Below are 55,053 nucleotides of genomic sequence, written 5' to 3'. Positions count from 1 at the left end.
TGATGGCAAGATCTGGTTTTTCTGCTTACACTTGGCCCCAGCTATGTCACTTACCGGCCTCTGTGAACATCAAACTGAGGAACATACCACTTGCCATAAGGACCTGGAATGTGGCAAATCAAATCTACATGTGAACAGATGCAAAGAATGGATTCCAAAAGAACCCTAAACTGTAGTGAGCACAAACTACAAACAAGGAAGGTGGAAGAAAAAAGTTAAGGATGCAACAAAATATTATGTATGTAGAACAGCTGTGGGAAAAGGAGAATCAACTGCAATAGGCAAAAATCCTGAACAAAATAGGAGTGATTCATTTTCAGCAAAGGTTTCAGGCCAATTTCATACATAACTGGAAGAACATTTAAAATTTCAGTTCTGTTAATAATGCCTGAACTGCAGAAGGTACAAGAAGTCAGAGACTGTCTTTTTAACTCAGAAGTGTCATGAACGAATATAAAGGGAGATGATATATAGAAAAAATTGGTATCGAATACTAATTTACATTTTACTATCACTACTATTTGCTCTGGTAGAGATAATTTTCATTCATCACTTCTGTGGTTTGTTGTGAAACTAGTTATGAAGAAAGACTAGAAGAGGTTCCTATTCAAACAGGTAGGAAGTGGTCTATGAGGCACAGGATATTCTCCCACTCTCCATGTATACCATTTTTCTGTGTTCTGTTCCTTTCCCTTACTTTCTCCTTTTTAATTTTTATCATGAATATGTAATTCTTCTTAGTTTGCTAATTATGTTTTATATTTTATTTACCCATTATTCCCACAAACACTATATATAACCCTAGTGATAGACCTAAGCTCCTAATTTAGAGATGCATAGTTCTCATAAAACAGTAATATTAAGAAAAATCTTAAGTATGCAGTGTGAATAACTTTAGAGATTTTATTTATTTATTTTTAGACAGAGGGGAAGGGAAGGAGAAAGAGAGGGAGGGAAACATCAACGTTGGAGAGAAACATAAATCAGTTGCCACTTGCACATGCCCAACTGGCCTGCAACCCAGGCATTTGTGACCTTTCAGTTTGCGGGACAACACTCAACTCACTGAGCCACGCTAGTCAGGGCAGTGTGAATAACTTTAAAGGCAGCTCATGGACTGGTATGCAAGTTAATATCACAGCACGTAGAAGTTGTAGTAGTCAACAATTTGAGTTCTGTTTGCTACCTGGAATTAGGCGGGCATATACATTTTGATTTAAATGAATGCTTTATAAAATGTATCATTATAATTATTGTTGAAACTGTGATTAAAGCTGTTATATTATACTATTATAAAATGTTGAGCAATATCCTAATTTCCCTCCATTTTCAAAATTCTATACTAACTTTGATTATGGCAAAGAAGGAATATGATGGCAGGAAAATGCAGTATCACTAATATCTTTTTTCTTACTGTTAAAACACCCAATAAATTTCCAACATTACTATAACAAAATTCTAGGCAATAAGATTTTCTTTCAATTAAAAGTGAAATAGTGATTTTAAATATTAGGTTTAGAAGGCCTATCTATTAATAGGCACCCAGTCCTCTAGTGCTCAGTTACTATTGCTCATGTAAAACAAGTGTAACTAAAGTTTTTTTAAAAAGCAAAATTTATCAAGATAAGAATTCAATTCATCAAATTACCGTGAACTATGCATGAGAAGGTCAAATAAGACTACATCCAAATAAAACCCAACACAGAGATAGGAGCAGCGGCCCATGCATGGAATTTATTGTGTGCTACTGTTTATAAAATACTCAAATAGTCCTGCACATGCATAATATTTCCAACTTAGACAGGAGACCATACAGGGTGCACTTTCTGGCAAACAAAACAATAGATGGTTCCGCTGCCTGGAGCTCTGAGTTGTATTCCAGGGCATGAGGGAAGCAGGCCACCAAAGTAAAGGGAAATACCAAACTACAGTGGCAATCAATACAGGTCAATAATTGTGAAATATTATCACATGGTTCCATTTAATTTAACCAAGCAGTTCGGTGACTATCAAAAGAAAATGTTCAACATGCAGACTTGACTTTTATGCCTCCACTAACAACTGAATGATTGAATAGAACCATTGTTGCTTCTATGCTGCATTGCCTAATCAAAAACACTTCCAGAACATTTTAAAATTTCCTTTGCATCAAAACATAAAAATAATAGAAAGCCAGCAGCAAATCACCCTGGTGGCTATTTAAGCAACTTGAGTACTCACAATAAACTAAAATTTCTTGTAACATCTAGGTAACCTATACATGTTGTACCTGTACATCATAGGTCTATATATTAAATATTTGCAAAATGAAAACATGCATACACAAAATACGTCAAGTTTTACAGACATGATTTGAATTAAAATTTACTTTGACAATGTACAAACTTCTTTTAAAGTATCTTAAATGAGTAATTCTGTAATTCTTCATAAATTTTAAAGTTAGAGGTTTTCTTCTTAAATCTCTGATGTGTAAATCTCAAAACATCTGGGCAAAAAGGTTCTAAATTAGTTTTTGAATTTGTGTTCAAGTAAGAGAGTCTGCCTAGAAATAGGTTATGCATTCATAATTAAAAAATATCAAGACTATATTACAGAATTAGCCACATTTAAGAACTATAGACCTGAGGTCAGCATTATGTATAAACGCCAACTGGGTTTCTCAGCATTTTGTCCATAATTCAAAATACAGTTTAGTAACCTCAGAAATGTATTTTAAGACCATGCTAACTCACGCTTTAAAGACATTTCATGGGGAATAAAAAGTCCACGTTAGCTCTTAGGATTGCATTTGAAGTCATGGTTGAAAACGAAAATCTAATTCTACTGAAGGAAAAAGAAATCTCAATTGTAAACTTAAATGTGTGAACCACAAGCATATATGGAGGTGCAGTGGCCCTCCACTGGAAATTGCCCCAGGCCCCTTGCTTACTGCTCTCCACCTTGGCAGCGATGACCCAGTCTTATCATATAGCACAACATATCCCAAGGCCCACAAGCCTCCATCCAGGAAGGGGGCTGGTGTCTCAAAAGCACAATGGTTTCTCCAGAGGGACTGTGACATTTATAGTCAGCTTGGCTGACCCCTCCAGTTCCTCGGGTAATCTGTCCATTTGGGGCCCGAGATGTGAGAGTCCCTGGGAAGCCGTGGGTCACTGGGCACTATGGTTGCCAGTCCCGTGGTTCTCAGTGGCATGTGCGGTGTTCAGAGAATTGAAACCATCTGGCTGTACAGCATCTTTCCGGGGTGGCATTCTCTCATTGATTCTATCCAAACCCTTTGCCTCTTCAAAACTGCAGATTCTATGTGGTGGAGAGAATCCTCGTATTGCTTAACAAAATGCAAATTTGATAAGTCAGTAATTGAAAAACATTTCTGAGATTTCAAAAACACAATTAATGATTTTTAAGAAGACATTACTTGTATGTAGCAACATTTAAATTTTACTTTACTGAATTCTATCCCCATGCCAGACTTTCCCTTAAAATGTGAAATGTTTAAATCTAAATATAAACATGACAGCATCACAGATGACAATGTTAGTGTGTAGCCTTTTAAAAACACACAAAAGTAACTCTCCCTTATCCCCAAAATCAACCTCCAAGCAATGGTCTCAGGGTTTCAATCTGACTTCTAATGCACCAACTCTCTCCTACCTCAGACCCCAAAATCACCAGTGACTACTGCAGTTAAGGCAGCATCAGGAAAAGGGGCAAGTGAAGAGGCTAAACAAGGTTAATCCTTGACATACAAATCTGTACCAAGAGCTTGGGAGGAGAAAGAGGTAAAGTTAAAATTGAGCAGATCAGAACTACCTTGGAGGTCAAGGTAACATCACTCCATCACCACCACTATGAAAAGAAAAAGGTGGGAAGTGCCTCCAGGAGTTAGATCTGTGTTTGGCTGATAGCAAAAAAGTACTTATAGTTTCTTTCATATTTTAGGTGGTATCATATTTAATTCACTGGCCAGTCACTGAATATTCTTGGGAATTCCAAATCAAAATAAAAAGCAATTTCCAGTCGTTACGGTTTTTCATTTACTTCATCTGGAATGACGTATTGTACCTTATTAAAATGTGCATGGAAAAGAATTCCATACTACTGGTTATAATTTGGTTGCTTTAATATGTGCAATCCCTGGGACTCAAGAGTCTGTGCATTTGAACCAAATAAACTGTTGGGCAGCAAAGCATTTAGCAATGTGTAATACTAAGCCAATACATAATATACATGAATATAATATCATCAACAAATACTAGCCCAAACTGGAGCAAAAAAAAAACCCCAAAAAACCAAATCCAAAAAACAACAACAAAAAAACAAACTCATGGTTACAGCTTCTGTACCCAGGTGAATTACTGAAAATGAGTAAAAACAGACTCAAACCTATGTTTAGAGTGGGTTTAACTTAGGAAAAAATAATCTGAGTAGCACAGAATCATGCAAAATATGGGAGAGATCTTTATATGCAACTTTATATGCTATGATATTATAGCATAACATAATGTATTCTAAAGAATTCAGGAAAATTAAATGCTAGTTTCATACTATACTAAAAAAGGGGAAAAAGCAGACTGTCACTCTGGACATCAGTACTTGTGATTAAAAGAGAGAAACAGAGAAAGGGAGAGAGACAGAAAGAGAGAGAGAAGGAGAGAGAGATGTAAAAAATTTGATGAGCCAGTGAGTCTGATTCATCTTGGGCTGTGAAAGCTAAGAGTAAGACACACCCACAAGACATTCTCTGATGCCCACCCACACACCACAGATGTCTGCCCAGCGCAAGGACTCTGATCGTACCTTTTTCAGCCTCAATAGCCTCAACTGTGGCTGTACAGAAGTGAGCAGAGGCATGCAAAATGAATGAGAGAGATGAGAAGGGTCATATTGTACAGCAGAAAAGGCAATGATCACTTAAAATATCACAGTATCCCCTACTACATCATCATTTACAATTTACCGTAATAGTACCCATATTAAAGTGCCCCATCCAATCCCCAATTTCTGACACAGCACAGTTTAGACACAGCACTATGACAACATCGCTCAGAGCACAGAACACACAGACCTACTATAAACAGACACCCCAGCACCCATGCAAATGCACTCCAATATTAATTACCCATCTTGAATTCAGCATTCTCATGGCCTCAGAATTTCCCAACATGTTTATCATACCATATCCATCATAATTACAAGGAAATTTTCTACAGTGAAATTATGATGGTAGAGTAGTAGCTAACAGATAAGCAAACAGGAGATTCTATACTTTCATGTCTAACTAAAATAGTACTCATCACCAGTTGGTTCCCCAAGATATAAATTAGAAGTCAGCAATATTTTTCTTATTGCTTCTGATTCACAGGGCAAAGCATAAGCTGTAAAAGTTGGTATGCTACAATGAAATTTAAGGGTAATAACTTAGTGAGTTACTTTAAGTAGAACAGTTCTGTTCTTTGTGGGTAACCTAAAAGGACCCCTAGGACCCTCCTGTCTATTAGGAACTTCCTTTCCATTCTAACACTGATGTCCCAAATATCTAAAGATATTAACATCTACAGTCTTAAAAAATCCATTTATGTCCATTCATGAGTTTATCATGAACTCAAATCTGCCTAGGTACTAACAACCTGCATTATCAAGTAAAGACAGAAAAGAGGCTTCTGAGCATCTTTTCAAACCAATCTATCAACTAGAGAGGAGTCAAGAGACAGAACTGAGGTCTTACAGGCAATAAGTCCTACTTATTTCATGATATGGGCATATACATAGGTCATATAAATAAAAAATGCATCCTTGGTAAAGCTTGTCTCTGCCCATTTAGAGAATTTCAAAATATTTACTCATATATTTTACAGTCAACGATTTCTTTGGCCCATTTCTGGGTTCAAATTGTATAAAGCACTCACATCAAAAACCAGGACCAAAGACTGCAGAGAACAATAATACTGCCTACCAATTCTATCAATTCTCCACTTTACATAAGGTGAACACACTTAGCATATTTAGAACAGTAAGTCCCCATTCCTTCTATTTTGCTTCTTCCACAAGAAGGCCAATTTAGAATTATTATTCCTGAAACAACCTTGTAGATACACATGATTTAGAAATAAATCTTATCTAAAACAGTTATTAATGTGAAAGGACACTGATAAATCTAAGGAATGAAAGTAGACTAAATTAGAAAACCTTGTTATCTCAACCAGAGAGTAAAATGAATTGGGGACCCAAAAGAAGTAGGATGAACACTGAATAGGCAAAAAATTAATTCTCCTTAACTGTTAAATATTATAAATAAAAGCAGACATACTCATTGTATACCACTGTACAAATCTCACCACTTATAAAACCCAGTCCCGCATATTTGGAAACTACTCTTGGAATTTGCCCAGACACAAAACCAGGATAAAATACCCATCTCTACTTGACTAGACCTGTTCTTCAAAATGTGGCTATTTTCTTTATAATTTAGAAATTGAATGTGGAAAAAAGATAAAATGCCAATCAGAATATTTCTAGAGTCTGTGGTAACAGGAATGATTTTATATGAAAAATTTTAAAACTTATATATGGAAACTAATTAAAGATAAAAGCTTATCACTATAAGTAGTGTCTATTTGATTGTATTAATAGTTTAAGTCTTTTAATACATTTTTAAAATTATGAAATGTAACAATATGCTTTTGAAATCATTCTGTGGGCTTTTAATTTGATATGTAAAAGCATTTTCTAGGTCAAATGATATTCTCTGTCCTTTCTTGAGGCCTCTAAATCCTTTGCAGAATACAAAACAGCTATCGTACTCAAAACTGCATTCCATGTCAAACTTGCCTGCTTAGAATTAAAAGGTCATTTGAAACTTAAACAATAAGGTGGAAAGAAAAAGATCTGATAATTGCAAAATTCTATCTAAAAGGCACTATTTTTCCTCTATTTGTTTTCAGTTTTACAGGACATCTTGACATGGCCTTAATAAGCTTGAGTATAGTGCTGTCTCAAATTGTGTTTCACAAAATTACGCAAGATAAATGATCAAGAGGTATTTGACATCACTAAATACTAGATGGCCATATATTTTCCGATATATGTCTTGGTGAACGTAGCAATATAGGGCTAGCTCCCAATTACATTTCCATGAAGAAAATGCACGTTAAATATGAGTATCAAATCCTACTCCAACAGAATTGTGCAGCTTGTAAAAAAACACTTGAGAAATATCATAATTGAAAGTTATTGCAAAGACAATTTTTATTTTCTGACAATAGAACTGGTGTCTTAGAATTTAAAAATGTTTTTTGCAATACTTAATTCTCAGTTAGTCACATCAGGAAATATATCTACTGAAATTTAAAACACTAGGTAAACTTTTACAAAACACAAAATTGCAGCTTTTGTATGAGTTTATTTGTTCCAAAATAAGTTTATCTTATGCTAGGGAAATCATTTCAAGCACATGGTCAAATCACACTATCAAGAGCCATCAACTGGCAGAAGTAGGGAGCTAACTAGTTTCCCAAATTGAACCCCTTAAGCTTACACCATCCGGTAACTCACTCTATGCTGGTAATAAACAGTCCCTTCAGTACAATTTTCTTTCAAACCTTCCCTGCAGTTGGGGTGATTTCAAAGTTGAAGACTGAGCTTCAGACTGAGCTGCATGCAAATTAAAAATAAATAGAAGTGCTGAGCTGCCAAAAAAGTATGTAATTAGGAGGTGCTAACTGTGAAATCAAAAGAAAGGTTTATTGTGGAAACAACGTAAAAGTAATAATATATACAAGGATAATTGAGACCACAGTAGATTTTATTTAAGTATGAGACCCTTTCAGTTTCTTTTTTCTTTTCTGACAAAGAGGAGGAAGGGTATAACATTTTTCCAGCTATTAAAACTCATCCTTTTTCTATTAACATTGTTGGAAGTTTTAGTGATTTTGAAGATCTTAATCTGTTTTAATCAAATTCTTTTTAGATCACTTTTTAAATGTTTACACTATAATAATAAAAATGGAGGGTAAGAAATGTAAATAACATAAAAGCAGATTTTTTAAAAAATAAAAAAAGAAAACCTTATTCAGAATAAAAATTCAAAACATAGTTGTATTTCTCACGTATACCAGTGGTGGTATCAGACAATACAGTAACATATAAAATAGAACATGAATAGGCTACAAGTTGAAATTACTTGTCTACAGGAAAAATTCTTTTTATTTATTTAGCATTTACTATGAGGCTGAGTGAAACGTAATTGTGAAAAGCCAATCTAATTTAAATTTATTCAAAAGTTTTAATTTTTTTATATATATATATTTTTGCTATAAACATTTACTAGTTACAACACCAAAAAGAAACTGTTAATCATGACTAAGGAAAATAACATCTCTGTTGATGCCTGTTTTAATAGAGCAATGACCTTTGCAGGGCTGTCAAAAGTAGCTACGATAAAATAAATTAAACTTTCCATATCACATTTTTTGCTTTCTAACCACAAGGGAAAGAAATCTGGGCTTTGAATTACTGTGCATAGTCTGTAACATTCACAACACTTTCTTCTATTTAATTTGTAATGGGCTTCCAAAAAGTTAACACAGTATTTACACATATATTTACGCCAAAAAAGTTAGTTTTTTTAAATATAAAATATTCAATGAGCCAGATTACAGGAATGCTTTATGTATAATTCTTTTTATTTTCATGCAAAATAACGGCACACTTAATAACACCCTTTCCACTTTGACTTACAGGATTTAAATTCAACCCCTTTTAACAATGACTTAATAACTAATGTTACATTCATGTTTGGAATGCACAAAATGCAGCAACAAATGCAGCAAACCTCAAAACAAGGTGCTACAAAGTTGCTTCTACATCAAAAGACAGACAAATGTCTGATAGAGTAAATTAATTTAACATACTTTTACAGACATACAGCTAGCCTAAAGAAAGACAGACAGATTTAGGAAAGCAGCTACATCTGCAGAGGAAGGAAACAGCATGTTACAGACAGTCAATTATACATACAACATTTGACAAACACCACAAAAAACAAACTTCAGCATTATTTACCAGGGTACAAAACCTTGCACAAATCTTTTGGCAAGTAAGTGCATAAGTAATGTTCTGGGGCCCAAGCAGACTGTTAATTCTAAAATTAAGTATCTGATAATAAAAGCATAGTCTAATACAATTACATAAACTTAAAAAATAAAAAAAGAAACTTGAAAATACATTTCCATTTTAGTAATACGATATAGTATATCCTGGATTCACATTCTGAAACTGGGGCTTTTAAAAGGAAAGGGTGCATTAGACAAATGAGTAAATAAATATTTCAGACGTTATGATATGAGCTGCTCTCATATCATTTCATAAAAAGCTGAGACTGACCATTATTTTCAATGGAAACAAATACCCATTCTATCAATTTTCTGCCCTGGTCAGGTTATTAATCAGACACTACCTATCGTATGGTATATTCTGCCTGCATCAGCTGCTGAGACAGGAACTAAAAAGCAGAAGAAATTCCCTGCATGCATTGTGTGTATTGTTAGCAAAAGAGTGAGGTGTGCCCCAGTCCATCTGAGGTACAGCAAGTTGCATAACATCATTACCACTTTGCAGGGTCTGCCGTCCTCCAGCCAACACTCCACTAGGCAACATCCCTGTGGGAGTCAGGCCCTTGAGTGTCAGCACACTTTCACTTTCCTCCCTACAGCAGAAAAATATAACAAACATCAGAGATTTCCAACAAGTACTTACTTTAAAAGAGGAGATGGACCCAGATGTAGGTAGGCCATGCATATAGCTTATGATATGCATTGCTATTACCATATTTTCCTCAATTCCAAGATACACATCTTTTTATATTTTAAATGTTTCAGACAATGAGGTTGTACCTTACAACTGAGGCATATACTGTTTTTCCTGAAAAGCTTTATTAAATAAATATATGGTAAAATTTATCACCAGTGGGCACTATACAATTGAGAAAATACAGTATTTCATATCCTTTAAAAATCGAATGTCTGATGTAATCACTTTTGAAAACAAATTTTGAGGTACTAATCCATTCATGTGTACCCTTAAACCTGGTCTTCCTGAATGAACCCCAGGAAGGCAATTTGTGGCTCTAGCAAAAGGGACTTCTTAGATAGATGAGCAAGTTCACCTGGAATACTCTAGAAAGTGCCCTCTTGCCCTGGCCAGCGTGGCTCAGTTGGTTGGAGTGACATCATCCCGTAAACTGAAAAGGACACTGCTTTGATTCCTGATCAGGGCACGTACTTAGTTCGCAAGTTCGGTCCCTGGTTGGGACATTTATGAGAGGCAATTGATGTTTCTCTCTCCCCTCTCCCTTCCCCCGCTTTTAAAATCAATAAGCATGAACTCAGGTGAGGATTTTTTAAAAAGTTAAAAAAAAAAAAATCTTAAAAAGTCCCCTCTTCCTTCTTATCCTGCTCTAATTTTTAATGTGTAGACATAGTATTTTCATCACAGAAGGGCCAGAGATACCAAAAGTGAACAATAATAATCAGGACAGTCAAAAACTAGTTTCAAAGGGACTTGTGTTCTTCTCTTCAATGTATAAATGTAGAACTTCTGTATAAGGAGAATGTTACTATATTGCTCTTAGAAGTCAAACGGGACACTGCTTGTTAAGAAAGTACAACCAAAGTAATTTCTATGAAACAAGTAATTAAAAAAATATATCATTACCTGAGAACAGAGAAGACCCTTGCCATCTTGCCAATTGCTCGAATTTTGTTTCTTATGATTTCTTTCCGGGCTGCAGCTGAACCTACTTTCAATGGAATAAATAAAGACTCAAGTTTAGGGCATTCACACTTGCACCATGCTATTAGCCTGTTCCACACTAATCCGAACCAACACCAAGCCCCCTGCCACCAGCTCATATGGAGGAGACTAGATGAACTCGTGCCTAAAAACTTTTCATTCCTTCAATGTTTAGCTCAACATTGGTCTAATACTGGGATCTGATACGGATGCAAGTGAAAAATAATCAATAATCCACAAACTTTACAACTCTCACACTACTGACTACTCAGTAAAACTGCAATGGGAAAGAAACTATTGCCCAATCTGTATCACAAGCCAAAGGACTAAAAAAATAACAACCCTACAATCTTTGTTTAATTCTCATGACAGCCAATGGCATGCAGACTAATATACAAAAACTGCTAATACCTACAGTCTTCTTTTTTACTGTAAAAGCCTTGGACATGCAGGCCGGAAATACCCCATCATACTATGATAAAATGAGTTTCCTTGCTCTCTAAAAACAATGGTATGAAGCGGCTACTATGCAGGTGACCCAGAACTAAGGTCCATACCAGCATTTCAACAACAATGCAAATCTCAACCTCATGAACTAGGTATCTTCTAAGATCATGCAAATGTATACAAGCTCGTACATCCCTACATGAGGATGGTACAAGGAGAGTGAGCAATGAGAAAAGAATCCCTAAAAAACATGGCTAAAGGATCACTAATGTTTCATTCCTTTTTTTTCTTTTTTTTGTGAGATTTTTTTTAATGAGAGTTTATTTGAGCCAAAACTGAGGACAACTGCTGGGGTATAAGATCTCAAGTGCTCTTTAATGCTTCATTTCTAAAGGGTTAGCTGTGTTGCCTATCACTGATACAGCAGAGAATATACCAACATCACTGGATCTTTAGCTGATGAAACACTCAAAGGCTGTATCTTCTTTCCTTGGCCTCCAGAAAGAACAACAACAATCTCAATCCTGTCATCTCATATATAGCAACTAGAATCACTCTGGACCCAGGAGTGTGGTACCTTTGAACTGTGCTTCAGTATGATGAAAACACATATATGGAAGCACCAATGGCTGAGGAGAAGGTTAAGGAAAGGCTAAAGACACTAGACCAAAGGGGACCTTGGATGTACAGAGGTCTGAATGACCACAGTGTTCTGGGCTAGAGCATCTCATTTAAGATTCAAGCATTCTACAAGTATATATAATTAAAAACAAAGATGATGACTAGACCTTACTGAAAGGAAACAGAAACCCAATTTCAAAGATGAAAGCAAAAGACATATTTTAGAGAAAATAGGCTCCACGACCATGGTTATGGTGCTATAAAGGGTAATATTATGAGCACTGAAGCTACAGCTTTTAGAAGTCCAAAACTGTGTTGGTATTTTCAAGATTCAAAAAATAAACAAACAAATAAATATTATAAGTCTCAGAATCATAGAATATTAGAAATTGAAGAGACATTAAAGGTACTGCAAATTTCAATCTCTTCATTTTATAGACAAGTAAAATAAGTGTACTAAGTATTTTGTCCAAGGATATAAAATAAGTCTGATTCTACTCAAATAAACTGATGCAGACATTTTGCTTTAAAATTGAGAAAATAAAAAATCTAGGAGAAGAATACAGGGATGGAGGAAGATAGGTGTAATGAAGTACATTCATATTTTCAGTCTTAATTTATATATCTGTAAAACTGAACGCTAAGTAAACTATACTGATTTCAAATTTAAAAATTCACTGGAATATAAAAACATTGTACAAATCAGAATTTTAAATCAGTCTACAAACACATCATGCATAATATTAAAGTAAATGTCCACAGTAAAATTACTTTGGGGAATAGACAGACAATCAAACACCCCTAATCATGCAGGGAAAAGTACAAAAACATTACAAATAAGCAAAAGAATGAAATTTAAAAACAAGAGGAATGAAAAAGAGGGAAAAATATTTCCATGCACAGAAAGACAGATATCTTGGAATATGACTTCTAAAAACATCAAATTCTAACTTAGATAAACTAAATTTGCACAATGCCCAAGAGGACTCTGCATAAATAGTACTCTATGAATGTGCTAACTTACATGGACATGAGGATTAAATTATGAAGTCATATTTCAAAACAATGTAACTCTGTCTGGTCTGTACCTTTTTTATTGCCATATATGAGCCGTTCTTCAGATGGAGAGTCCAGAAAAAAGGAAGTGAATGATGGAGAAAAGGTGGTTGAGACAAATAAAAAGATAGAGATTTAACTTGGCAGTGGTACTAAAGAATGAATGTAGAAAGAGAGAAAAATGAAGGCCCTCATATTTGAAATTTGAAAAATGTGGTACTGTAGGATGTGGTGAATAAAAGAGGTATGCCACTGTGCAGAGCTCTAAAGGAAAGATTTCTTAAAAGATATGTGTTCAGAAGAAATTATGGACAGAATGACTATAATATTTGATGAAAATAGACAAATTAGGGACAAAAATACACGTGAAAACATGTAAGACTGATAAACTACTAACAATCGCACATTTATATTGATACCCCTAAAGAAATGGATCACCTGTGGAAGCATGTTAAGTGAAAAGGTAATGACACAAATATGATACAAACTTATGTGGTTCTTCAAGGACACCAACATCTGCAAAATCTGTAGTATATATAGAGAAATGTAGGTAACTTTGTAAACTACCTCAGTGGAAAACCTCACCCACTCCCAATAAAGGAAAGACTAAGCCTCCCCCACTCCGTAACAATGAGAGCACACAATTTCTTGAATCTGAATTGCAGAATTTCAGCACATACTCAAGATCAATAGTATGTGCTTTCTGTTCCTAATAGAATCGGGGAGTTTGAGGGACATCTTTTTGCAGAAATAGTAACAGATCATTTCTAAGCAAGTAATAGCTCTTAAAAGTAGGCAGCAGAAATGTTTCATTTGGGCTTTCTACATCTTCCATTCTAGTGCTGAGTGAGCTACATGATTCCATTATAAGAAATGCAAAGTTTTAGTTTAGTAAAACTATAGCAAATACAGGCTATGCATTTCCGTTACCAAACTGAAGATAAAAGATAAATATCTGAAATAAATAGTATGCATTCTAAATATCTAGATATCTAGATATTTAGTATGCATTCTAAACATCACAAAAATCAGTGATCAAAAATTCTCTTGATTAATACCTCTGAAAGGAATACTATGTGCATTTATATGTGCAATGTTTATGCAAATATTTGCTTTTAAAAATAACCCCATACATGCATTAAACAATACAGAAAACCAAAGATCATCATTTAAGAAGGCAGAGAATCTTATTCCTTTACCTAGTTTAAAACACAAATATGCAAAAATTACTCTTTCCTTCCTGCCATTGGGAAATCACCAATCTTGCTCTCTCCCCTTCCTCACAGAAAAGCTAAACCCTTATTCTGCCTCCAGAGCAATTTCCCGCCCACCCCCCCATCCCCAATCAAGTTTTCTTTCTAAGTCAGATTTCTCCCCAGGCCCAGTCCATAGGATGGTTCCAATGCGGAGTAGAAAGAGGAGGAGGGGACAGAAAGCATGCTATCACAGTGAAAGGAAAGAAGAAAAGATGGACAGAGTTATGGGGAAGAAATGAGGAAATATGAATAAGGCAGAGAAATAAACGTAGTTCCAGTAGCTCTTTTCCCTACCCCAACCCAGTATCTATCCTAATATTCTCCTCTTTTCCTCAATTCCTCAATGTTCTGCCTCCCCTAAACCACTCTCATTCCTCCATGCAAACTCTCAAACTCATATTCTTAAAATCTTCTTGGAGTCCTTTTGCCCCTAATACATGATAGTACAAGGGTGAAGAAATGAGGAACTCAGTATATTTTCCCATAGAAATACTGTCATAAATAGTGCTACCAATTTTTAAATTAAGAGAAAGAATTTTCATCCTTTCTATTCCCTCACTCCGTAGATAAGATCCTGAGAAGTTAGGTAATTTTTCCAAGATTACACAGCTAGTATAGTGGTAGTGCCAAAACACCTGACCCATTGACCCATTCCACTAAACTAAATACATAGCCTCTTTAATAATCAAATGTAATTCATCCCTGGAGTGTGATGATGATATAATAAGTGGATAAATAAGCATAATTTATCATTGATAGGAAAAATATTGATGACACATTAAAAATCTCATTGTAAGAACTATAATATTTTATATTTATTCCTAGTTGAATCCCCCAAAATGATTCAGTGTCTATATGTATATAAATCATAGGTATCTAAACCACATACTATACTGGACTTAACAAGAAAACTTTTTTCCTATTCATTATAGGAAGAAGACTAAAGTATTGCCTATCATCACTCTACTTAACATACTATTAGCAATATTAATACATTTTTAAAAGAATAAAAAGAAATAAAAAGTAAAAATATAGAAAATAAATAATATTAGCCCTATGCAATGACTTAAAGTTTAGAAAAACAAAATAAAAATTACCATAGGAAATAATTTTTCTGATCCAAGTTGTTAAGCATAAGATAAAGCCACAAATATGTAATTACTTTATACAGGTAGAAAATACACTGAGAGATACCCGGTATAATATGTATAATAATATAATACCCGTTATATTATAAGGGAGAGAAGGGTGTAAGGGGACTAAACAGAAATGGAAAAAAATATAATACAGATTTAATCTTTTTCTCATTTTTTAAAAATATTTTTTAAATTTATTTTTAAAGAGAAGGGAAGGGAGGGAGGAAGAGAGGGAGACAAGCATCGATTGGTTGCCTCTCTCATACAGGTCCTGACAGGGGATCAAACCTGCAACCCAAGCCTGTGCCCTGACTAGGAATCAAAATGGTAAACTTTTTCCTTGTGGGATGATGCCCAACCAACTGAGCCATACCGGTCAGGGCAGTAACAGATTTTTTCAAAGAAAAACTGTAATTTTAAATGCAATAATTGTATTATTCCATTAGATGGAATATATTAAATGGAGTAATTATAGTAAATGAACTAATTATATAGAGAAAGAGATCTACACCTTAGTTTTGAAAACTAAATATATTTTTAAAGACATCTTAAGTTTAGCCTTGTCTGGTGTGGCTCAGCTGGTTAGGCATCATCCTGCAAAGCTAAAGGTCGCTGGTTCAATTCCCAGTTAGGGCACATGCCTGGGTTGTGTGTTCAGTCCCTGGTTGGGCGTGTGCAATAAGCAACTGATTAATGTTTCTCTCTTTGTCTCCCTCCCACTCTCTCTAAAAATAAATGAAGAAAATCTTTAAAAAAAAACTTCCTGGATTTAGATATATATTTCATGTAATACCAATTAAAACTCCTGCTAGATATTGCACATAATTTGACAAATTAACAAAAATTTAACCGAAAATATCAATGGGCTTATGTACCAAAAATTACTTCAGTCATTATATCAATACCTAAAACATTATGAGGTAGGTACTATTATCTTCATTTTGAAGATAAGAAAACTGAGGTTCAGAAAGGTTAAGAAACTTGCCTGAGGCCACCCAGCCATTATCAGAAGCTAGAATCTGAACCCAGATCTAGTCTTTACAGAGGTGGTAGCAGAACAAGGAAAAGAAATACTTCATTAAAACTATTTAAAAATTGTATGGAAAAGACAAATCTGATGAAACATGTTAGAATTAAAAACTTCTACACAAACATGAAAGAGAGAATTAAAAAAACGAAAAAGAAATAATACCCAGTAAAGTTTATTACCCAAACCAAGAGGGGAAAAAAAAAAACACCAAAAAACCCTGATATATATAATTTATTTCAGTTAACAAGCCAGAGTAAAAAAAGCACATCTCTGCCTGCCACCAACAGATGGCAATAGCAGACACTTGCACTGTCACTTTGTACTTTCAACAAATGGGCTTATGACAGGGTTTAAGAATAGAACCTGTTTGTAAGTAGAGAAATATCAGAACAGTTTTCACTCAGATTTTTCTTGGTAAGTAGTCAAATGAAATGGGCAGTTTACACAGTTGAAAAGTAGACAGTAATTTTTTTTCCCTTAACATCAAGGAAATGTAAATTAAACCAATTGTAATTTACTCCTATATAGCCACCAAGCAAAATAAGTAAATATGAGGAAAATCCAATGAGGTGGGCCTGTGGAGAAATAGATCTATGAATTCAATGCTGGAAGCACTTCGTATTAGTCCAATTCTTCTGCAAAGTAACCTGGTAATTCATAGCTAAAATGTATATTCTTTAACTGTTATTCTCTTCTAGAAATTTATTCCAAGAAGGAAAATAAAAACTATTGTACAAATATATTTATTGTATGTTATTCATAATAAGAATAATTTAGAGCTACCCAAATGCCAAACAATGAGATTAACTGTGAAAATTATTGCATATTAATATACTTAGAAATATGTAGCTATTAAATGTTACCAATATGTAAACCATGTTTAATACATGGAAACATCTGACTATGAAAAGTATGCTACAACAAAAATGTGAAGGGCATATGGAAGAAAATAAAGAGCTTTCAGCTTATTAGTTATGTTCTTGTTTAATCAGTTAATTAAATTTAAAAGTTTTAAATAAAAATGTCAAAACATAAAAATAAAAAAAATTTGTTTTCTGAGGTAGTAATTTATACTATAAATGCACATTAGGTACATAGACTTGTTGGCTTTCATAAGAACCAACAATTAACTGTGTATAACCTTGTTTCTATAGAAAAATGCTTTCTGAATCTTTAAACTAAAAGTGGTTTCTTAGAACACAACCACTCATAAGTTGGAACAGCCTACTTTTGTTTTTTGGAAAGAAGTAATAACAATACTAGGGGTTCAGGTATGTTTCTGATGCACTAAGCAATACTGTACCAATGAAACAAACAACATTTTTATCCTCCCTTCACTAAAAAGTGTCTATATTCATGAAGAACCACATCCTTTTATACCTTCAATTTTCCTTTCCTTCTGTTCCTTCTTCTAAATTTCCCCATCCCCCAAATTCAGCTTCTTCCCCATACAAACATAAACAAATTAAATCACTAAAATTATTTAAAAATCTTAAATAATATCTGAAAAAGTGTCACTTATCAAATAGCATTGTCATTTGAGCTATGATTGTATTTTGCAAGAGTGTGTACTAAAGTGGGGCAGTTAAAAGACACCATTCCACAAAGGAAAAAATAGTAAAATGAATAATCATACCATCAAACTGGTCTTCACCTTCAGTCATCAGTTCATCATCAGAGCAAATACTTAGAACATTTACCAACATTTCTGTCACTGTTGCAAAAAAAAAAAAAAAAAAAAAGTTACACATTAGTTGCCTATATGCAACTGTCTATATGTATACACAGCAACTATTCACATAAATGGTCAAATGATTAGCCCAAGAAGACTAACACATTCTGATAGCAGGAATGATGGAATTAAAAGATATAAAGGCTTTCAAAATGAAAGAAATTTAAAAGATAACAAGTCCAAGAGAGATTCTTTATGGAATAAATTTTCATGTCTCTCAGGAAAAACAAAAGACCTACAGAGATGAAAACAGATGAAAAACATCTAAATATATATTTATTATTATTCTTAAATATATACATTTAAATTCTTCATTTACAGATATAGCATTAAGGAGTAAGAAAAAAAAAATCACAGCACCATTACACTGCTGCAAAAAAAAAAAAAAAAAAGTCCCAGGAATTATCCTTTTAAAAACTGGCTCCAGCAACTCTCCTGAAACTTAATTCTTAAGATTACTAATGACTACCTAACAACCTCAACCAACAATTTGTTCTTAGGCTTAATCTACCTTTACCATTTAATATATTTTTCCCTTGGTTTCTAGAATTCTACTCTTGCGGTTTTCCTACCTTTAGACTATTTTTTTCAAAAATTTGAATATTTTGAAGATTCTCTCTGCAGTCCTGTTCTTTTCATATGCTCAAATCTCTTGGTGATTCCATCTATTACTATATAGTTTAAAATATCACCTTTTTAAAGATGATTCCAAATTCCATGTCACCAATCTTAACCTCTCTTTCAGAGTCTGGATTGCCTTGCTGGTTTTATTGGCAGCCTCTTAAACTATTTGTATACTGTCTGTTTCCCTTACTAGAATGAAAGCTTCATGAATGCAGGGTATTATTTTGTTTGCCATTGTATCCCCAGAGCCAAGTACTGTGCCTGGCACATCACAGGCAACCAATAAATATCTGACAAATGAGTAAATAAAAAAGAAAGGTGTAATAAATTTCAATTAATAAATAAAAATGCCTATTCAATATTCTGAGAGCACCTAGAAATGGATAACTCTGGGATTCAGATATAAAAGGTCCAGTCCCACTCTGGCTGGTATGGTTCAATGGATTGAGTGCCTGCCTGTGAACCAAAGGGTCTCATGTTTGATTCCCAGTCAGGACACATGCTTGGGTTGCCGGCCAGGTGCCCAGTAGGGGGCATGTGAGAGGCAACTACACATTGATGTTTCTCTCCCTCCCTTCCCCTCTCTCTAAAATAAACAAATAAAACCTTAAAAAAATAAATAAATAAATAATAAAAATAAAAGGTCCAGTCTCTACTCCCCAAAAGCTTACTAACTAACTGAAGAATGTGTGTGTGTATACTACAAAAGAGTGATGGGCATTATGCTGTAAATATGTAGAGGTATGCCAAAGATCTCCTAGGGAAAGGAAGGCTTTTGGTAGAGAAATGATGAAGTAGGAATATGCCCAGGTGGAAAGGGTATTAAGGCATTCTAAAACAAATGTTAGGAAAAATATGAGGTAGTTATATAGGTCAATGGAATACAATTAAGAATCCAGAAATAAAACTTCACATTTAAGGTCAACTGATTTTTTTAAAATTTATTGATTTGAAAGAGAGAGAGACAGAAAGAAAAACACTGATTTGCTGTTCTACTTATTTATGCATTCATTCGTTGATTCTTGTATGTGCCTTGACAAGGGACTGAACCGGCAACCTTGGCATACTGGGACGACGCTCTAACCAACTGATCTACCCGGTCAGAGTAAAAGGCAGCATTTCTCCTTAGTTCACAGCATCAGGAAAAACCCTTAGGATTAGTTCAGAAGTCAATATTTGATTGGAAAGGCCTAAGCACTAGACCAGGGGAACAGGAAATCCTTGGTTTCTGGATGTAAACACACACTTAAAATTAGTTCCCCCAAGCCTAAAGTCCATTTTAGCATAACAAACTGCTCAAACACAACCAGCATCGACCACTTGAAGCTTAAGTACAAATATAATACTCAAGAAAGAAGAGAAATGGTCATGTGATGGTACAGAAGGAAATCAATTATAGGGAAACATCGAGAATTAATTTGAAGATAGAGAAGACCTAATTGATGAAGGAAGTTTCCTGAAAAAACAGAAGGGAAATAGAATCCAGGGACAAAAAGACAAGAACTCAAGATGAGTGCAGCTTATAAAGCAGGGAACAGTAAGTACAGAAAGCTCCCACTAATGTTTTGTGTTTTCTCTCAGTGTGAGGAAACTAGCTGGAAAAAAAAAAAAGATGAAAATTTAGACTACAGCCTAAAGGAAATTAGGAGAGGAAGCAAACCAGTGACATAAAGGATGTTTGAGTACTATCAAGAGCCCAGCTAATGCTTGAAATCAAAGGGTGGTACCAATTTATAAGGCTGTCTACATATATCTTCAGCAGTGCTATAGACAGTGGCTATAAGAATGGAGAAAATGGATAGCTAGACTTTACTGGGGCTGAGCTATAACAAACAAAACAGAAAAATAAGATAAGGAGTTTGAAGGTATGTTAGGAAAGAGGGGCAGCAAGGAGGTATCTGAGCAATAAAAAAATGACACGGTCAAAGGCCTAGTGATTCCAATGAAGCTTAAGAGCAGCTATAACCAGAATGAGGGGTTGGTAGAATAACAAGGGTGTTCAACAGAGGGTGCTAATGGCACTATAATTATCAAACTCAAAACATCCAAGTTATCTTTAACCATTCCCTCCCCTTAAATATGCAATCTTGTTAAGTCTCACTGGTTCTACTTACAGTTCTTGCAGTTCTCCCCTGCTCTCTATTCTAGATCCTACCAAAGCTTCATTATGTTTCTATTTGACCCTAGATGTAGCTTCATAACAGGTCTCCCAAACTTTAGTCCTCTTTCCTGTCCATTTTGCCCCAGTAATTTTTCTAAATACTATCATGGTCATATTCTGTTTCAGCTGCTCCTTACCATTTATGGAAGTTTTTTATACATCTTTTATGTACTTAAGTCCATATCTGTATTTTTTTATTCTAAATACCTTGAATAAAATACTTTCAAAAAAAAAATCTAGTAAATAGGAGAATCAAGATGGCGGAGGAGTGAGTGGAAGTCACACTGACCTCCTCCCAGGACCAACCTGGAATTACAACTAAATTGTGGAGAAATCACCTCGAACAAACAACTGAACAATAGCGAGAGAGGAGCCTTGTAACCTTGGAGACAGAAGAGTCTGCCTTAGCACAATCTGTTTGGCAAGTTTATCATGGTAATGTGAAATAAAGACCTCTTCAGACATACAGAAAGCTGAAAGAATACATCATCAGCAGACCTATACTACAAGAAACCTTCAAGGAAGTCTTTCAGGTAGAAGTAAAATGATACCAGATAGAAACCTGGATTTACACTAAGGAACTTAAAGTGCCAGAAATGATAACTATATGAGTAAATATGACTCTTTTTCCTATTATGTATATGTCTTTAAAAGATAATAATAAAAAATCTAGTAAATGAGTAAATCTTACATGTATGACCTTTTATGAAAGATCATACCATACTGGATCCCCTAGAATAGAGGTTCTGAAATTGGGGGGCAGGTAAACCTAAGGGGGGCAACCATTTGACTTCAGATCTATATGAGTCCTGAAAAGGTTACATTTATGTACAGATGTAAACATATTTGTTTTGTACATGAATTTTTCTGGGGTAAAAGTCCGTAACTTTCATCAAATTCTCAAAAGGGTTTTGTATTAAGAAATTGATGTTTTTGTGTAGTTATCTTAAATAAAAAGAGAGTCCCTACTATAAATTTCTTTTAATTTTCTAAAACACTGATAGATTAAAAAAAAACAAAAACCCAGCTGAGGCTTGATTAAAAATAGTTGAGGTGTGGGGTGGGGAGCAGTAGATGGAGATATAAATGACATAGTATTGGCCATGATTTGACAACTGTCAAAGGCGAGTAATTGGTATACGGGAGCTCATCTTTTTATTCACTCTGCCTTTGCGTATGTTGGAAATTCCAACCATTTTTTTAAATGAAATAAAAAGGCCCCCAAAAGTTTATAAACATGGCTTTTCTCTAACTTGAGGCTTAAACAGTCTCTCAGGAAATCTGTCTTATGTTAGTTGCTTCCCAGAAACCAGGTCAGCGTCAAACTGGCTTATTTAAAGTAGAACAAATGAGATATCATTTGCTGCTTTCCAAACCAAAAGAAAATTTTCAGTAGGACCAATAAAAAGGTGCCTTGGCTGGGTGGCTCCGTTGATTGGAGCATCATCCTGTACACCAAAAGGCTGTGGGTTTGATTCCTGGTGAGGGCATATGCCTGGAGGCGCATATGGGAGGCAGCATATCAATGTTTCTCTCTTGCATCGATGTTTCCTTCTCTCTCTAAAAAAGTAAAAATCAGTGAACATATCCTCAGGTGAGGATTAAAAAGAAAAATGTAATAAAAGTAGTTTAACTACCTAAACAAGTAATGTACTAAAATGGAAAATTGTGTGATGAGTTTGAGAAAATTTTCCTACTGTGCTCAACACTGGTAAGGATTCTATTTGTATATAATGTTGAAATCTGAGCTTCACGTTCTTGAAAAGATGTGAATAATTTAGAGAAGATCCATAGAAAAACAACCAAAATGCTCAAAAGGTTTGAATACTTCCTCATCTTAGATGATTTAGAGTGGCAAAAGAAGAACAAAAGATCACTCAGTAGTGGACTTCAAATGTAGGTATGCTGATAGAAATATGTTCTTCATTTTCACTTATGAGAGAAAAATCAAAAGTAGACTAAATTTTCTCATCTTTCAGAAGAAGTTAGATTACATGATTGTACACCGTGAACTCTAAAATTCTGTGATTTCTTCCCGGTTTTTTGATAGGTGAATTAGTTGAGAAAAAACTATTATCGTTATTTCTTTCCATGTTAAAACACTTATAGCATAAACATTTAAATTAGGTATAATTAAATATTTCCTTATTGTGGAAACAACTGAGACCTGATTAAAAATATCTGAGGCGTGGGGTGGGGAGCAGTAGATGGAGATACACTTATTAGCATCAGAGAATCAAATTAGAATTTATGAAATGTCCACTTTCTTCCTAACTTACCTTACCTGCTTTCTCTACCCCCTCCCCTTTCCACTCATAATACATTAAAATAGTTGAGTTGCACTCTAGCCTGGAGACAGGGAATAGACAAGATAAATTCTTAAATTACCTTTACCCTGATGATGCTATGACTGAACTATTTCTCATATACAAAGATAGAAGGTTATAAATGTAATGCATCCCTTGCACCTAAGCCCTTTACTGGCCCCCTTCTCGAATGCTAAAGTGGGTAATTCTATCTCCATATTAACGTAATGTTGACCTATTGAGTAACTGATGAAGACTGAGGGTAATCTAAAAAAAACCTGTTTAACATGTACTGCTTAAGTATTAACTCTAAATTTTAGAACCAAATATTGCCTTGGCAGAAGTAACACATCTCAAACAGAAAGAAACATTTTGTAACAATGAAAGAGGTGAGAAAAAATAGAGGATATAGAACAAAATGTTTCACATGGTGTCTATGCTCTCATACTCTTCCACATAAGGAAACTAAGGCATTACCTTGTGGAAAAATTAACACAAAATTGGAAATGTCATAAAGTAAGGAAATCTTAAGAATTCTATAGAACTAGAAAACACAAAACAAAATTTCTTAAATAGCATTTATGTTCTCTTTAAAAGCCTACTGAGTATATACTAATAAGTATCCCTCTAAAAGTATTAAAGAAGCATTAGCACCAAAATTGCATACATATTTTTTATAGCAGAAATATTAAGTTAGAACATGAATTCTTCTTCATCACTTTTTTTCATAATATAGGACTGCTATAAAATGACTAACACTGCCCAAAACAAGGCCTATAAAATTCTCCCATGAGCTGCTGACATCTCCAAAATTGGTGTTAAAATATACAAAAGTGTCCATTACAAAGCACAGCTATACCTTCATGAAAGATTTAAGCTAAAGAGAAAAAGAAAACCCAACAGCTGAAGAAAACATCGGGCTATTTATAAGTCTTCTCCCCGTCCCCCAGGCACATTCACATGGGGGCTGTAAACAGCTAACTAAAATATCTTCGAGGCTTTCAGATCCACACCCACTGACACAAGTAGAGCTGTACCCACGGTGAAACTAGACGTCAGCTTCCTTTAGCAAGTATGTGCCTGCGATAGTAAACTGGAGTAAATCTAACAGTAATAAAACAATTTTTTAATTAAAATTATACCTTTTTCTCCAACAAATGGTAAAGACCATGTGAAGACGTCCATAAAATTGGGCAACCAGTAAGGATGTGGAGAACAGTTAAATTGTCGAATATTCATCACATTATTTTCATACTTTAGTACAGCAGCTGCAAGATAAGTTTCAATGTCAATGAGACAATTTGTCTTTAGCCCCAAAAGTCTAAAACACATAAAAGCAGAAAAATATCTTTTTAACATGGTAGAGAATCAAGTGATGAGTAGAATGAGGGCTCGTTGAGGGAGGTAGGGACTAATTTTTAACTATGACACACTTTTTGTTTTTTACACACTTTATGTATAGCATAGTCAGATCTAGTTATTATTAAAACTTCCAGATTCTAAAATGTTTGTTTTACTTTAATCCAATGATAAATATATACTTCTACTAAATCCAAAATTGTGAAAACTCCATTTTTAGAGGAAACACAGAATGGCAATGAACAATTTTCTAGGTTTAAAAGTTCATATAAGTTAGAGAAATTTAAGAGGGTCTTTTTAGTTGCAGGCAACCTGAAAAGGATAGCTGAATGGTAATAAAGAAAAACAAAACAAACACACACAAAAAAACCCCCAATGTGAAACATTTATAAATGTATGAATATATTTATTTCATTTAATATGGGAAATCAAATGAAGCTACTATAAAGAAATATTTTACTTCATTTAGGGAAAAAATCCATTTAAATACAAAAAGAAAAAAAAAAAGAAAATACATAGTCAAATAAGCCAGAGATATCATACTCATCTCAATTCTAGGTATTTTTCTAATGTTTCAATATGTTGATATAAATAAATCTTAAATCAACTGACATAAGTTTCAGTCCCTGGTTATATTATTTTTAGGAACACTGGGTTAGATGGGCTAGATTCTACTCTAAGCTATGGTACACACTAGCTTTGAAATGCTTAGTATTTACCTAATCTGTTTCTCATTTATAAAAATGTCTAATATGTTTACCCTGCCTATCTCAGAAGTTTGTTTTAAGACCAGAGAATGTAATTCATATGGAAGTACATAAAAGTATAAAATGCTTTACAGATATTGTAATAATTATGTAGTTACTTTTTTTTCATTTTAATAAAAAGGACTGAAATGCAGATGTTGAATTCCAATATTTGAGATTCTGGCTAATGTAAAGTCATATGTAATATTGTTTGTTTCTCTTATGAAATTCCCATGAAATAAAAGCATTTTAAATTTAGCCTCAGAAATTAAAAGCCTGATACCAAGCTTTCAATTTACAAAGAGAATCTAGAAAATTGTCTGACATATAAGATGAAACATTATAAACATACCATATACCACATAAGCACTCAAATCATTAACACTGTGTACAGACTCAGATCTACCAAGAGACATTTGATTTTGACAAGACAGATTCAATGGTTTGAGTTTCTTTTCTGAATACTAAGAAAATTGATCCCTTAACCTCCTGAGTCAAACTGGCAAAGGGCAACCATAAGGCAGCAGTCAACTGAGCACTGAACACTAGCTTCGTTAACACTGACAAGAGGAAGTCACAATTGAGAAATGAGAACAGTGGTAGAAAGTTAAATGTAGCACTTGATTCTGTTCTTGAGAATGTAGTCAAAACTTAAGATACGTTTCTCCTCAAAAATGAAGGCACAGTTCATTAGTTTTTAAATTTATAAACCAAAATATAATTTTAAATATTTTAGCACTGGCATAATCGTTAAAGGCTGCATTGATCCTAGCTTCTAATGATTAGCAGCTCATTAATATCAATAGTTTGGCTGTTTTGGTAATTGACATGGTATTAAGTTCTTGCAGCATACTTTGTACCAAAGTTATTATATGGCATGGTACTGGCTTGACCTTTGGCAAATGTTTTAATCTTGTAACCACCACCTTCAATCATCCAAAGAACTCTTACTCTTCTCTTTTGAATTCACACCAAGACCCATATTTAACAATGATCTCATTATCTCCCTAAAGTCTGTTCTTTCTTCCTGGCACATCTACTCTAGTTTGATCCTTGAAATTATGATATAGTCAACCGAATTCCAGACACACCAAGGCAGAGTAGGAGCTGATTTCTTAACATCCTCTCCTAAAAATGTGAACTACATAAACATACCCAAGCTCACCTTCAATGACCTTGGCACACAACTCGATTAAAATCTTTTGATATCATCTGTCAATAAGCTATGTTCAAAGTTAAATGAAACCCAATTATTATTATACATAGATCAAATTTGGAGGGTAGGAAGGGGAATGGAAACCAATGGAACAGAAGGTAAAGAAAAAAAGATACAAGAAAAAAGGAAGGAAGAACAGTAAAAAGAAAAGAAAGGGAAAAATGTATCTCTGAGAGGAGGTCAGAACAAATTAATCAAAGAAGGCTCAACTACAAATCTTCATGGGGCAGTGATAAGACTGTGGAGGTAAAAGTAGGAAATAAGAAAGGGAAAGAGAACCTAGACCAGTGAACATAAAACAAGAAACATGATAAATTAAATAACTGTACAGTATAAACACATAAAATGGTCAAAGCAGCAGCAATAGCTTTATGTAAACAAAACATTCTCTGGCTTTTAAGAGGAAAGAGTTAAGAAAGGGGAGTTTGAGAAAATCATGTTTGGTTTTGCTTGGCTTTTTACAAGACAGGTTTTGTGAGTGACAAGTTATAGAATGGTTACATGTGACTTAAGTTTTACATTTTGGATTTTTATTTCTTGTTCTTTCCCCTCCCTTACATCTTAAGACTTTTTATAAGGAGATTTGGATAGGTATAGATTCAAACAATGCCCCTTTTCTATTATAATTTCAAAAAATAAGTCAATTAAAATGCTAAGTTGTTCAATAATTTTTTTATCAACAACATCTTACCTTTATTATTGTAGACATCTAAGTAATTAGGTGCCGAAAAAATTGTTATTAATGAAGGGAACCCTGTAGTTTGACTTTTTCTGTACATTCTATAGCTGCAAAACAAATAGCTTAATATGCATCGTAAAGCATCAATCATTGTTACTAAGTTTGATTTGTATATAAGGTGTTAATTTGGGTCAGGGAAACAGAATTCTTACCCTGCATCTTGAGCTTCATGAGCTCTAATAATCGATAACAAATTATTGTTTTGCAAAAATTCACACACTGCTGGGTAGCTGTGGGGGGAAAAGAGTAAATTAAGTAATGGTTTTCTATATGAAGCATATTCTATTTTAACAACTAAAATGTGATTAATCTTGGACATTTTTCCTTACTTATAAAAATAAGAACATCCTCGAACTGTATTGTGACTAAAATGTTCCTGTGATTTTTCATTTCCAAAATCTTCAGAAGGATCGGACCATAACAAGTCACACATTGGTCCAAATGCAGGTGGCTCTTTGAATCTATCTAACTGTGAAAGAAAGAAAAGAAACAAAGAACAGAAATAACTTGTCAAAAAGTGAGAATAGAATGGACATATGAAAGTGTTAACAACTCTGAATACTGTCCATACTACATTGTTTTGAATGATTAGAAGGTATTTCCTTAAAATATCAGTATATTAAATTTTACCTTGCAGTAAACTTAACCTTGCAGTAAAGAGTAGTTTGAAGTGTCTACTCTCTACCCAGTGAAGTGCTATATATAGGAATCAAAGTTGGAACTAAGATATGTACTTACTCTCCTAATATCATCGAGTGTGTGGATTTCTGGTGAAAGTCAGAACTTAACCTTGCAGTAAAGAGTAGTTTGAAGTGTCTACTCTCTACCCAGTGAAGTGCTATATATAGGAATCAAAGTTGGAACTAAGATATGTACTTACTCTCCTAATATCATCGAGTGTGTGGATTTCTGGTGAAAGTCCACCATGAACACAAAGAAATTGTTGGTTCAAAAGTGCAGCAAGAGGCAGGCTATCAAAAGCTTCCATACAAGCTTCATAGACTCTTTCTGAATATTTAATTTTACCTAGAAAAAGAAAAATTAAATTGAAAATTAAATTGCTATTTGATTATATTTGACTATTAAAACAATGGCAAGAAAACTACAGACACAAAAAATAGCCAGTGGTGGCCAGAAGTTGAGAGTGGGCGAGGGGTGACTATAAAAAGGCAGCAAAAGGAATTTAGGAAATGATAAAACCTTTCTGCATCACAACTGTGGTGATGGGCAGCTCTATGTATTTGTCCTATCTCAGAATTAAACATCATGAAGAGTGAATTTTACTGTAAACGATTTTTTAAAGAGGCAAGCGTCTTGCTCTAGAAAAATCTACAAAGAAAAGCAATGTTATTGGTCTTTTTTTTTAATCCTAACCCAAGAATATGTTTATTGATTTTAGAGCGAGAGGAAGAGAGGGAAGGAGGGAGAGAGGAAGCAAAGAGAAAGATGGGAAAGGGAAAGAGAAAGGAAGAGAAATATTGATTGGTTGCCTCCCATACACACCTTGACTAGGGATGGAACCCTCAACTAGGTATGTGCTCTGACTAAGGATGGAACCCACAACATTTTGGGTACGGGAAAATGCTCCAATCAACTGAGCCACCAGGCCAGGGCTGTTACTGTTCTTATGAAGACAAAATATTTGTTCTTTTAAATTTATTTTGGGTATGCAGCAGATGGTCATAAAAATATTACTAAAAATAAGTCAAATCTCTAAAAACAGCTCAACCTTTGCCCTGGTCAGTGTGGCTCAGTTGGTTGGAACATGTGGTATACCAAAAGATTGGGTGTTCAATTCCCAGTCAGAGAACATACCTGGGTTGCAGGTTTGATACCTGGCTGAGGTATGTATAGGATGCAGCTGACTGATGTTTCACTCTCTCTCTCTAAAATCAATAAACATTTTAAAAGATTTAAAAACAGCTCAATTCTTCACCTTTTGGGACAAGTAAGGCAAAATTAAAACTATACTTAAAGCTAAAATATTTTTTAATACTTTATTTTATTCTAAGAGTCAGTGACTACTTTATTGTTACTGGCAAGATTACTTCTACATCATCATAATAAAACTCAAGGTCCATCCAATTAAAAAAAATGTATTACTCATACGCTGGAGAAGCAGAGGGGTTCCTCTAGTCTACAATGCATGCTTAAAATGGGCAGTGATGCCAGAAGCCAAAATAACACAAGACAAAACTCCACCAAATCAAACTTCTCATTTACTTCTAAGGAGACACCATTACACATTCCTTTACTCCTGTATACCTTTAAATTCCTGGATATTTTGGTTTTGATTGGATTTTGGTGGGTGGTTTGTTAATTATCTAACGGGGGGTGGGGGAAGCTTGGTTCCTATTTTCCTCTTTAATATTGTAACATTCAAATATGAGTACATCTATATCCAGCAACCAGGGGTTCTAAACTGATAGTCTGCTAACAGACTTGTTTTCCAGCACTGTGGTTTAATAAAAAATTTAATTTGATTGCTTTTAGGTCAAGCATGTACCTTCCAGATTCATCTTACATTCATTTAGGTTACCTGCCTGATTCTTGAAGTTCTATGAGTTTGCCACATCTGCCATTAGCCATCACTATATTTTTCTACTTTTACTGAAAGTCTCTACTAATATCCTTATTGGATCATGTTTTGAGTCTCAATAATTCTGAAATTACCTATTTTTAAAACTTAACTCTAAGACTTAATTATTAACTTAATAAGCACAAAGCTATAAGGTGTGAAAAACTGCCAAACACTGCTCTATATCCTGTGGTTGCTTACAGTTGTTTGATTATCATTACTATAATAATTTAAGAGAGAAATGGGTATACCTTATTGCTAAGAATTTCAATTCATTAATAGCATGTTTTAAACAATGTGCAATGATGACAGAATGAATAATTTTGTTAAGAACCTTTACCCTGGCCAGGCGGCTCAGTTGGCTGGAGCATCATCTGTGCACCAAAAGGTTGTGGGTGTGATCCCTGGTCAGGGCATGTACGGGCGGCAGCAGATTAATGTTTCTCTCTCACATCAATATTTCTCCCCTTCCCCCCGCCCAAGAATCAATAAACATATCCTTGGGGGAAGATTAAAAAAAGACTTTCATGAGAATGCCTCAATATTGGGGTACAAAAATCTCCAATGAGACAACAATGGGTTTTTTTTGGCTTTTATCCTTCCATTACTTGCTAATGGAAGATAAGGGAGAGTTCTTGACAATCTCCCTCAATTCTTTACATTGTATATACATAAAACTGTTCCTACATGTTATACTGTAAAATCTTCAAACTCTTACTACCTATGTCACTCCAAAAGAATACCGAGGAAGTGAAACTATTTCTGATGGCAGTACTCACATTCCTGTTTAAAGGTAAAATATTCCGTAAGGTGTCTGCATTCATGATTGCCTCTCAGAAGAAATAATGTGCTTGGGTATAGAATCTTCAGGACCCATAAATATAAGACACACTGCAAAAGAAAACGCTTCCAGTGAATTTATCTTATAGTTTTGTTTAACTTAGTTGCTTAATCTTTGTTCCTTTTCCTCTAACCCTATTACTTTATAATCTCTATTATTCATTAGTATTTTTTGCTTTGTCCCGAACTAAAATATAAGCTCATGAAACCATGGACTTTGTCATCTTATTCACTTCTTATTCTCCACTAGAAAAGTATCTAGCAAACAGTAAAAGAGCAATATATATTTGTTGAATGAGTAAGTCAAATGATCTATTTACCTACTTTAGATTTACAGACTGCTTGCTGTAAACACAATGAGCAGATTGGTGTCCTCCTTAGGTAGATCAATAAATAATACTGTAAGAAATTATAGCAACTAACATTTATTAAATAATTACAATGTTCAAGCACTACAAAATTAATCCCCGTCATTTATTCCTCCAGCCCTATGAAGTATATAATATTATCTCTCTTTTACAAATGAGGAAAAGAAAGCAAAGAGTTTAAGTAAATTGACCAAAATCATAAAATTTGTAAGTAATGGAGATAGGATTCTGATCCTCTGATCTTAAGCATTAGTCCATGCTGCTTATTGAAGGAAATAGCAATGTTTTATGTTTATTTTGTAATAAACAAAGAGATGCTTTTCTCTAAATAGATTTAACATAAGAAACAGATTCACATTTTACTTAATAGGTTAAAAAAAGGACTATTTCATATGGAAATGAAGTTGGTTATAATCATATATAAGAAGAAAATACAAACTTTATATTTAACAAGGTACACTAAAATGTGTAACTATTCACACCTACATTTTATTCACAAGGGAAAAAAGTAATTAAACCAGAAAAATACTTATTGAAAATACTTATTAAAGGACTACCTGTCCTTTTTGCTTATTTTGATTCTTTGCTATTTTCCTTTTATACCAGTAAAACTTATGAAAGACTCAGCTACAAAACGCTCTGATGTAAGGACATACACACCAACATGTTAAGTTACCAACTAAGCTTTCTAATATTGTTTATTGTTTTTGTCAAAGTCCCCAGTCTTTTTGTTGCGAACTATTTTCTGGTTTTTTGTTTTGCTTTCTTTCTTTCTTTTTTTTTTTTTAAAGCCTTGAGGGAAGGTTGAGGGGCCTGATGATGAGATATGAATGGAAGGAAGCACTCAGGATAATAAAATTCCTAAGCAAATTTCCATGTACAGAGCACTGAACTCCCTTCCCCACTGGATGTTCCAGCATACTTCAAAAAGAATGTTGACAAAAGCACTGAAGAAGGGGATATAAACAATAGTAACCAGCATGGAAATTCACCAAGTAAATCTTCAATATTTACCAGGAGAGTTGGGTTAAGAGCACAGGCTTGGAGTCAGACTGCCTGGCTGCACCAACTATTAACAATGTGACCTTGGGCAAGTTTACTTAACCTTTCCACACTGCAAATTCCTCATCTCTAAAATGGATAAAATAACAGTACTTACCTCATAATGTTGTTGTGAGGATAAAATTAACCAATGTGTGTTAAGTGCTTAGAATATGCATGGAACATATTAAATGCTCAACACAAATATCGATTGGTAGAGCTTTTACCAGCAATTTTACCTCTAGGAATCTGTCCTACAGAAATAATTGGGCAAGTATGCAAAAATGCATAAATAACATAGCTTAATGAAGCATCATTTGAAATGCCAAAAAACTGCAAACATCTTACATGTCTAACCATAGGCATTGATTAAATCAGTTGTGGTTTGTTCATTCAGTGAAATACAATGCAGCTATTGAAAATATTTAAAAATGCTGTAAATTTATATTCACCAACCTGGAATACATCTCAGTATAAGGATGTAAGAAAAAAGCTAGTTACAGAAAACTATTATAAAATGGTCTCATTTTCATTTAAGAAAAATAGAGTATATAAATATCAAATTATGTTATTTGCCTGAAATATACACAATCTTGTATACCAATTTTTTAAAATTTTAAAAAATATTAGAAAATACAAATTGTTCTATATTTACCTGATTTTATTTATATAATTAGAAAAGTATAAGGAGAAAAATAACCATCTACCAGTAAGTGAAAATCAACAGGTCATTTTAATGCCTCTTAAGTTTTTAAAAACAAATGATAATTTCAGAATACACAAAGATCCCATATGATATACTAAAGTCTTAATAGCTACTGAAGGAGGGATAGAAGCACTAGGGTTTAAACAAAAAAAGTATTATAATTTGCTTTATTTAATCAGAGAAAATTCAATTAATCCTTTTTCCACACAGGTTAATACCTTTAGGGGTAAGAGAGATAAATAGCACTAACTCCTTAGGGCCACTAGATAATAGGGCAACATAGACGCCTCAGTTTACTTATAATTTCCACTGGAAAAAATGGCAATTATATAAACAAAGTAATATAGGGAAAATTAATGGAATAGTTTGAATAACAGAAAAGGAATAAATAGTAACTTTTCCAGAAAACTTAAGAAAATGCAGAGGTATTAAAAAGAACCCAGTACAGGTACTTTAAGGAATTATTTCACTAGGAATTAATGGAAATCATCTATGATAACAAAAGAAAATCAAATGACAGTATATGATTATTACCTCTATACTAAAATAACCTCTGTCCACATAATCACCAAGAAAAAGGTATCGTGTATTAGCAGGTGATCCTCCTACTTCAAAAAGTTTCATCAGATCAAAAAATTGGCCATGGATGTCACCACACACTGAAACAAGAAGATTATTAGATATGAAAGAAAAACTCTGAAATAACAAATTTTACTTAAATTCTAATTTCTTTTACATAAGAGATAGTGTAAATTCTATCAAGAAATGTCTCAGAAGGAAGTCGTCTATGAAAAGTCATGATAGGGATGATGTGTACCCAAGTATTCATATGCTCAAGATCTAGAACATGTAACAAGTAACGAAACTTGTAGACAGTAACAAAATTTTCATCTAAATTTATTAAGTTCCTCTTTAAGAAAACCAGGCATGTGTGTCTTAGGATGACAAAATTATAATGGTGGCAGTAAAAACTCCAATTTAACTCAATACTTTCTACTGACTTCCAAATAATTTTCTTGGGTCTCTGACATGACATTTAGATATTTGCCCCTAATGACTGAAAGCAAAATAATTAAGTACTTGTTAAATCGAACTGAATTATGGCCAACATAAGTAATGAAACCTTCAGAATAGCATATGAGACTAACTTCTGCACTCAGATTATTTAGGATCATGTTTATTCACTGAAAACAGGAAAAACTTTAAAAAATTAACAAAAGTAATTTAAAAATTCAAGATGATATCCATGTAACATTAATTGGGTATCTGTTATGATTAAAGAGGAAACAGCTTTATATCTAGGCAACTAAACAATAATGCAATAAAAAATAATATCCAAAACATAAATAAATGTACCTGTTATTGGAGCCTCTACTTCTATCATGGTTTTCTCTCTCCGAAGGATGGCAGCACCCTCATTGATAATTCTAAGTGCAATCTCTTCATCTACCCGACCTTCTTTCACTAAGTGGTTCTTCAGAACATCAACTCTAGGTATCCCATCCATATCAAATACTTCTTCAGATGTCAAGCGGTGTGTTGGGGGGAAAGGGACAGCTGCAATTTTTTTAATTAAGAAAAAATAAATCACTATATATTATAATATACTAACATAAAACTAATCAGTGGATCTAAGTAAATAAGAGTACAAAATAAAAAGTTGGTTTTTGTTTCACCTTCATTTACTGGATAGACATGTTAACTTTCCCAAAGACTTAAAAAAAAAAAGATCAAATTATACTTATTTTTATTAACCTGTATGTAACATTTTCTTTGCTGAGAATTATTAGAGAAACGAATTGTCTTACAAAATTAAAGTTCATCCAAGATAACTAAAGCTTTTTTATTTAAGCCAAAACATTTTTTGGCAGAACTCTCAACATGGCATACACTCTTCACCTTACAATAAATAAAACAATACCACATAAACCTGAATAGAAAGATATCCCAAATATAAGGCAATCAACCATGTTCTTAATAAGAATATCAAAAATAATGTTTTCTGAACAACTTGAATAGAAACCTTTAGGGATATCAGATATAACAGCCTAATGCTTTAACATTAATAAATCATGATAATTTTGAAATACTGCTTTCTCTCCTACCTTCATGTTTTACAAAACACTCGTTCGGCATACTTATGCACATCTTCAACATCAGTATATTCTTTATCATTGGAGTCACTTTTTGAGTCATCTAACACTTTTTAAAAGCAAATTATCTTCACTTCAAGTTGTTTGAGAAAAAGCACTTTTTGAATATATGTAAAATGTTATCATTGCAAATTTATCCTAAGCTACAGTTCCCATACGTCTAACTACTGAAATTGGCCTTTTTACTCCTGTAATGTACATGTATAGTTTCCACAAGTAATCACCAATTATACTGTTTTAAACTGATATTTGTTTATTGTAAAGGAAAACAAAAAGGTCTACTTTTACTTTCCTTTTTTGAAAAAAAATTTTATTTATTTTTAGAGAGAGGGGAAGGGCGGGAGAAAGAGGGCAAGAAACATTAATTGGCTGCCTATCGTACGCCCCCAACTGGGGACCTGGCCTGCAACCCAGGCATGTGCCCAGATCAGGAATAGAACCGACGACCTTTTGGTTTGTGGGATGCTGCCCAACCACTGAGCCACACTAGTCAGGGCCAAAGGTCTATTTTCAATGGTACCTAGCACAATTTAAGGTCATATACATGGCAAAAATTACTATATCTCTGTTAAATTTATTTGATTCCTTTTTTACTGAATCCAGCAAGTGACCTCTTTCCGCATTTAAAATCACTAAAGTTATTTTAGGCTCTTTACCAAACAGTACTTTGTTTTTTAAAATAAAGAGGGAAAGAGAAATTTAGAGTAAGAGTCTACATAGAGACAAATCTAAGGCAGCTCCTTTTTTCCTGAAACAGAAGTTTTTTTTTAAGGGAAAAAACTCATTTTATATCCAGGCATACAGTACAGTATATAGTATTTTCTTGATGTTTCTGGGTCATTGTAATTGGCAATTATTATATGAAGACTGGAAATGTATACAAACAATTGTTTCTTCACATTTCATAATTTAAAATAACTAAAAACAGGGGGGCTGGGTTAGAATTATATCAGTTACCTAAGGAAGAATAAATAGCCACATTCTCATACAAGGGAAAAAAATTAGAACTCAATCCTTTAAAAGTGCATATGAGGAGAGATCCAAGATGGCGGAGAAGTAAGTTGAAGCTACACTAACCTTCTCCCGTGACCAAACTGAAATTAAAACTCAATTGTAGAGAAATCATCCTAAATAACCAAGTGAACACTAGCTGCAGAGAAGCCTTGTAACTACAGACAGATGGAAAAAACCACGTCACCACAACACAACTGGTAGGGAGTGCGGAGGAGGCATGAGAGGATTGGCTGGGCCCAATGGGCAGCAGCTGAATTTCTGGAGGGATATTTCAGTGGCCGGGGGGTTCCCCCTGAGAAGTGTGAGCTCTAAATCCCAAGCCAGGCACCCCAGTCTACAGCACCAGAGCCAGAGAACTCAGAGAGCATGCAGCTGTGAAAAGCAGCAGGCTTTCTGTTTGCCAGGGAGAGACGGCTGAAGACTCAGCTTCTTAAAAGGCCAATGCTCAAGATTTTGTTTGCAGCCACTTACTCTGGGCTGAGGCAGAGGGAGGGCAGAGTGCACTAGAGACGCCTGAGGAGAGTCTGGGGTTGGTGGAGCTGGGGAGAGAATGAAGGAACAGCCACCAGATTCCCTGTGCTGAGTCATTCCCCACACTGCAGAAGCCATCCTTCTCGGGCACAACACTCCCCTCCAAGTAGCATCAGCCTGGGGGGAAGCAACAGGCCCACTCTGTGCAGCTTAAGCCAAGTGGCTGATTACAGCTTGAGACTGTAACACTGATTAATATAACAACTAAATCAGAATTCTGGGAGCTCTATGAGACTTCAGCTGATTCTCACCAGTATCCTGTGCTAATAAAAGCCAGCCTTGGTGCACAGCCTGTTCCTTCTGCATACAAACAGGCCCAGCAGAGGGAGCCACACACTGCAGAGTGCTGACAGCTCCAAACAGGCGGACCAGGGCTGGTCACAAGCAGCCTCTAACAAAGGCCTACACCAAGAGTCTTTGCAGACCTACCCAATACATAGAAACAAATACAAAGAAGCAGCCAAAATGGGAAGACAAAGAAACAGACCCCAAATGAAAGAACAAGAGAATTCTCCAGAAGAAGAGCTAGATGAAATGGAGGCAAGCAGTTTATCAGAGAGTTTAGAGTAATGATTACAAGGATACTCAACAGCATGAAAAAAGACATAGAAACCATTAAAATGGACCAGTCAGAAATAAAAGAATGCAAGATTTGAAATAAATAATACACTGGAAGGAATAAATAGTAGGTTAGATGAAGCAGAGGATTGCATCAGTGATTTGGAAGACAAGGTAGAGAAAAATATCCAGGCAGAGGAGCAAAAGAAAAACGAACTTAAAAAATGAGGAGACCTTAAGAAACATTTTGGACATGTGAAGCATAACATCCACATCATGGGAATACCAGAAGGAGGTGAGAGTAAGCAAGGGATCGAGAACCTATTTGACAAAATGACTGAAAACTTCCCTAATCTGGTGAAGGAAAAGGAGATACAAGTCCAGGACACTCTAAGGGTCCCAAAGAATTTAGGCTCAAGGAGGCCTACACCGAGACACATCATAATTAAAATGACATAAGGCTTAAATACAAGGAGAAAATACTAAAAGCCCCAAGAGAAATGCAGGTACCTATGAGGAATCAACAATTAGGCCATCATCTGATTTCTCAGAGAAGAAACATTTCAGGCCAGAAGGGATTGACATGAACTATTCAAGGGTCTACAACCAAGACTACTTTACCAAGTGAGGTTATCATTTAAAATTGAAGGAGAAATAAGGAGCTTCACAGACAAGAAAAAGCTAAAGGAGTTTGTTAACTGCAAACCAGTACTGCAACAAAAGTTAAAGGACTGGCTTTAAGAAGAAGAATCTAAACAGAGAAAATAATCTAACAATAAAATGGCACTAAATATGTATCTATCAATAATCACCTTATTAAATGTAAATGACTAAAATGTTCCAATCAAAAGACACACAGTAGCTGAATGGATAAGAAAATAAGACCCATATATATGCTGCCTCCAAGAGACCCATCTCAGATTGAAAGATACACACAGAGTAAAAGAAAAGGGGTAGGAAAAGATATTTCTTGCAAATGGAAAAAGAAAAAAAAGCTGGGGTAGCAGTACTTATACCCGACAAAATAGACTTTAAAACCAAAGCTATAGTAAGAGACAAAGGACACTACATAATGATAAAGGGAATAATCCAACAAGGGCATTTAACCCTAGTACATATTTATACACCAAACAAAGAGGCACCTAAATTTGTGAAGCAAATCTTGATGGGCATAAAGGGAGAGTTCGACTGAAATACAGTAACAGTTGGGAATTTTAACATCCCGTTGACTTCAATGGCTAGATCTTCCAGACAGAAAATCAACAAGAGGACAGGGGCCTTAATCCACATACTATATCAAATGGATTTAATTGATAACTTCACAGCATTTCAACCCAAAGCAGCAGAATATACACACTTTTCAAGAGCACATGGAACGTTTCCTAGGATAGAGCACATGTTAGGACACAAAACAAGTCTCAAATTTAAGAAGTTTGAAATCATATCAAACGTCTCTGAACACAATGCAATGAAACTAGCAATCAATCACAAGAACACTGAAAAACACACAAAGACAGGGAAGCTAAAAAGCATGTTGTTAAACAATGAATGGGTCAACAACAAGATCAAGGAAGAAATCAAAAGATTATCTTGAAACAAATGAAAATGAGAACACAACAATCCAAAATCAGTGGGACAGAGGGAAAGCAATCCTAATAGGGAAATTCAAAGCATTAAAGGCCCAACACACACAAAAAACAAACAAACAAGAAAAAGCTCAAATAAATAATCTAACTTTACACTTAAAGGAACTTGAACAAAAACAACAAACAGAGCCCGAGGTGAGTAGAAGTAAGGAAATACTGAAGATCAGCACAGAAATAAACAAAGAATATAATAAAAATGGTACAAAAGATCAATGAATCCAAGAGCTGGTTCTTTGAAAAGACAAACTAGACTGGCAAACCCTTAACCAGACTCATCAAGAAAAAAAAAGAGGACCCAAATAAATAAAATCAGAAATGAAAGAGTAGAAATAACTGACACCAAAGAAATATTAAGGATTGTAAGAAAATATTATGAATATATGTTTGCCAACAAACTGTACAACCTGGACAAAATGGGTAAATTCCTAAAAACATACAATTTTACAAAAATAAATCAGGGAGAATCACAGAATCTGAGTAGACAGATTACACTTAATGAAATTGAAACAGTAATCAAAAAACTCCCAACAAACAAAAGCCCTGGACCAGATGGTATCACAGGTGAATTTTGCCAAACATTCCAAGAACTAACACCTCTCCTTCTCAAACTACTTCATAAAATTCAAGAGGAGGAAAGGCTCCCAAACTCGTTTTATGAGGCCAGAATTATCCTAATTCCAAAGTGAGATAAAGACACTACAAAGAAAGAAAATTATAGGCCAATATCCCTGATGAACATAGATGCTAAAATCCTCACCAAAATATTAGCAAACAGAATACAGCAATGCATCAAAAAGATCATACACCGTGATGAAATGGGATTTATTCTGGGAATGCAAGATTAGTACAACATCCACAAATCAATAAATGTGATTCACCACATAAACAAAATGATGGATAAAAACCGCATGATCATATCAATAGATGCAGAAAAGGTTTTTGACAAAATCTCTCACCCATTTATGATCAAAACTCTCAGCAAAGTGGGAATAGAGGGATCAAGGCCATATATGACATTCCCACTGCCAGCCTCCATCACAATGGAGAGAAACAAGTGTTCATTCCCCTTAAGATCAGGAACAAGACAAGGATGTCCGCTTTCACCTCTCTTATTCAACATAGTACTGGAAGTCCTATCTACAGCAATCAGAAGAAATATAAAGCATCCAAATTGGAAAAGAAGAAGTAAAACTGTCTTTATTTGCAGATGACATGATTCCGTACATAGACAACCCCAAAGATTCCACCAAGAAACTCCTAGAACTGATAAATTCAGCAAAGTAGGATACAAAATTAATATCCAGAAATCAGTTGCATTTTTATATGCCAATAATGAACTAACGGAAAGGGAAATTAAGGAAACAATCCCATTCACAATTGCTAGAAAATACCTAGGAATAAACCTAACCAAGGATGTAAAAGACCTATACTTAAGAAAATTACAAGACACTGAAGAAAGAAAATGAAGATACAAATAGGTAGAAGCAGTACTTCCAGTCAAATAGGTAAAAATAGCTCACCACCTCACACAACCATAGCAAAAAAATTACAGCTAGATTACAAAACAATTACTATCCAGAATCGTCAGAAAACCGAGTTGTATGGAAGTCTGACAACCAAGGAATTAAAGGAACTGCATTCATCCAGATGAGTAGGAGGGGTGGAGATGCAGAGGGGCGCCAAGAGGCATGGAGACATGGACCAGGCAGTCCCACCCCAACGTGTGGTGGATAAAAATCAGGAGGGATACCTCAGGGATTCCAATCCCAGCCCCGCACCAAACTACGCAAGCCCACAGTTCCAGCACCAGGAAGATAAGTCCCCATAACTTCGGGCTGCAAAAACCAGCAGGGGTTGGGACAGTGGAAGAAACTGAGGAGTTCTCAGGAGTCTCCTTTGAAAGGGCCCGCAACAGACTTAGGATTTACACAGATTCACTCTAGTCTTCAGCACCAGGGTAAGAGCTGGGAAGTACACCAGTGGCATATGGGGAGAAATTGAAGTGACAGGCATCAGGGTGAGTGCCAGAAGACAGCTTCCTCCCAGAGAAAATCCCAGAGGCTAGGCAGAGGCATCGTTCCCTCTCCGAGCCCTCTCCCACACAGAGCCACAGAGTTGTAATTTGGTGACTTGGGTTGCCCTATCCTGGTGATTACCTATGGCTCCACCCCATACAACTTACAGGTACACTTTTCTACAATAGGCCATGCTAGTAACACAGAGAGTCAAAGCAGCTTTACCTAATACACAAAAACAGAGAGGCTGCCAAAATGAGGAGACAAAGAAATATGCCCCAAATGAAAGAACACAACAAAACCCCAGAAAAAGAACTAAATGAAATGGAGATACACAATCTATCAGAAACAGAATTCAAAACACTGGTTATTAGGATGCTCAAGGAGCTATAGGGCACTTCAACAGCATAAAAAGACCCAGGCAGAACGGAAAGTTATACTAAGTGAAGTTAAACACACACACACACACACACACACACACACACACACACAAAATACCAACTTACAAAGAACCAACAGTGGAGGGGATGAAGCTGAGAACCAAATCAATGACTTGGAACATAAGGAAGGTAAAAACATTCAGTCAGAACAGCAAGAAGTAAAAAGAATATAAAAAAAGAGTGTAAGCAGCCTCTGGGACATCTTCAAAAGTACCCAACATTTCAGTTATAGGAGCGTCAGAGGAGAGGAGAAAGAGAAAGAAAGTGAAAATTTATTTGAAAAAACAATGAAAGAAAACTTCCCTAATTTGGTGAGGGAAATAGACATACAAGTCCAGGAAACACAGAATTCCAAACAAGATGGACCCAAGGAAGACCACATGAAAACACGTAATAATTAAAATGCCAAAGGTTAAAGATAAACAGACAGTCTTCAAAGCAGCAAGAGAAAAACAGAGTTAAATACAAGGGAGTTCCTGTAAGACTATCAGCTGATTTCTCGAAACTTTGCAGGCCAGAAGGGACTGGCAAGAAGTATTCAAAGTGATGAAAAGCAAGGACCTACAACCTAGATTTCACTATCTAGCAGAGCTATCACTTAGAATTGAAGAGCAGATAAAGTGCTTCACAGAAAAGGTAAAGCTAAAGGAGCTGACCATCACCAAACCATTATTATATGAAATGCTAAAGGGACTTATTTAAGAAAAGATGATCAAAATGATGAACATTAAAATGGCAATAAACTTACAACTATCAACAACTGAACTGAAAAACTAAGTAGACAAGCACAACAGAAACAGAATCATAGATATGAAGATCATTTGGAGGATTACAAGTTGGGGCAGGTAAGGGGGAAAATGGGGGGAAAGGGGCAGGGAGTAACAAGTATAAATTGGTAGGCACAAAACAGAAAGGGGGATGTAAAGAACAGTATAGGAAATGGAGAAGCCACAGAACTTACATACATCACCCATGGGCATGAACTAAAGAGGGGCGGGATTGCTGGGGGAAAATGGGGGGTATCAGGTGGAGGGGGGCAAAGGGGGAAAACTTGGGACACCTATAAAAGCATAATCGAGAAAATATATTTTTTTAAACACAAGTGGAAGCGTACACTGTGTTCATGGATAGGAATTAACATCATTAAAATATCTCCACTCCCAAAGGCAGTATATAGATTCAACACAATTCTCATCAAGATTCTAATGACATATACCACAAAACTAGAACAAATCTTTCAAAAACTTGTATGGAACCACAAAAGACCCCACATAGCAACAGCAATCCTGAGAAAGTAGAACAAACTTGGAGGAATCATGCTACCTAATTATCAAACTATACTTAAGGCCATAGTACTCAAAACAGCATGGTACTGGCATTAAAAACAGACATTGTTCAATGGAACAGAATAGAGAGCCCAGAAATAAACCCACACCTTTATAGTCAATTAATATTCAGCAGAGGAAGCTAGTACATACAGTGGGCTAAAGACAGTTTATTTAATAAATGATGTTGGGAAACTTGGACAGGTATGTGCAGAGAAATGAAATTAGACCACCTTCTTTCACCACACACAAGAACAAATTCAAAATGGACAAAGGCTTAACTATCAGGAATGAAACCATAACAATCCTAGAAGGAAACATAGGCAGCAAAATCCCAGACATTGCTCACAGGAATTTTTAATCGGATATATCTCCCCAGGCAAGGGAAACAAAAGCAAACATAAATAAATGGGTCTACATCAAATTAAAAACTTTTGAATAGCAAAGGAAATCATCAACAGAATAAAAAAACAACCCACAGAATGGGAGAACATATTCACTGATACATCTGATAAGTGGTTAATATTCAAAATTTATAAATAACTTACAAAACTCAAAACCAAAAAAACAACCAACCCAATTAAAAAATGGGCAAAGGACCTGAATAGACACCTTCCCAAAGAGGATATACAGGTGGCCAATAGACATAAAAAAATGCTCAATATCACTAATCACCAGAGAAATGCAAATTAAAATCACAATGAGATGTCATTTCACACCTATCAGAATGGCTATCATCAATGAATCAACAAAGAGCAAGTGGATGTGGATGTGGAAAAAGAGGAACCCTTTTGCACTGTTAGTGGGAAATCAGATTGGTGCAGCCACTGTGGAAAGCAGCATGGAGATACTTCAAAAATTTAAAAATGGGTCTGCCTTTTGACCCAGTGATCCCACTTCTGGGAATATATTTAAAGATACCCAAAACTTTAATTCAAAAGAACATAAGCACCCCTATGTTCACTGAGGCATTATTTACAGTTGCCAAGTGTAAATAAGAAAGCAGCCCAAGTGTCCATCAGTAGATAAGTGGATAAAACAACTATGGGACATTTATACATTGGAATTCTACTCAGCCATAAAAAAGAAGAAAAATTTCACCTTTTGCAACAGTATGGTTGGGCCTGGAGAACATTATGGTAACCGAAATAAGCCAGTGAGAAAAAGACAAATACCATATGACTTCACTCATATATGGAAATTAAAGAACAAACTGAACTAACAAACAAAACAGAGACAGACTCATAGACGGAGAGCAGATGACAGCTAGTGGCAGGGTGGGGAACAGAGGTTAGGGGGTAGGGGGATCAAGCAAAATGGAAAAAGGACTCATGGACATGGACAACAAGTGTAGTGATTGCTGGTGGAAGGGGGTACCCTTAATGGTAATGAGGAAAAAATACAACAAAGATTAAATCCAAAAAGAAAAAAAAAATTTCCTGATGTTTTCAGACTAGGTTAAGGTCACTTTTGTGGTCCTACAGCACAACATATGATGCAGATCTATACCATGGCACTTACCAACTGTACTGTAAATACCTGTCTCCCCCATGACCTATGAGCTCCTTGATGGGTGGGGGCTGTCTTTCATCTCTATGTACCTAGTGATTAGAACACAGGTACTAATAAATATTTATTGAATTGAAGATTGAAGATATGTTACAGTTTCTAAAATACTTGTATACCTTGATCCTAACTTATAGCAATAACTTTAGTGCTTTATTTATAGCCAACAATGTACTTTCAACATACACAAAGCCTGTATGATACTCAGAGACATCCTGTGACTTTGGCTGGCTGGTTATATCTTCATTTCACAAATGAGATAATAGGCTTGAAGAACTTCAATACTCTCTCTAGGTGTTTCAGCTGGCTGGGTTTGAACCCTAGCTCTACCTTAATAACCATGGTAGAGCCATGGTTGAAATTGGGGTCTTTAAATGCTACTCCAGTACCATCTGTCTTATACCAACATAATGACAATGCCCTAGTGACTAAAATATTCATCAGAAGTCTCCTAATCATGAAAAACAGTATAACCATTTCAACTGCAAGAGGCAGAAGCATGCACTGGCCACCTGCTCTGCAAGCCAATAAATTCTACAACATTGTCTTCAAAATTTCAAGGTATCCCTTGGGTTCCTTTTAATTTGTGGTGGTACTGTGAATACTATACCTTTCCCTCAAAACTGGTTCCCTTTCCAGGTTTACTTTTGGTATGGTAAAACATTCTCCATCACTTGGGCTTAAAATTTTGGCATCATTGTTCTTTTCTTGGACTCTAAATCCTATTGGTTCTTCAAATTCTCATTTGCTTACATCTCCATCACTGCAACCAATCCTAGCTAGTTCAAGTTCTTAACCTCTTTATGAACTAGAAAAATCTAAGCTCTACTTCTTCTTCCCTTGATTGTGCAAAGCACAGCTAGAGTAACCCACTCAAAAACTTTGGATAGTTCCTTAAGGACCAAAGAACAAAGGGAGGAAAAGCCTGAAACTTATTTTCAAGTTCCTTCTCAATTTGACCATTTCCAGTCTTTTACATGTCATTCTAATCTCTGCCTCTAAGTTCTCAATTTAATTAACCCTTAAAGCAATATTAGTCTGTTAATGTTTCCTTAAAAAGTTGCTCTTCCACCTATTTTATTCCCACACCCAATCATTGATCCAATATATATATCTACCTTCTAATATTCATAATGTGTGTCATACGTGTTTTCTCACTTCCCCTTAATTCAGCCTTGTTCATTCTATATCTGGACTGTACCATTAATCTTCTGACATCCTGACGTAAGCCCCTCCTCTAAAATTTTGTTCTACACAATACCAGGTTAGCTTTAAAAAAATCAAGACATTGGATCACCCCTCTACTTTTAAACCTTCAATAATAATGATGATGATGGCTACCACTGGTTGATCACTTATGTGCCAGGCCAGGTATTGTGATACACAGTTCACATGAACTGCCTTCATTAATCCTTCAAAACCCCCATACTTTATTATTTTATTAACTCTATTTTACAGACAAGAAAATTGAGGCTTAGTGATATGAAGTACCCTTTCACTGTGGAGTAAAAAGGTTAAGGTAGAGCTAGGATTCAAACCCAGTCCATCTGACTCTAGAACCTGTGTTCTCAATCATCCAGAGGTTATATTCTTGATTAGTTTAAGTTCCAGTTTTTCAATTTGGTATACAAAAGATCCTTTTCAACTTCATCTTCTGCCATTACTTGCCAAGCACTTTACAGTCACACATTTCATGCTTTTTAAAAACTTCATGCTTTTTTGCTCCTGTTTGTTCTACCAGAATATATTTTCTACCTAGCCCTACCTTCTATCTAAAGAAACTCTACTCATCCTTCATGGCACACCTCAAAACATAAGCTTCAGTGATGCTTTCAATCCAAGTAAGATAGCCAATGCCTTAATTACAGCTCCAACATGCTTTGTACCTCGTTCACTCTATTATTTAATTGCAATAGTGTCTCCTCCACTAGATTGCCAGCACTCCAAGAGAATCTATCTTAATAGAGCTAATTCAATTCTGTATCCCCAACATCTAGTATAATGCCTGGTACAAAGCAGGTACTCAAATGTTGCATAAACGGTCCCAATCCGTTGCCTATCTGAAACCTACCCATCCTTCAAGGGCTCTTTCCTCCTATACAAACTCTTTCCAGACCACTCCAATATAGAGTCATCACTTTGTATCTCCTTCGAACTTGCTGGCTCTGCCTCTTAGCTTGCAATTGTTATTATACCGATCTTTATGACATATATAACTTTTCATGAGTACTTATTTCTCCAAGAACCAAGACTGTATTTTATCTTTTTACACTTATTGCCCTACAATCTTAGCATACAGCAGGCATTCAAAAAATATCTTCTATTTGATTCTTTGAGGTTTCAAATATTACAAACCAAGCAAGGATGCCCAATTGGCTTTAGCTTATTTCATTTCTGTGTATAAACATTTTTATGATGAAATAAAGTCATACGATTGGAACTAAACATACCTCATGTAGTAAATCAAGGTCCTTTTCACTAAATGTCCTTACTACTCTTGCCACTTCATTCAATAGCTCTGGAACTTGAAGCTTTTGCCTCACTTGCCTCGCTACTGAGCAGCTGTATTTCCTCCTTGGCATTTTTCTTCTAAGATGTCTTGTTACCATGGTGCATCTCCTCTCTCTCTCTCTCTCTCTCTCACACACACTTCTCTGTTCCTTTGCTTTCTCTAGGACACATCGTACTGAAGACTTATTTTAGTATGCTTAAGAATTTAATGAGGGTGGAAAGAAAATTAAAAATCATTTTTAAGAATTATATTTTAGATAGGTAAGTCCACAAAATAGCTTGTAAACAAAAATTAAAATTCAAGTTGGTTTAAAATATAATGATACAGAACTAGCAAGAAACACTGAAGTAGCTATGTGACCCCGAGACCTATGTGGTTCATCTAAAAACCTATAATGAAAAATAAGCAATCCTAATAAAGCCAAGGTACTGGAAAACACTTTAGTCACATGACCTCAGATTTATAAGCAGGGAAGCTTATAAATAAATTGAAAGGCTGCCCATAAGAAATATATCAGCTTTAAAAATTTTTAAAAACACACACTTCAGCATTTTGGTTTAATCAGAAAAATCTGATAATTTAAGAAATGAGGTTAATATAACCTAGAAAATAAAGAAAATACATTGAATCCAAAAGAGAGTCACATTTTATATGCTGAACTGAACATATACACAATACAGACAATGCACTCTAAGTGTTAAAGGTGAATTTTTGTATCAAAACTAACAGATATAATCTCAAGGGACAACCTAATTTTACAAATCTGGGTACATTTTTAAAAAACATGTTTATTGATTTTAGAGAGAGAGGAAAGGGAGAGAGAGAAACATCAATGTGAGAGAGAAACATCAGTTGGTTGCCACCCATACGCACCCCAATCCAGGGTTCAAACCCACAACCTAGGTCTGTGCCCTGACCAGGAATTGAACTGCAACTTTTTGGTGTACAGGATGATGCTCCAACCAAGTGAACCACACCAAATCTGCCAGGGAAAATCTGGGTACATCTTTAAACTGCCTGGAAAGAAAAGGAAGTATCTGGACAATTCAGGTGAGGCAAATTTGGAGGTGAGGGGGGACAACATACATAAATTTAAGGTTTTATGTTTTAGTTACCCATACCAATTTTGTTGAGGTGGCAGTAAGTCACTTATGCAGATAAAGTTAGCTATTTTTTCTAGTTTGTTTCTATTTTTTTTTATTTCCAAATTCTTATCTTAGCTAAAGAATAGGAAAATGCTTAACAGGACATAGTTAAGAATGAATACTACTCTTACCTAAAGCAGTTGGGCTGTATCAACTTTAAAATAGAAGAATCTGTCCAGAGCCATCAGTTGGATTGGGCTCAAAAATAAGTTTCCTTTAACTAACCAGGAAACCTAATCGCTCATAATTAGCGATGCGGAATCACTATTAATAATTTCATTGAAGAGTTATTAGATTTATATATGAATCACGTACGTATTCTAATATCTCAAACTTCCCATTAAGTGAATTTCAGGCATTTGTTATTGAACACAAAAAAGAACGATATCCACCCCACCCTTAAAACCTACGTGACCGTAAAATACAGGCTTCCTGACTAGAAGAGCACAAAACAGAAAAAAAGGAGAAGTTGTAGGGAGTAAAAGACTATTTGTATTTGATACCAAAGAAGGTCTTTATAATATTACTACTATGAAATGGTAGAGCTGCAAACTAGCACGTATTGGACTCTTTTTAAAAAATCTAGATTTTAACAAGTTAAACTTGAGTTGAACTAGCACTGTGGTCATAGATCTTCTCTGTCATTAATTGTAACATTATTGTAAACTATTATTGAATGAGAAAGGTAAGAAAGAAGTCTGAAGATGAAATCTAAATGTGGATTTTTGTATGTAAGGTGAATTTCCCAGGAAGCCAGAGATGAGATTCCATGTGCAAACTAGTCTGTTGCAAACCATCTCTTTAAACATGTGATCCATAGCAGGTATTTCAACTAGCTAACAAATTCCATAAGAAATGAAAGTTGTATTGACAAAGAATACACTACTGAGTGATGAGATCTTGTACCTATGAGCTCTATTAAACTATAATTTTATATGCCAACAAGCTCTTTTCCTATTTACCTAAACCAAATGACTTTTATTTTGTACCAATCAAATATGACTGTTTGGGATTCACAACTTATCCTAAGGAATATGCCTTATGTTTGAAATCTTATTTTTACTGTATTAAAGCAGTACAGGGAAAACATTACCATACATATGACAAGAAACAAGAAGATTCATAAGCATAAGGATAGCAAAAATTCCTTGTTCAGGAATGTGGTTGGTTGTGCCATCTAATAGTAGGGTGAAAAGTGCCCAGGGAAATAAACAAACACAGATAAACAGTCAGAAAATGAAGAGGCAGCCCAGGTCTCCTGTTCCCACCCCCACAAAATTCTAGTATTTCATGATAAAATGAATGCCTGAACTACCAATCTTTTTTCCCCCCTTCTCTCTTTAAAAAGATTTCTCAGGACAAGGATTCCACAAACTCTATTCAGTTCCTTCCAATGCCTGGCCCAGCTGGACTGACCACTAACTTTTAAAAATTATCTACCGAAGCCTGGATACAAAAGAGTTATTATCAAAGAAGGTACAAATTAAAAAATTAAAACAACACAAAGAAAAAGGTTTTCTCGTTTTTAAATATTTTAATGGAAATATATTTGGTCAGATTTCAAAAACTGGACTTAACAGTGTTTAAACATTGTGCCAGTATATTTTAGAAGCTGAATTAAAAAAAAAAAAAAGTATCTTCCAAAAACAAACACAATATTTAAAAAAAAAAAAAACTATAATGATTTCAAACTATTGACCACGCTACATGGTAAAGAAAAATCATTTCAAATTGTTTTTCACCTCCACAGCAGTGTTTGATGTGCTCTCCTGGAGAGCACAGAAATCTTAACTCTCAATTAGCCCTCAATTTTTATAGTTTACGTTAATCTGCTGACCTGTTGTCGGTAAACACCCACAAATTCTGATCCAGCTGAGAAATATTTAACTTTTCCTTCTAGGGGGAGCGTGTGGGTTGTGTTTCAAGGGAAGTGCTAACCCCTTTTGGCCTTTGACCAGTGTTGACGGTTTTCTAAGCAAATGCTGCTTCTTACCCACGAGGCTTTTTTGGAGAGGTCTTTTACGCGGCCTTTTCTCCATCTACTCTGAACTTAAAACCAGGACTCCCAAATCCTGCTTCGTCCCTTCCTTCACCCATGTCCAATCCCTCGAACCCCTGGGGCTGGAGCTAACCAGGAGCGAATAGGGCGGATGGCTGTCACTGGGGAGCAGACGCGGGCCAAAGCCCAGGTGATTTCTGACTGCTCATCCCCCGGCCCCGCGCGGCTGAAGGTCTCCGAGCCCCTCGGTCAGCCCCAGTAAGCCAGGCGTGCAGCTGTCGCAGAGCAGGAAGCTAATCGCGGCCCCTGGGCCGCTTTGACAGGCCGAGTAGAAGGAGATCACTGCGGCTAGTAGCATCACCCCTCCGGTTAGGAGACCTCGAGAGTGAAACCCCCGCCCAGGCCTGAAGGCAAGCGAGAGACCGAGAAGCCACCGCCACCAATTCAGCCCAGCCCAGCAGGGGCCCGCCCAGGGGCCACTCCCCAAGGGAGGCAGCCAGTCACTCGCCCGCCTTTCCGGGCCCGCTCCAGAGGGGACGGTCTCCCGCCCGCCTTCACACACAGCTCCTCAGGCCAGGCCCCCAGGGCTTCGTCCACCTCTCACCTTTGACGACGCGGTCAGCCCCGGGAGGGGGTGGCGGGGGCGGGGGTGGGGGCGGTGCAGCCCGGGCCGGCTCCGGGGCGGCCATGCTGGGCCCGGGGCTCGGCTACGCGCTAGGCCGGGCGGGGCTGGGGGCGGGGGCGGCGGCTACCAGAGCCAAGCGGCGGCGCCGCCGAGGAACATGGCGGACCCTCTTTCCCTACAGAGGGGCTAAGACCGGCATGCACCGCGCGTGCGGGGGCGGGGGCTGGGGCGGGGCAGGTTCTAGGGACTTCGTCAAAATTACTGAGGCTAGAGAAACAGGGCGAGGCCAAGGGACCAAGTTAAAATTCTGGGCAGGCAAAAACCAAAGAGTGAGGAGTGAAGAAGGGTGCAGGTTGCTAATTGCTGCGATGAATGAATGCTAGGCTGCACGACACTGGCTCTCATGGAGCTCCGAGGAAGATGGGGAGACGTGATCAAACATCAAAACCTCCTGCTAATAGAAAAACAAGCGTATAACAATTTGGTACCAGATCCGTCCGGTAAGGGACAAAAGAAATAGAGGAGGCATCACAAGCTCTGTAGAGAAGTGACCGTACAAAGTGGAGTCTGAGAGAGAATCTGGCCCTTGTGTTTAGAGCCTGGAATTGTTCAGACTCTGAAGGCACAGAGTAAGAATGCAGGTAGAGCAGATTAGGCCCCAAGAGTTAAGAATCAAATAGGCCCAGGCCGGAGTGGCTCAGTTGGTTGGAGTGTCCTCCTGTAACCAAAAGGTTGCAGTTGGATCCTCTGTCTGGGCATGCTTTGGGGAGGCAACCAATGGATGCTTCTCTCTCCCATCAATGTTTCTTTCTCTCCTTAACAATAAAAAATCAAATAGATAAGGGGAAAGGAAGGGATGACACCAAATGATATTTACAAAGTCTACAAAATTCACTTGAAAAGAGCACAGCCTCCCTCTTGATACTCTGGATAGAGACCAGCTATCTACTAAGACATATATATCTTGAAGCACTGGATACACTAAGGATTGGTCCATAATGGATGGTGATAATTAGGTAAGCAGTGGTCCAAATGTCTCAAAAAACACCTTTCTACCTTTTCTTTTTGTTAATCTCAATGATCCTGAGACGTAGGGTAAAAGTGAAGGGGAATACCCAATAGGTATTCTTTGGAAACAGAGCCCATGAAATATCTTTTACAAGGAGGAGAATTTGGGTTGGGGGCAGGGGTGAAAATGGATCTGGTGTGGAAGTGCAACAATTCCACAAGGGGAAGAGGAGGAGCAGGCCTGAAGAGGGAGGAAGGGAGGCAGAGGAGGCGCCTCACAAACTTGTAGAAGAAGGACACCAAGGGTACAAAGACCACAAGTGATTTTCTAAGAGGAGTTCTAATCTCTAGGAAATCTCCCTAAGAAGGGAAGGAGAAGGTGTGTAATGTATTTAGTGCCTCTTGACAGGAAAAGGGTAGGAAATATACTAGCAGCACCAATAACAAGGGAAGTCACTGCAATTTGGGGGCACATCGACTCCTACCTTGAATATGTATTCTTCAACTCTTTGCTCTTTGGCCCTCACTATCACTCACTCAAAAGCCATATATGTATACACACACTCACACAAATATCTGTATACATATATATTCACATATATTCATACACATACACTCTCACATATATATGTATGTTTGTGCCATGATTTGCTCTCTGGGAATACCAGGCCACTAGTATTCAGGCCAGCCCGCCCCAATATAAAAGAGCAAGAGCATGCAAAAGGCCTTTCCCTACAATTTTTTTTATTGTTTATTCTATTGTACTAATGTGTTTTCCCTTTTGCCCCTCTCCACGCAGGCCACCCCTCTCTCCCACAGTCAATTTCCTCTCCGTTGTCCATGTCCATGAGTCATTCGCACATGTTCTTTAATACTTTCCCCTTCCTTCCACCATTATCTCTCTCCCTCTCCCGTCTGGTCACTTTCAGTCTGTTCCATGTTTCCATGTCTCTGGATCTATTTTTCTCATTATTTATTTATTTTGTTCATTAGACTCCAGTTATAAATAAGGTCATATGGTATTTGTCTTTTTCTCCAACTGGCTTATTTCACTTAGCATAATAGTCTCCTGTTCATTCATGTTGTTGCAAAAGGTAGGAATTCTTTCTTTCTGCTGCATAGTATTCCATTGTATAAATGTACCAGTTTATTGATCCACTCATTATTGATGGGCACTTGGGCTGTTCGAACACTTAGCTATTGTAAATAGTCCTGCTATGAATTCAAGAGTGCAAAAATTCTTTTGGATTGCTGTTTCAGGATTCTTAGGGTATAATCCCAGCAGTGGAATTGCTGGGTCAAATGGCAGTTCCAATTTTAGTTTCCTGAGAAAATTCCATACTGTTTTCCACAGTGGATGCACCAGTCTGCATTCCCACCAATAGTACACTAAGGTTTCCTTTTCTCCACATCCTTGCCAGCAGTTGTTTTTTGATTTATTAATTCTGGCAGGTGTGAGGTGAATATCTCATTGTGGTTTTAATTTGCATCGCTTTGATGGCTAGTGATGTTGAGTATTTATTTCATATGTCTATGGCCATCCATATGTCCTCTTTGGAGAAGTGTCTATTCGGGTCCTTTGCCCATTTTTTAATTGGGTTGTTTGTCTTCCTGGTGTTGAGTTGTACGAGTTCTTTCTGTATTCTGGAGCTTCAACCCTTGTCCAATGTATCATTGGAAAATATGTTCTTCCTGTAATTCAGTTCCCTTTTCATTTTGATCATGTTATCTTTAGCCATGCAGAAACTTTTTAATTTGATGTAGTCCATTCGTTTATTTTTTCCTTTATTTCCCTTGCCCTAGGAGATATATCAGCAAAAATATTGCTATATGGGATATCTGAAATTTTACTCTCTATGTTTTCTGCTAGGAGTTCTATGGCATCATAACTTATATTTAAGTCCTTTATCCATTTTGAGTTTATTCTGGTATATGGTGTAAGATTTTTTGTGCATGTACCAGTCCAGTTCTCCCAACACCATTTATCAAAGAAACTTTTTATTCCATTGTATGCTCATGCCCCCAAATATTAATTGACTGTGGAGACGTGAGTTTATTTCTGGGCTCTCTATTCTGTTCCAGTGATCTGTGTGTCTGTTCTTATGCCAGTACCAGACTTTTGATTACAGTGTCCTTTTAGTGTAGTTTAATATCAGGTATTGTGATTCCCTCCAACTTTGTTTTTCTTTCTCAGGATTGCTGAGGCTATTTAAAGTCTTTTTTTTTTTTTTTTTTTTTTGGTTCCATATAAATTTGTGGAATATTTTTTCTAGATATGTGAAATATGCCACTGATATTTTAATTGGAATTGTATTGAATATATAGATTGCTTAGGGTAATATGGACATTTTAATGATGTTAATTCTTCCAATCCATGAACATGGTATGTGCTTCCATTTACTTGTATCTTCCTTAATTTATTTCTTCAGTGTTCTATAGTTTTCCAAGTACAGGTCTTTTACAACCTGGGTTAAATTTATTCCTAGGTACTTATTTTTGTTGTTGCTATAGTAAATTGAATTTTTTCTTAGTTTCTCTTTCTTTTTTAAAAAATTTATTTATTTATTTAAATTTACCAATAATATTTATTCTATTACAGTTGTATCAATTTTTCCCCTTTTACCCCCCTCCACCTATCTCACCCTCACCCCCCACTCCCACAATCAATTCCCACTCTATTGTCCATGTCCATGGGTCATTCATACATGTTCCTTGTTTAGTCCCTTCTCCTCCTTTCCACCATTGTCCTCCTTCCCCATCCCCTCTGGTCACTTTCAGTCTGCTCCATGTTTTTGTGCCTGTGGTTTATTTTATTCATTAGTTTATTCTGTTGAATAGAGTCCACTTATAGGTGAGATCATATGGTATTTGCCTTTCATCAACTGGCTTATTTCACTTAGCTTAATATTCTCCAGTTCCATCCATGTTGTCGCAAAAGGTAGGAGTTCCATCTCTCTCTCTCTCTCTCTCTCTATCTTTCTTTCTTAAATGCAGATTGATTTCATTTATTTTTTTTACATGTCAAAGTTAATTATAAAATATTAAAAGAATTTAAAACCATTATAAATTTTCAGCAATTAAACCAACATGACACCAGCACAGAAATAATCAAGTAGAACAATGAAATATAATGAACATTCTAGAGACAAACGTATATATCTGTCTAACAATATAATGTATGATTAAGTTGATATTTCAAATCAGTGGGTAAAATAAGGCTTATTCAACAGATAGGGTGCATGGACCACTATTACTTGAAATAAAACAAATATAGAGCCCTATTTTACACATTATACAAGAAATATTCAAGTGAGTTAAAAATCAATAGGCAGAATCTAAGGAGTTTTAGAAGAAAATAGAACTAATATTTTTCATGACCTGAAGTAAAATATTCAAATGCAGAAGTTATAAATATTAACAATATGACTATGTTAAACATTTAACTATACAGTAATATACATATAAAAAAGTTAAAGGACAAGGAATAGAATAGAAAAGTATTTGCAACAGATCTAAAACATGGTTAATGGGGGGCTTTTTTGTTTTTTTGTTTTTTAGGGAAAAAAGTTCTACAAACCTTTAATCAAAAAATGGATAAAGAAAACCAAAAAGTCATTAAAAGCTTTTTTAAAAAAATAATAGAAATAGGCAAGAAATATACTAAAACAGGTTTAGTGTTAACAAATAGTAAAAGAACAATTAAAATAACATCATTGTCACAATCAGATTAATGAGTATTAAAAATATTGGTAATACCAAGTAT

At 35.6% G+C, this 55,053-nt stretch overlaps 1 protein-coding gene across 10 annotated transcripts; it reads right to left on the bottom strand.

Annotated features, from left to right (window-relative positions):
- Positions 1-553: 553 nt before the first annotated feature.
- PPP3CB (protein phosphatase 3 catalytic subunit beta) lies at positions 554-50,459 on the bottom strand. 10 transcript variants are annotated; one of them, XM_054572594.1, is made up of 15 exons: positions 50,262-50,459; positions 34,110-34,310; positions 33,288-33,412; positions 30,578-30,689; positions 28,101-28,246; positions 27,550-27,689; positions 27,373-27,450; positions 27,173-27,267; positions 24,303-24,428; positions 17,974-18,051; positions 12,948-12,974; positions 10,714-10,798; positions 9,609-9,706; positions 4,801-4,830; positions 554-3,328 (listed from the first exon to the last, which is right to left on the bottom strand). In XM_054572594.1, exons 1-15 carry the CDS (start codon positions 50,344-50,346, stop codon positions 3,150-3,152), a joined length of 1,605 nt encoding a protein of 534 aa, XP_054428569.1. In that variant the 5' UTR covers positions 50,347-50,459; the 3' UTR covers positions 554-3,149. The 10 variants fall into 10 exon arrangements, with proteins under 10 accessions (XP_054428569.1, XP_054428570.1, XP_054428571.1 ...); XM_054572595.1 differs by having other exon boundaries at positions 10,714-10,795; XM_054572596.1 differs by having other exon boundaries at positions 27,173-27,261.
- Positions 50,460-55,053: the final 4,594 nt, after the last annotated feature.

The sequence above is a fragment of the Pteronotus mesoamericanus genome, unplaced genomic scaffold, assembly GCF_021234165.1.
Source record: "Pteronotus mesoamericanus isolate MK-2021 breed Mesoamerican mustached bat unplaced genomic scaffold, CSHL_Meso_final contig_24, whole genome shotgun sequence".
NCBI classification, from domain to species: domain Eukaryota; kingdom Metazoa; phylum Chordata; class Mammalia; order Chiroptera; family Mormoopidae; genus Pteronotus; species Pteronotus mesoamericanus.
Note: the sequence above shows the minus strand (reverse complement) of the source record. Positions and strands in the feature narration are given on the sequence as shown.

What these genes read in the sequence shown, in the direction of transcription:
- PPP3CB (XM_054572594.1), bottom strand. Translation starts at nt 50,346, where the DNA reads ATGGCCGCCCCGGAGCCGGCCCGGGCTGCACCGCCCCCACCCCCGCCC. An exon ending in AGATGTCTACAATAATAAAG is followed by an intron (nt 24,429 to 27,172) that starts GTAAGATGTTGT and finishes CTTATCTTGCAG; the next exon opens with CTGCTGTACTAAAGTATGAA. An exon ending in GGCTATTGAGGCTGAAAAAG is followed by an intron (nt 3,329 to 4,800) that starts GTACGATCAGAG and finishes CATTTTGTTAAG; the next exon opens with CAATACGAGGATTCTCTCCA.